Source organism: Cnephaeus nilssonii, assembly GCF_951640355.1.
Source record: "Cnephaeus nilssonii genome assembly, chromosome: 7".
NCBI lineage: Eukaryota > Metazoa > Chordata > Mammalia > Chiroptera > Vespertilionidae > Cnephaeus > Cnephaeus nilssonii.
The window spans coordinates 39,820,750-39,883,674 of NC_137078.1; the positions used below are offsets into that span (position 1 = coordinate 39,820,750).

The following is a 62,925-nucleotide window of genomic DNA, read 5'->3' on the forward strand; positions in this document are numbered from 1 at the left end:
CATTCCATTCCAGTGGCCGTACTCTCCCCTTCATTACTCTACTTCCTATAAACCGGATTTATAGTGCTGTTTTAAGTTGACCTGAATTTTTTTTTTTTAATGATCTTTAAAGCCTAAATCTCGACTTTATAAAACATAATAAGTAGTACTCTAGGCTGTCTGTAGAACTTCCTTTCTGGGGAAAAAAAAAAAAAAGCTTTGCTCACTTGGTTCTATCACTAACTAACCAGCTTGAGCAGCTTTTGGCTTGAGTATGACAATTCACAGTGTGAATCAAAGTGTCTTGTACAACTATAAAATCTCAGAGTAATTGTCTCATAGCACCGAAATAAAAGGGTAACAACTACTGTTAAAGTTTAGACTGAGCTAAATTATCAACATGTTTACCAAGTTATTAGGAACTCTTAAACACCATTTTGAAATATCCTTTTGTGTTAAGTATTTATAATTTTTTAAAGTACCAAAAAATATCATTTTGATACATTAACATTCCCTGAAGAAATGAGCTACATCTTTGTACTTCTTGTGTAAGTTGGCCTGAATTACTTTCCGTAGTCAGAATTGTATTATATACTCTTTTGGCTCCAGGCCTGGCACATCTTTTCCTCTCTAAAGCACTTCCTCTTCAAACCACCTCCCACTCACCAAATCTCAATTAGGTGAATCCCAAAGCATTAAAACACAGTACCTTATCCTATCTTGACATAGACACTGATTCTGCATCTTGTTATCAACGTAGTACCTGGACCTCAACAAATGCCAAATGAATGATAGAATAAGAATGACAGAAGTTCTAACATGGAAACAATCTGTTGATTCACAGCAATGGTCCAAATACCGTATTTTCCGGCATATAAGATGACTTTTTAACCCAGGGAAATCTTCTATACGCCCAGTCGTCTTATACGCCCGAAAATACGGTAACAATTTTCTGACTCAAAGTGTGTCACTAGTAATTTCAGTAGTGTGTTTTTCATAACTACAGATCCTGATCAAGATAAACTAAGTTTATCAATAAATTTTAAAAATTTTATTAGTAAGCTCAGAGTAACCAAAAGTGGATTGTTTATATACACTTTATGATGTAGTTGCACTAGTCTGTATTTTTATAAAGACTTGTTCAATAAGAAAAAATTCTCTGTATTGTAGTGCAGTATGTTCTTAACGAGTCCAATTCTGATCATGCATTATTAAACTGCGCCAATTAAACAATCTTAAAACATTGCTTAGTGAACTGAACTTGCCTCAGATGTTTTAGAACCTTCACTGCAAATATACCAGAGAAATATGATAGTGCTTTTCAAAGACTAGTTGTTCTTAAATTTAAATCATTCAGTAGTGTTTAATAAAATAAACAAAACCCCCTCAAAATAACCCATTGAAATACGGTATTGAAATCATTCAACTTCTGTTGGAAAACAAGGTAAACATGATATAATTGCATTTTTGTTCAAGGAAACATTCAGAAACTTATTCTTCACAAAAGAGGTTTATATCCTAGATCTCTTTTGAAACCAAAAGTTAAAAACAAATTTTAATTTTATTCTTTGGCTATACCTAATAAATGAGTCACTGATATCAATTCACAATAAATTTATTTTACAGAAAAGAAAAAGCTTGCCATTAATGAAAAATTCAGTAGAAAACAGTTCTTCTGTTTTAAGTTGGGGCTCAAAAGTAGAAGCTGCTTATTAGTGAAACCTCAGTAGAAAGAGAATTTTGTAAGAAAACATTCTTGGCATGAAAGCTCTAACATAAATTCTGTAATGAAATAGTTACCATGCAATTTTATTGGCAGAAAGCCGGTTTCTGATGGCTGGTATTTTCTTTTCAGTCTCTTTAAGACATTAACATGGAGGATACTAAACCTGCTTTATTTAGAGTTAATTGTATATAAATACGGTGTCATGATGGATAATCTTTCCATAGTCCACCTATTTAATTGAGCAGTTCTAAGTAGGTAATTGGCACCCTGCCCTTCTGATTTCCCCTTTCCCCCATTAGCCAGTCTGAATCCATTCCAACGACACTGAACACAGTGATCACCTACAAAATAAAAATATTTCCAGTTACTATGTTAAAAAATAAACACATAGAAAACTAATCAGATTTGTACTTAACTATTCACTATCAAGAGACTTTAAACATTATTGTCAATTTTGCTAAAAGTTAAGGATATTTTTAGAGGAATTTTTAGAAATCTTCCAGTTATTTAGCAGTTAAAAGCTTTAAATATTTATGTGATGTTATATTTTGTTAAAGAATAGTAGTTAAAATTCTATAAAATACTATAACCATCTGAAATCTATGAAAGCATTCATGATAAACTATTTCCAAATAAGTAATGAGGAATTGCATTTTGTTATAATACTAGAAGATATGTCAATCTACTATACAGTTTTCTTCTTATACCCACATTACTCACCTCATCTGCAAGAAGTGATAATTCACTACTGTTTGCAGCATCATAATCGTACAGAACCCTGGCCTTCCTGCTGCCACTGCCCTCCTTAAGGTCAATAAGGTTGGAAGGAGAGGTCATTACTAGGCCACTTGAAGTCATGGCAGAAGAACCGATCACATTTGATGAAGCAGATGGTACAGGTACCACGGAAGTCTGATTGTTGTTACAGTGATAACTGGATGGAAAACTGTTGAAAAGAAAATGGCTAATTGACTATTTTCAAGCAACCAAAGCTCCTGAATACCACCACTTGATGGCAGTGTTTACTTTCTACCAACTTTCACTGTGAATAGAGATTTATGGATGTTGATATTTTAATGACAAAGTGTGCTGTCTAGCCTATTATGCCTCTTGCAGTAATCCTTGACTCCTCTAAGCCTCATGCACATGAAGTCTGTCAACAAATCCTACTGCCTCTACTTTTAAAATTCACAACCAGAGTTTGACCACTTCCACCACATCTACCACAATTACCCTGACCCAAGCCACCATCACTCCTGAGTGACTAAATCATTCCAACAGGTTCCAAAGAGGTCTGTCAGCTTCCATCCCATGCCCTCTAACAACTATCCTCAACAGAGCAGCAAGAATGATTCTCTAAGAGGCTAAAATCAAATCATGTCACTCTTCAGATCAAAACCCTCCAAAGAGTCCTCATATCTGAATAAAGGCCTAAGTCCAAACAGTGGCTTCCAGAGCCCTGTGTGTTCCAGCTCCGTCTCCTCAATTCATCTCCAACCAAGACCTCCTTGCTGTTGCTTGAATATAACACCCATGTTCCTGCTTCAGGGCTTTTGTTCCTGCTGTACCCTTCCTGGAGCATCGTCATTCCGAAGCTGCATATTTTGCTTCCTTACATCTTTTAAGTATCTGTCTTCCCTGACAAACAGTTACCCTAACCAAGGTACTAGCTTGCTGTATTTTTCTCTATAGCATTTATCACCTTCTAATATATGATATAATTCACATATACAGATTTTTCTACTTCCCTCTACCCTCAAATAGAATGCAGGTTCCATTTCTAATTCAGGTTTCCCCTCTAAAGTTAAGAATACATTTCCTAGCATCCCTTCCTGAGTGAACTCAGTCCTCAGCAGTGATTAAATATACACATTTCTGAAGATAGAAATAAAGCCCTCTCTCTCCACCTATGAGGTTTTAAAAGCCTCTAACCATGGAATTTTACTTTCAAATTTACTAGTATGTTTGGCCTTTGTTTAGCCACTAAGGTCTACCTATGTCAATTTTGGGGAATTAATGGAAAAAACAAAACAAAACAAAACACTAACCAACCAAAAAATCTGAAAGGCCTTTTCACCTTCTAAGAACTTTAATGACACATTAAAAAAAAAACTAGACTTCCTGATGTAACCTGATATGTTAAAACCTCCCAATTATTTAAGAATAAAATACATTTACTAATCTTGTGAGAAATGCTTCTGTTTTCTCGTCTGTGAAATATGGATATAATAGCACCTACCTCGCTGGTGTGAGGATGATAACATTATTACATATAAGGTGTCTAAAAGAGTGTCTGGGGACACTGGAGCCCTTCCCAAGTGACTGCTGTTTTTCAGTTACTACTAACAACATTGCTATTTTAGCCATTAGCATTACAACCTGGTTTCACTCTTCAGAAATAGCTCCTGAATTTGTTACTATGGATTTGGATGACTTTCAAATTCTACATTTAAAGACTTACAAATTTTCCCACTCTCAATCATTGGTCATTACCAGTAATATAATTTATTGAGGGGAGAGAGACAGGCTAGACATTCTTTCTCAGAATAATAGCACTATTTTCATTTTGTAATGTTTGAGGTTATCCTAAAGTGCAGCAAGCAAACTAGATTTTGTTTGAATGGCTGAATTCCAAGCATTTGTGTGGTTTTAAGCAGAAAGCAAGTATGAATGGTAACAATAGCAACCCCTCTGCTGCACTCCCAGAGTATTAGGACAAAGTGAATAGGAAGTACTAAAGCTTCTTGGGCTTAAAATAGTTATAGTGATGTGGGGAAGAAAATGGTATTCTGCTTTCAGATATTAATACCACTAACAAAACTTTAAATATAAAAGAAGTGTAAATTCTTCTATAAATCCTATTAGAATAACTAATGGTATTAGGCTACAATTCATTTTTAAGATCTAAAATTGGTTTTATAAATGTGCTTAATTTTGTTCTAAGTCTAGTTTTGAAAGATTAATATGCAGAAAAGAACATCAAAGTGTTGAGGGCATTTTTTTGCCTTATTCCTTGAAAAGTAAACTTCAAACACTCTTAAAGCTGTTTTTATATAGCGCTAGAAAGGTATTCACTTAAATTATCTTCTCATCCCTGTTAACATTCTTCTGTGCTAGAAGAGCTCAAAATGTTTTTTATAACCTCAGAAGTCTGATAATTACTTTCTTTTTTAAAAAAACTGATTTTGCCCTAGCCAGTTTGGCTCAGTGGATAGAGTGTTGGCCTGTGGACCCAAGATTCCTGGGTTCAATTCTGGTCAAGGGCATGTACCTTGGATGCAGGCTCCTTCCAGGCCCGGGCCCTCGTTGGGGCTCATGCAAGAGGCAACTAACTGCTGTGCTTCTCTCACACCGATACTTCTCTCTGTTTTTCCCTCTCTCTTCCACTCTCTCTAAAAATCAATGGAAAAATATCCTTTGAGGATTAAAAAAAATTACAAAAATAAAAAACCTGACTTTAAGCAAGCTAATAAAAGCCTTTAATTTTTCTAATCTTCACCTCTAATACTACTTTATAAGTAAAAAAAAGAATTATTTTTCTTAACAGGAATTTCATGTGAAAAGAAAATTACCACCTTCCCAGTTGTTTCTGAAGGTCTAACATGTACTGGTAACATTGTGCATAGTAAGTCATCTGGGCTTCTACAAAGTCATTCAGACAGCGGAGGTGATGGGCCTGTAAAGGAAAGTTACAGTCACTTCTTAGCTCTATAATCTACTCAAAGTGGTAAATCATAAGGGGAACAGAATACAACACTGTACTCAGGGAGAATCACTAGTATCTAGCACTTTACTACAAGGCTTATTAAGACTGACCATGGCCAACAGTGTAATAACAAACTGTTTAGCCAACAAAAACCAACAAATGGTTGATTATGGTGGAAGAACTAGGTGATAGGGTATAAATAAAAATTTAAAATATTTCTTCATATATCTTAAAAAGTGTCACAGTTTAAATTTCCTGGTAAATAACTAAAAAGGAAGTTCAGGTTTTCTTCCCCAAATTGCGTGAGGTCCATCAAAGTCTTTTGTTCCAAATGAATTTCCAATAAATGAATACTCACATGTGTACTGCTAATTCCTTCTAGCAGAAGTCTGGTAATCTCTGCCTGACGATCGAATTCACTTTGAGTTATTCTTAATTCCTGTTCAGACTTAAATTGGAACATAGTTTTAGAACCTCATTAAGAGGGCTTAATCCATTTTACATACATTTATGTAAACTGTCAAAGAAAATCTCCAAACAGATCCTAAATGATAATCTGGCAATTCTCTGATTCTGCTTTTGTATCTAAACTGGTCCCTGGTTTCTAGACATTAGTGTTTCTATATTACTCAATCTAGACAGAACTGATTCCTTACCAGTACTTGACTCAAAAGAATCTATTAATGCAAAGCTTAATGGCATACACATAAAAGTCTAGAAAAACTACTATGGGACAACCAATATATTTCCAATACCAAATTTGCCATTTTACAAAATCTTAAAATCACTAGTTTACATGTATAAAATATTTCAAAAAATCCTTAATTACTAATATAGTTACTTTACTTTGAACTTAAAGATAGTCTTTAATATTAAACGAACTACTTCAGAACAAAACCATAGGATTTTAACCCCTCTGGTGTTTAGTTACCAAACATATACTTGTTTCTAGAACATAGTTTTTAGGTTTCTTCTAAGGATTCTTTTTCCTACATAAATGTCTTTCTTTTACGTTTTCTTTCCAAACTTTGCATGAAATATGTTTTAAGCAGAAATATTACCCAAAAGAAATGCTAGGGTTTTTCTGCAAGTATTGGGTGCCGTTTAATCAGTGGTATGCTGGGGTAAACTGACTTTCTAGGAAATAAAAAAGCACTAATATGTTATAAATACTCCTACACAGTTGATTTCAAGCTACCAAGCTGAAGTCCCTGAACTTGGAGTTGGAAAGAGGTGTGTGTATAACAGTACACTACTCTTAGCTTCAACCATTGATATAGGTTTAGTGCTGGGACAAAAGAGTTCACTAAAAAGTCAACATAATAAAAAAAACAGTAAATACTGGCAAAACCATCTTCTCAAACTTTTAGCAAGAGTTAGTTGGTAGTAAGTGAGGTCACTCAAAATAGCTCTCATTGGGAATCATCATTATTAATAATCTACACTAATAAAAGAGTAACATGCAAATTGACCGTACCTTTGCGACACCCATCAGCCAATCAGGAGTGAGTATGCAAATTAACCCAACAAAGATGGAGGGTTAATTTGCATACGCAGGCGTTGAGCAGCCGGGGCGTGACGCTTGCGTAGTCACCAAGGCGACTACGCACGCGTTGAGCACCGCCCCAGCTGTTCTGGGCCTCTGGGCAGGGTGGGAAGGAGGAAAGGCAGCTCCCAGACGGAGCGAAAAGGCAGTGCTGGCAGCCAGGGGAAGGAAGGCCCATTCTTGCACAAATCTTCGTGCACTGGGCCTCTAGTGTTATTATAATGATGATATTTTCCACCTCTCCAGAATAAATAGCTTCCCTAGAATAATTCCCAGCCAAATAATTGCAATATTTCCAGGACTATGTAAAACTATTGTAAGTATAAAAACAAGGTCTGAACTTTTTCCCTTTCATACCCCATCTCCCTCTCTTTCACCCCTGGTGGCAACAGTTAGCCTATTGAACCAATTAACAAGGAAGTAGCAGCAAAATAGATAATCAGCTGCTTAAGTATTCTAATTTCACTGGCAACAGGCCTGGCAAAGGGAACTAAGAACTGACCACTAGATTGGATTTATAGAAATAAGCTTACATTACTCAATAAATCGAGTGTTAAAATTAAATTTACTTGACTAAAACCAGAATGAAGACATGCTGCTTTGATACAGGGCTGAAGTAACTTTCATCTGGAAGCTAGTAAGAAGTGGAAAAAAGTCCCAGGAGAAGAAAATAATCAATGCTCTTCTTAAGGAAAATGTTAAGGAAAACCAATCACTTCAGTGTTACATTTGCACTATTTATTATTCTGCTTGCTTGAATGCAAAAAGTTTTGATTAATAGAAGTAACCATAACAAACCAAAAATAAATAAATGAGGCTAGTTCCATGTATAACTTGAATTAATAACCTTTAGTAGAAATGGCAGAAAAGCCTACTAACTGACAATATTTTTGTACAAGGTATAAACAAGTATGCTTAAGTAGATTAAAAGTGTCCTGGAAGCTTGAGTCTGAATTAAAAATAATGTTTTGTTTTGTTTTGTTTTTCTCTTTCAAATCATTTTAATAACCTGGCAGTGAGTCAAAATATGAAAAGAGGATTCAAACTTATTTCCTTTAAGGGGGATGCTACCATGATTGCCTTACACAAGCATAACCAAAGTTAATGATGACATCGGAGTCCAAAGAGTGAGGATGTTAAGAAGGCTTCAAGGTTCACAGATTAAAGAACTTGGTTTTGGTGATTTGGTGTGGAGATGTGGAACTAGTGTTTTAAAGCTAAAACGCTGAATAAAAATATAAATAAAATAATCTCAAGGACAAGGGATCAGTCTTCCAGGTTTGAGCAACTTAGACTTTATATTTAGAAAAGGTAAATGATAGGAAGGAAAAAAAAAATCTCATTAAAAAAAAAAGTTTCAGTGTGTACTGGAGTAATTGCAAGCAGATGAAAGTCCCAAATAATTTCTATTTCTACACATATAATTGAATCTGAGAGGCAGAGGTTAACTGAAATTAGGTTCAACATAATCAATTTACTTAGGAAGAAAATGACCCACACTAGACAGGTAAAAAGGGTTTAAAGAAAGACAATAAATTTAAAAGGTTTTTATTCTGTCCTCCAGATCTCATTCCCTGACTTAATTTTACAATTAAAAGGTAGAGTTCTAGGGAAAAGGCTTACTGCTTAGAATTATTATACTAGGCTAACTGATTTAGAGCAGTGGTTCCCAATCTGTTTTGGCTATGCCCCACCTAAGCATTTCTAAAATCCCAACCTATAATTCTTATTATTCAAAAAGTGAACTCCTGTTCACATGAAGGAGGCCTAAAAAGCTATTAACTTGGTCTAAACAAGCTTCCAAAGAATATGGAATCCGTGAAAGAGAAAAATAAAAGAACAAAAGGACAGCTGAAATACTGAGGAAGAAATAACCAAGAAATTATTAAAAATATAGTAATATGAAGTGATATGAAAAAATAGCAAATAAAGTTTCAAAACACTTAATAGAGAACTGAAATGCATAAATATGACACAATATATATTTATATACTGTATATGAGGCCCCTAGAACCGTAAGAAATGCAAAAAATTCACTGTTAATAACTCATTCTCGAATTGACCTCCTTAAAAATCAAACGGCCCCCTGTGGGGCGTGTTCCCTATGTTGGGAACCACTGATCTAGAGTATATGACAGCATAACTTGGATCAGAAAAGCAAGTAGTTTTTTTAAGATGTAACTTGGGAAAAGGGCAAGAATTTGTTGGTCTGTGATATCAGCTAGAAATGTAGATCATGCATTTTCTATGACAAACTTGGTCAGTGTTACTTACTTTATCCTATGGGCTTAAATCTTAAAATATTCCAGAAACATAAATTAAACATTTTTAAATTATGAAAAAAGTGAGAATTACAGAAGAAAATCAATTTTGATATATTTAAGTTCCTCTCATATATACGTAATATAAATATTTGTTTCATGAGTTGTTTTCCATTATATCAAATATTTCCCAAAGTTGTAGAGACTGAATCAAATAAAATTTTTAAGTATACTTGCATGCTAACCAAAGTGGAAGAGACCCTGGTTTTCTTGTTTAACCTATATTCTCTTCTATATTACTCTGCCATCTTTTCATGCTAGAAGTTCTAAAAGAAATCAGAGGCCAGGGTGAAACTATAGCTAAACTGATGAATAGATTCCACAAAGGGGGATGAGAGCATAAGTTAAGAATTTCACATTGGATTGCCAAGTCATAGAATCAACAGCTCCATAACCTATGCACAGAACAGACCATATAGTCAGCAATCCTACTGTCAAAAAATAAATGAAAAACGCTTCTGAAGATTTCCAATAGCATTTGAAACAAATCTGCACTAAAGTCATGATTTTATTTATTAAATTCTTGCTTAGTTATTTGATTTCCCAGCCCAGAAAGATTAGAAATGATAACAACAGGCTAGTAGCAGACATATGGACAACTTCTAAAAGTGACAGTTTGACAAGAAGACAACACACTTCAAAAACAAAAGATCTAATTGTCACACAGTACAATAATGAATATTCATAATAAAGACCCTAACTTTAAGTAAAATTCAATATATGCTATTCTGTTTAATGTAGCATCGAAATACTTTTTTACAAATGTTTTCAACTAAAGTGACAGAAAAATAAGCTTTGGTGCTGGAGAGAACAAGCTTCAGTTACCTAGAAAATGTATTTGTGTGACACGAACACAGAGAATATGATGTTAACTTTTCATAATTTTACATAATTGCCATATGAATAAACCAAGTATTTAAACTGTCTCTGGCAAGGCACTATAAAGATTACCACTTAATCTATCAGGTATCAATAGTGTGTGCAAACAATATCTCTGCAGCACTGTTCTATTACTCTGTGGACCTGAGTGTTCCATAATCATTTTCAGATTTTATAAGATACAGTAACAAAGACTGTGACTAGCCCCACGGTTATCGTCCAATATTCTGAGTGAATGACAATTAAATTTGTTTCATAATTCTGTAGTTTAATAATTTACTTACTTTTGTCACTTCCTCTGCCCAAATCTAGCCAGCATTAAAAATTAGAGAAAAATATACAGCATGAAAAAAAGTTGGAATTTAACATTTTCTACAACTTAGTATAGAGAAATGTAAATATTTTAATTCAAATGGCATACTCCTTTTCTCAGGATCACATTATCAGGTGAAATATAGCAGTAATTAAATTAGTACAGCTTAATATACTGTAAAAGTATGCCTTCATATGTACAAATACTATCCATTTTTTAATCTTAAACTAATTCTATAAATTAATGAGAATAACAGTTTTCTAAAATGGAATATTTAACCCCTCTTAGTTCTAGTTTTCTTATTTATAAAATGAGAAGTTTGGACCAAATGATTTCTAATTCCTCATTAGGACTAAAATTCTACAACTTTAGGAAATTAAAATAAAGCAAAGGTAAATGTACACTGAACACTGATAAAGTCATTGGGATGGGAGGGGGAGCAATAAACTAGAGATACTAATATAATGAATTTAAAATTACCAGAGTTAAATACATCTTATTATAAGTAGATGATATCAGTAACAAGACAAATGCCTGATAAATGAAACAGTCTTGCTAATTGGTTAGGATATTTTTACAAAAGAAAACCTATGATTTATATACTAACTTACCAATGACAGAAAGAAATAGTCTCACACTTTTCATTTTCCTACAGATAGGACAATGGAAACAAATAAATGCATTCTCTTGCTATCTCAGGAAAGCCCTCATTTAGTCAGGGATTCATGGATTCCACCCCCTCAATCCCCCGCCCCGTTTTTAGTTCAATGCTAATATTGGGAATAAAAGCAGTTAGTATAACTGCCAATTTATTATCAACTTTACTACAATTTCCATGTCACTTCTGTGGAAGTAATGTATCTAGGAGTATAATATACCAAATACTCATAAATCTTTACTAGCTAATATTTTTAAGATTTGGGCAGTGTTCAGATTTTTCATATTTCTATTATGTTAAAAAATCAAAAATTTCCAGCCAGCCAGGTGTGGCTCAGCAGTTGACCATCGACCCAGGAACCAAGAGGTCACCGATTTGATTCCCAGTCAAGGTATATGCCTGGGTTGCGGGCTCAATCCCCAGTAGGGGGAGTGCAGAAGGCAGCCAATCAATGATTCTCTCGCATCATTGATGTTTCTATCTCTTTCCCTCTCCCTTCCTCTCTGAAATCAATAAAAATATGTTAAAAAAAAAAATTCCTAGCATCTCTAAAATTTCCTCAAATCAAGCTCAATATATACTTTGTATATTATATATAACAATTCTCACTTTCAATTCTTGTCCACCATTATCTCTATTCAGCAATTTTCTTAGGTGAATTAGCATATGGAGGAATGAGCCTTACTACTACATAAATACCTAAACTATTGGGGTTTGTCTTGGCCTGGAATTGCAAAAGAAATTCATTCTATGTTGAGTTTGGGTGAAAATTAAGGGGACATTGAAGGTACTGAGAAACAAAGTAAATATGTATACCTTATACCTTTCTCTAAGTTAAGGAAGTTTTGTTAATTTTCTTTGCCAAAAGTGAACATATAAAGTGCCAGCTAAATTAACATCTTTTATAGGGCATAAAAGGCACAATAAATTTGTGTGTAAATTCAGACTGTAAAATCTGAATTTGGCATAGCTAATATATTTGGCAATTAGAATACATTCTTTCTTTTTAGTTCCAATATTACTTAAGCTATTATTCCACATATATTTTGTTAAACTAATGAATGCATGGCTTTGAATATTTTAGACCATTAAATGCAGATGATAGCAGGAGAAGGCACTTTTTTCAAGATGTAGAAAACACAGTAGGCCAACAAACCTTTAGCCATTTTACATGCAGGAAGTTGAGCATGTAAGAGAAATTTACCATGTTATCTCCTTCAAGGTGAGCTGAGTTTAGTTGCTTAAATACATAGGTAGGAGACAAAGAACACATTATACCAATGAACACAGTGAAACAAGTTATTTCTGCACAATAAAGAACACACAAACAGGTATTATTACTTTAAAAAAAACTCTATTTGTTCTATGGAATTTCATAGTGGTACCCATCTACTTTTCCAAAAGATTCAAATTTTCAAAGACAAAAAAAAAATGTGGCTGATGCCTGATTTAAAATTAAAATCATTTAGGGAAAATGCATCACTTTAAAAACTGCCGCCATTATCTATAATTTTTATTAAAATTTTCACTATGAAAGCCCTTCTGCCTACCCACAGCTTTCCCATTCAAAGGAATAAGTAGTCATAAAACAATCCATGGAAATTTATAAATAAGTTAAAATCAAAGAAAGTCCGAGGTTAGAGTAACCTCTTCAGCTGCCACTTAGAACTAGGAAATGTGTCAAAGAAGAAAAAAATAAAGCAAACCCAAACTTCTGGTGGTTTCTATTTTTCTGTATTCCCTAAGTAAACGAAAGTAAATGCAAAAAGCCTATTTAAGGAAGTTAGGCTGTTCCTGAAGATGATGTCAGGATAATTCTGAGGTAAAACTGACAATGAATTTGGAATTACTGTCCTGTCAAAGATAGCTCTTTTCCTGCAGTAACTAATACAGAATCTCCAAAGGGGAACAGTATAGAAGAAAATAATTTATTTCGCACATACAAGGTACTGGGGTAATCTCATAAGACATCACTGTCCAATACCAACTTATTAGTTTTAAATTTCATTCAAAATCAAGTCTCAGTCTTTTCTTTCCCAAAATGACAGGCACAAGAGACTTTTACCAGTACTGTGGTAACATGCTCCTTAAGGCAATGATTTTTGATGGTGGTAGTGGTAGTGAATTGAGAACAGAAGGCAGTGGGAATGTAAGGCTCTTAACAAAACATATCTCTTAGCTCAAATTAAGAATTAACTTATTAGCATCCTCTAATAAATCCAGACTTGTTTATATTGTACTATCACAAAGTTGTTCCAATTCAAATCTGATTCATCTCTTCAAACTTTGGAATAAAGATTTAAACAATATAAATGTTAGATTAAATAAAAAGCTTATAAATAAAACCTTTACACAAAGTTATATATATATATAATTGAATTACTATATTTAATATATACCCACTCAGTTTTATCTGAGATTCTTTTTATGAAAAGTATACAAGAACTTATTTATCCAAATAGGTTTCCTTCCCTGCAAGGCAGTCACCTATCAGTCCCTGTTGCCACTGTTTGAATGTTTTTGGAACTACTCTTGGTGACAACTCCTTTAGTCAGTTTGAGTCACATGTGGAAAGGGAGTTACATCTACCTTTTAAGCCACACACAAGCATTCTCTAGTGTGATTCATTCTCATCTTAATTACTATTTGTTTTTCTATTTCAAATATAATAAACCTATCTCCAAAAAATCTATTTGCCATCACCAGTGCCTGAGGATATTTAAGCAACATGACACTGCTTGAGGAGCTCATAATTCTCATAATTTTTGTTTTTTAGCAACAAGGGTACCACTGAAATAAGGATATTGCCTGCTGATATAACTACTTTGCACTGATTTGGATGTATTAAGTTCTGATAACAAAAACTACACCCTAAAGTCATATTCTAGTCTTACTGACAAATTGTAGCTTACACTGTATATGAGTAAAATATTTTACAAGTCTGAAAATTATTAACCTAAAATGTTTTTTAAATTAAAGAACACTACTTACTGAAGCTCTAGTTTCTGCAGCTTTTGCCTTTTTTAGTCTGGTTTTTGCAGCATCCAAATCCAGTCTCTTATTTTGTAGTAGCTTCCTTTCTTTCTATAAGAAAAATATAAAGGCTAATGATGTTAAAATCCAGTAAGAGCATACTTTTAAAATATTATTTTACATTAGTATTTAAAGCATTATTTTCCATAAAATATATGAATCATTTGATAATCTGAGATCTATAATTACAAAACTGGCTATACATAATTTAACTCCCTTTTCTACCGTTCTCAATTTTAAAGCAATAGAGACATTCTGGATATCTGGGTAAGATGGAAGGTGACTGAAAACAGAGAAATATTATTCTTAATACTTTGGGATTTTGCTCCCCAGGAAACATTTGGCAATATCTTCTTGGTTATCACAACTGGGGGAGGAATATTACTAGCATCCAATGGTAGAAGCCAAGAATGCTGCTAAACATCCCACAATGCAGTATAGCTCCCACAACAAAGAATTATTAAGCCTAAAATGTCAGTAGTGCCCAGGATGAAAAACTTAAAAAAAAAAAAAATATTTTTACTGATTTCAGAGAGAGGGAGAGAGAAACATCCATGAGAGAGAAACATCGATCGGCAGCCTCCTGCACGCCCCGCACTGAGGATCAAGTCTGCAACCGGGCATGTGCCCTGACCGGGTATCGAACCACAACCTCCTGGTACATGGGTCGACGCTCAACCACTGAGCAACACCGGCCAGACTGGTATGAAAAACTTTTCACAGCATTACAGTTTATCTAGAAAGTGCCTATGATGAAGGAAGTATAGGCCTAGTTAAAGCTGCTTGATACCCTATGTCCGTGGTCGGCAAACTACGGCTCGCGAGCCACATGCGGCACTTTGGCCCCTTGAGTATGGCTCTTCCACAAAATACCACGGCCTGGGCGAGTCTCTTTTGAAGAAGTGGCGTTAGAAGAAGTTTAAGTTTAAAAAATTTGGCTCTCAAAAGAAATTTCGATCGTTGTACTGTTGATATTTGGCTCTGTTGACTAATGAGTTTGCCGACCACTGCCCTATGTGATCACATGTACCACAGCAGGGAGAGCAACTCTACTATTCCAGCTTACAGAATAGATAATGAATAAACATAGAATTCCTCATGGGAACTTCAAGCTTCTATAAAATAGGCACTGTTTGTTTTACTAATTTTTAGACAGATTTCATATATCAAATTTCATCCCATTGACAATCTAGTATCTTTTAAATTGTATTTCAACTTGCTGATTTTTCCTTTGTCTCAGGCCAAATACTTTTACCTAGAGACAAATTCATTATAAATATGTTTTCTGTAATATTTTATAATAAGAAACTGCAAGTAATGTTTGACCTAATATTTAAATTAGAGCAGTCTTGCAATAATCTTAGAAAAAAATAGCCACCTAAATCTCCATCCTCCGTCACTTAATAATAGACTAATAGATTAGGTTTGGGAAAGTGGTAATATTTATTTCTTACACGTCAGCAAAAAACACAGCTATGTGAAAAGAAAATAACAGACTTCTAGGGATGCAAAAACACAGGAAGTCTAATAGCCAGAAATATAGCTTCTAATAATTAGGTTTCTGGCTGCCACTTTAAATGAATAGTTATATGGCTATACTATGGTGATATTTTGTGCCATATTTTAAAAATCATTCAAGGAACCTCTCTCTATAGATTTTAGTGCTAGTAATAAATAAGAATGATGTAAGAGTATCTCAATAACACAACAGGGACACAAAAATGGAGTCCATGTCATCAATAGTCCTTCATTTTGATTAGCTTTGTGTTCTGTTAAATACATACCCAGCTAGGTTATTTAAAATTTCTAATCTGTGACATCTACACAGTTAAGATGGCAAACTATTCACTAAAAATTGTAAATATATATCTAAATATTTTACTAAAAATTAAAGCACTTTTCAACTCACAGCAATTGTTTTATAATCTCCTTCTATAAAGTTTCTTAAAGGAGTGAGAAAATTTAAAGCTGATGTTTGAATCAGCTCTCTGTCTGCGGTTCCAATTCGTTTTTGTGTTTCTCCACACTTAATAAGAGCATTACCTGAAAAGGAAAAAAAAAAAAAAGGTTTTTTTTAAACCATTGTCTGATAATGTCGGAAAACAGAATCATGTCAACATAAATCAGCAATTTGATCTGCTTCAGTTGTCACTTTTTTACTTAAGTAAAAATCAAATAGAAATAATTGTAGTTAAGGCAGTTTTATTTTAAGTTATCTACACTAATAAAAGAGAAAACTGTGGTATATCTACACAATGGAATACTATGCTGCCATAAAAAAGAAGGAATTCTCATCATTTGCAGCAACCTGGGAGGAATTGGAGAACATTATGTTAAGTGAAATAAGTCAGTCAATGAAAGAAAAATACCACATGATCTCACTCATTTATGGATAATAAAGAACATTATAAACTTGAACTAAAAGATAGATACAGAGACAGTAAAGCATCAAACAGACTGTCAAATTACAAGGGGAAGGTTAGAGAGAGGTGGGGGAGATAAGAGATCAATCAAAGGACTTGTATGCATGCATATAAGCATAACCAATGGATGCAAAACTCTGGGGGGTGGGGGCATATATGGGAGTGGGGTGTGTGTGGGGGACAATGGTAAGATATGTACACATATAATACCTTAATAAAAAAATTGAAAAAAAAGAGAGAAAGATGCAAGTTGACCGTACCTCCGCCACGCCCACCAACCAATCAGGAGTGAGTATGCAAATTAACCTGAAAATGGCAGCGGCCCCGGTCCCCAGCTGCTCCGAGCCTGTGGGAGTCGGAGAAGTCAGGCACCAGCGCCTGAGGCTGGCTGTGGCCAGGGAGACCAAGAAGCTGCCTGCCCCATGATCCCAGGCCGCAGCCAGCTGGAGAAGCCGCCTGCCCCATGTCCTGGGGGAGACGGAGAAACCGGGCCCCAGCGCCTCAGGCTGGCTGCAGCCCGGGAGACGAAGAAGCCGCCTGCCCTGTGATCCCAGGCCGTGGCCAGCAGCAGAAGCCTCATGTCCGCCTGCCCCACATCCTGGGGGAGACAGAGAAACCGGGCCCCAGCTCCTGAGGCTGGTTGCGGCCCAGGAGAAAAAATAAGCTGCCTGCCCTGTGATCCCAGGCCGCAGGCAGCTAGAGAAGCTGCCCGCCCCACGTCCGCCCACCCCACGTCCGCCCACCCCAGGTCCGCCCACCCCACATCCTGGGGGAGACAGAGAAACTGGGTGCCAGCGCCTGAGGCTGGCTGCAGCCTGGGAGATGAAGAAGCCGCCTGCCCTGTGATCCCAGGCTGCAGCCAGCCAGAGAAGTCACCCACACTGCATTCTAGGGAAGACAGAGAAGCTGCCTGCCTGCCTGAGGTCCAGGCGCCAGCTACTGCAGCTGGCTACAGCCTGGTAGAACGAGAAGCTGCCCACCCCGCAGTCCCGGGCACCAGTACCTGGGGCTGGCTGTGGCCTGGGAGATGGAGACACCGCCCACCCCACGGTCCCAGGCGCCAGCACTTGTGGCTGCAGCCCAGGCGAAGCCACCTGCCCATCATCCCCTGCGCTGCAGCCGGCCTGGGCGCCTATGGCTGACCAAAGGGAGGAAAGCCCGGATCCCGGGTGCCTGTGGTCGGCTGGAGGAGGGAATCCTGGGTCCCGGGTGCAAGGCCAAGGCAGAGGTGGTTAGGGGCAATCAAGCCAGCAGGGGAGCAGTTAGGGACGATCAGGCTGGCAGGCTGAAGCAGTTAGGGGTAATCAGGCAGGCAGGTGAGCGGTTAGGAGCCAGCAGTTCTGGATTGTGAGAGGCATGTCCGACTGCTGGTTATCCCCCAAGGGGTCCCAGATTGGAGAGGGTGCAGGCCATGCTGAGGGACACCCTTTCCCCCCTGCCCACCCCCCCATGCACGAATTTTGTGCACTGGGCCTCTAGTAAGATTATAAATATCTAAATAAAAATAACAAAGATAAAACTCATCAGAGTTAATTGTACTAATTCTATCAATGGGACAAAAGAGGATTGATACAATGAAAAGTATGTACCATCACAGCTCAAATAGTGTAGATTTGTTTATAAAAGTACTAGAGGCCTGGTGCACGGATTCGTGCACCGGTGGGGTGCCTTGGCCTGGCCTGCAGACATCCCCAGAGGGGTCCCAGATTGTAAGAGGGCACAGGCCAAGCCGAGGGACCCCACCGGTACACGATTGGGGCCAGGGAAGGATTGCAGGAGGGCTCCAGATCGGCCCGACCCCAGCAGCAAGCTAACCTACCTGTCAGAGCATCTGCCCCTTAGGCATATACATATATATATGCTTAAAATATTTTATTAAGTAGATCAAGTCAAAATTTGACTTCTGTTTCTATTTTTATGTACTTATCTCAAATATCTATAATTAACAGTATACTACATATTTGTATTTTAAGTTAAAGAAAAAAACCCATGTTTTGAAAGAAAAGTACTGTGGAAAATAAGTGAAAGGAAAAGGAACCACAAGATCAAGATTCTACTCCCAGTTCTATCTCTAATAAGCTTTAGTTCTGTGGATCTTAATTCCTTCATGTTAGAATGAGATTAGATCTGATTGGTAAGGAAGTAATAATATAACACAGCAGTTAAGAGCTCAATTTCTGGATACAGATCTACATTTGAATTACTAGGTATACATTCATGGATGAATTATGTAACCTCTCTAAGACTCAGTTTCCTTTTTTAAAAATGGAGATAGAATTTATAAGTAGGATATAAAGTGGGGATTTATTGAAATAATACTTATAATAAAGTATTCCAATGCTTGGAATACTCAATTGTTAGTTATTATCAATTAACAATATAGATTCTCAAAGCTCAATTCCAATAATCAGGGTACATTCAATGAAATTACTAGAGATAAAAACAGATGAAGTAAATTATAAAAGAAAAAAATTTAGAAGCCTTTCAAATGATCATGTTCCACTAGGCCTTCAATTTGGTGAAGGAAAGGCCTGGGTCTCCTTAAACTTTTATGGCTCCAGCATCTAACTGTGCCTGGCACAAGCAGGTAACACAAAAATCTGCTTAATGTATATAGTTTTTCTAAAATTAATAGCTATACTTTAGAAATAAAACTATAAAAATTTAAAGTATCTCCCAACTTCCGAAAAAAATATATTTTGAAGAACACAATGTAAAAATTTTAAAGTTGTACATCTAAATGGGTTAAATGGCATTGACTGCACAGTAGTTAGGTTATTTCCTCTGATATAAAGAAGAGAACTACTAAAGTTTAAGTTCATTTAGTCCCAGAATTTATGAGCAATTTCATAAATCAGGACTATATATAAAAAATAATTTATTTTACCTAGCATTTCATATCCATTTTTAGAACCAATTTCTTGCAGAAGTCTTAAAAAGACTTGAACAACAGGAAAAGAGCTATAGAATCCAAAACTGCCATATATTCTGAGAAAATTAGATTTGAAGGATAGTAATATATAACTTTGAGCTCCAGAGTTATACATTAAAAGAGTCAGCACAACAACTAACAAAGCTGAAGAAACTGTAAAACATGATCATAAAAAAATGAAATATATGAAGAAAATGGAAATGAAATGTAATCCAAACATCCAGAGATAACCATTGTTAACATTTTTGTATTAATGACATTATGTGTAATGAAAGCAATAGTGATTCCAAAACTTACAATGTGTCAGGTACTTTTTTATAGAAATAAATAAGCCCTCAAGAAAGCTTTAAAAAAAAAAAAAGAGGAGACATATGTAAACAAAAACTACAATGTATCTTAAGTACCACAACAGAGATACTGCAAGAGTGCAAGTGAAGAATCCATTTAACATTTTAAACATAAAAAGATCATATGAAAGCTCAGAATAATATATGCTTAAATATATTAAATTAAATTGAAATGAACATACTTGTTACCGATAATTCTCACTTCATTGAAAATTTTAACATAAAAATTTTGAAGTTAAAAGTGATTCCACTAATATTAGGTAAATATTAATGATGTCTCTAAGTAGTAAAAATCTACAAGTAAAGATAAATAGACCTTTTGCCTCTCACTTACCATAAGCTGTTCCAGGGCCAAACTCAGTCCCTGCATCAATCATATATTGTCCCAAAAGTTCTGGGTTGTTTACACGACTTGGAGCTTTTCTATCCAGTTTCTCATAAACAAATTCTTCTATCCTGGCATCTACATGAAAAGTTTAAAATTACCAATTTCAAAATAGCAAAACTATTTAAAAGACACTTTTGTTCCACTACCAGCCATTTATCACCCTGTAAAATTAACATGAAATTAGCATGCTTTCAAGTACTTATATTAATATACTAGCGGCCTTGTGCATGACATTCGTGTGCCCTTTCGCAGTCCAGGAGCCCTTGGGGGATATCCACGGGGAGCGGGCCTAAACTTCAGTAGGACATTGGAGAGCGGGCCTAAGCCGCAGTTGGACATCCTTAGTGCTGCCTTGGAGGCCAGAGAAGCTCCCGCCACCTCCACTGCGCTCCAGGCCTCAGCCGGGCTTGTGGCGTTCCCCCTCTGGGAGAGCACTGACCACCAGGGGGCAGCTCCTGCGTTGAGTGTCTGCCCCCTGGTGGTCAGTGCGCGTCGCACCCACCAGTTATTCCGCTGTTTGGGCCATTTGCATATTACCCTTTTATTACATAGGATAATTTTTTATTTATATGTTGAGTATTATATAACTCTAAGAAACTTACTATTTTAGAAATATGAAAAATATTTTGGAACAAAAATATTTTAAAGTAAAACCATTATATGAATATTTTATGGGATTTTAGGTTCCAAAAAAGGGCTGGTATTCACTTTATATCTAGTGAAATTGCATTTGCCCCATTCATATAATGTCTAACTTTTAACTCTGAATATATGTTTTCAATTTTAAAAGCAGGATTTTTCAACTATGAAAATATGGATATAAGGTATCTTTAAGAACCAAAGAGTCACATACTTCTGACACCTTTTTTGGGCTTTTCTTGCTCAAAGCTGTCTCTCCCTCCTAGAGTCTAAATATAGGCACAGGGGTTTAAGAATAGAGTAATCCAGGCTTGGGATAGTCTGCAGACAGAAATCAGCAATATGATGCCTTGGCTTAATTGTATTTAATTATATTTAAAGTATATACTAGTAGATACATAGATACCTTTGAGCATGTATTCACTCAAGATTTCACCATTACAAATAAGATTAAAATACAAGAGAAAAGGTTAAAAGCAATTATAGAACATTAGTATAAATGGGAAAGGGAAAAATATGAATAAACATTTTAGTGTAATATTCAAGAAACTCACATTTACATTGCTGCCTAACAGTGAGGTATTTCAGAGACAAATGAGAAAAAGTCCAAATTTCCAGAAACAATGATTAAATATAAATTAAAATTATAATCCAAAAAGAAGTTAAATATGTCCCTTTTAAGCATCTCACACAATTCCTCTACAAGTGTAAGTTTTACACAGTGCACTGAAATTTCAAAAATAAGCTAAACAGAAACACTTCAGAAGTTGGCAAAAGTGTTAATTATAAAAACATAAAATACACTTTGTGGTAGACACTGGTACAGTATCAGAAGAGTTTTTAAGTAGGGATTTAAAAACCATTAAATTAGTTAAAACCAAAATGAATCAGTTTAAAATGAATCATTTAGATGATGTTACCTAAGTTTCAGAATCTCATTTTCTGACCACCACAGTAATTCTTAGCTTTGCTGTTTTCTACCTATTTGGTCAAAAGTATAAATCCCATGTTGATTTCATTCAGTTAATAAAACATTTGGTATATTTTAAATAAATGTTTCATTTCACTAAGTCTTAAAAAACATTTAGGCAACTCTGCTATAATTCAATATATATTTCTGAAAAACACTAGGTTCTAAAAAAATCATACACTAAAAATGACAGGGCTTACAGAAAAAGAGCTGGGTTTAACCACACAAAACCTAAGTAACTTTATAACCAGAGCACAAATAAAAAAATAAAAAGAACTGTTACTACTTTTAAATTAAAACACTAATATAAAATAATATTTATGAGCCATTGTAACTTCTTTATAAGAACACCATTCCTGTTTACCAGTCATGCATGACTTTATTTGCCATTCTGGAAAACATACTTTAGGACAGACTATGAGTGCAAGGAACTTTGGATAGAGCAAGGAATAAGAGGAAAACATTCTACTTTTTGTTTGTTTGTTTTAGGTGCCATGACATATAATTTAAGTAGCCTTAAATGAATAACAAATACCACATAGTATCCAAAGACTAGGCCTCAAAGTGTAAAAGGCTTAGCTTAAAAAGTCATTGCAATTTAAATAAAACTGCAAAGAATTACTAATAGTTTGTACAGTGCTTGAGTTTTTATGCAATAGCAACAAAGTTGGAATTTTAAGTACTTAAAAATAAGTTTATGGCACTCACAACATGGTCACAATAACTTTGGGGGAAAAGAGGAAGGAAAGCATGCATTGTTGCCTTTGTCCTTCAATTCTGATATGTAAGTTCCCAGTGAAAAGACTGTCAATGTGCTTGGTTCTAGTTCAAGTTCCCCTTCTAATTAGCTATGCTAAATTAGACAAAATGCTACCTTGTGAGTTTCAATTAATAAACAATTATGGTGCATCTTATTTGCAAGGTTATTTATTTAGTGATCTGCTTAGGGTTGTCAGAAAATCAAATGGAATAATTTATGTAAAAACGTAAAACTTAACATAAACAAGTGGTAACGAATTAACTTTCCCCTTAATTATTTAGGGATAATTCTCCCTTGGATGAAACAGGAAGAGTAATTTAATTTTCATAGACCTTTATATCTCTTAAAATTCAAAGTCACTGCCTGAAATTGAATTTTCAAGAGGATTTTACAAAAGCCTGGAAAATGTTGTCAGTTTGTTAGGTGATACACAAAAAAATGTTTATCACCCTCTTCTTAACCAAGGCACACAAAAAATAACCATAATCTCAAAGCTATAAACAAAAAAATTCTGTTTTCTAATAGAAATTAAAACTTTTTTTAACATTAAAAACCCTACTAACAGAATTTTTTAATAGGAATAGTCAATAAGGTAGGCAAAAGGTAAAAGTTTCTTACTTGGATTTGGCTGCAATAACACTTCAGTTTGTTTCATTATTTTTTCTGTCCATATTTTGGTACATTCAGCTTTGCTAAGAAGGTTCTCTAAGTGAGCATCCAATTCTGTCTTCTCTGCCTGGCCAAGCTTTTCTTCTGTGAACTGTTAGTGATTATTTTAAAACAATATTAAATATACTGCAAATACATTTTAGCAACCTATATTAATAATTAAAAACAAAACTCAAATCCAAACAATCCCAAACATACAATTATTTGTAAACCACTGCATGTAAATGTTACCGTTTTTGCTCCTATGATAATTCTGCCCTTATCTATACCTCTTTTGTAGCACTTATTATGATCCTATCTTATAGTTAACACGTATCCTCAGTTCTGCTAAAATGCATGATGTGAATTCTACAAAAAATTGAACACACTGTCTGGTATATAAAGTATATAAATATTTCTGACTTACAAAGGTAGCATAACAATAAGGAGTAAGAGCTTTGAGTCAGTTGGATATGAATTCATACCCTGACTGCAATGCAGTGTGACCTGAGCAAGCTTTTGAATATTTTTTCCTTAGGTATCCTCTATCATAAAAAAGAGTCAATATATATCTTACAGTACTTTGAAAGTTAATTAAGAGTATGTATGTAAATCACATTGTTCAGTGCCTGATCATTGTTATTGAATTAAAAAAGGGCTGTTTATGTTTAATGTGGCATTATATTATTGGCACTTTAATCACACCTAGTTAGATAGGCTTTTATGAGATGTTCTGAAAAACTATCATTTAAGTTGTTTCTTCAGGATATGTTCCAGCAATTGATGTATAGACTAACTTTTGGAATATATCCTATTCATACTATGGAGGCATCTTTTAAAGATCATAAAGTGTAGTTAAATATACTCAATGTACATTATCTTGTGTTGGTTTTTCAGGAAAGGCAGCATTGCACATACAGTAACGAAGAAGTAAAAAGATTTCCTTCCTTTTAGATTTTATGAAGACTTCTGGATATTTTTCATTAAATACTAGAAGTGATGAATCAGCCTGCTTATCATGCATAATTTTTTTTCTAGAATATGTGGCTTTTCCCATCATAACACGGGCATATCACTAGCACTAATTCTATGCTTATTAATCATGACTCATTTCTGGGTAACAAAATATAATGTTCACCTTGCTTTTTCTCCTCCCCTCTCATTTCTTAAAATATCTTCTCCTGCTCCACTTGTCTGAGTTTTATTATGTTTCTTCCAGCATCCTTGTTTTTGTTCTAATACTTTCAGTTGATTATCACTTAGCACTTTTAGCTGAAAGGTCCTCTAGAATGTTATTTTTAGACTTTACAACCCCCACCAAGGTCTTGTTCAGCTGCTAGAAATAACAGCTTCAACAGTTTTTGTAAAGTCTTAGGCCTTACTGAGACCGGCCTTAGCCAAGCCCTGACCCAATGGGTGGGACTGAGAAAAGCAGTTCCAAAGGTATTGCCTAAGCCCGTAAACTTGAGTATATTATAACTGAGGATAGAAGAGGCATTAGGTAAAAATCAAAACCCGTCTCCCAAAGTCAGCTGGGTAACTATGCAATCTCGATCTTAAGAGAGAACGCTAGTCTTCTTTCAGATCCCTGAGATTCTAAGCAACAGACCTACTGTAGAGATATAGATTAGAACTTTATATGTTAATACACCCAGGTGAACATTATCTACAAAGGATGATCTACCAGTAGATCATCCAGACAATAAACAAGTAATTAAATACTTTGATAATAAGGATACAAAGATAAAAAGAAGGTGGAGAGAGGACCAACACAGATGGTCCTATTATTTCTTAAGTGAGTTACTCAATGATTAACTGCTTGAATTAATGAATTCAAGTGTAGAGAACTGAAGAATTCATTCTGCAGGGAGGGGGAGGGTAGGAGAATCAGAAGGTTTAAAAGGCAGAGGGATATGCAAGCTGGGCCTGGAAGAGGGAGCAGGAGTTTGAGGATTGCCAGATGTGAGCGGTAAGAAAAATAGCCTCTCTGAACTGGTAACAACTGAGATGGGATGATAACAAATGAGCTATGTAAAGACCCAAGGGAAGAGTACAGAGTCCTCTGATGATTTATCTTCCAGTTGCATTTCTGGAGGATCATTAGTGGTTCTAAATATTATTATTTTTTTTTTTTGGTAGAAGCCTTTAATTTATACTTAAAAACCAAGACTAGATTAATACAACAGTCAACAGATTCATAATTAAGAACCAGTATTTATTAGGTCAGTCTTTGTGCTAAGCACTCTGCTAAGAACTATTATAAGAGAGCTAAATGAAAAATATTACCCAAACATTATAAACTTGCAGGCCTATTTTTTTCAGTACATAAAATCATGTTAAACTTTATTGACTTTTTTTAAAATATGTATCAGAGGATATTTTTCTATTGATTTTTAGAGAGAGTGGAAGAGAGAGGGAAAGAGAGAGAAATATCGATGTGAGAGAAATGCATCTATTGGTTGCCTCACGCACGCCCGGGTGGGGAGGAGCCTGCAACCAAGTAAGGTATGTGCCCTTGACCAGAACCAAATTCGGGACCCTTCTGTCCACAGGCTGATGCTCTATCCACGGAACCAACCCAGCTAGGGCCATGTTGATGTTTTTTAGAAACACACTGGAATTAAACAAATGGGCTAGAAATTACTAAAAAATGTTTCTAGAAAGTGATTGAAGAAAGTCATTTAGTTTACCTGATACAGGTTAGGTTTCAGGGCAAGTTTTCCCTCAATATTTCAGAGAACCAACAATTAGAAAGTTAATTATTTGAAAAACAAAACATTTCAATCTTCAGGTCAAAAGGCTGTTTGCTTAATTATTTAATATTTTCTTTGTGATTCTCATACACTACCTTACAGGTATCTCTAACTATACTTTTTTTTTTTTTAAGTGTGAAAGTGTACTAGAGCAAAGATGAGTATTTGCAACAAATCATTTATTTGTATGAGTATGACATCTTGGGCAAAATATTAAACAGTCTGATCCTCAACTTCTTGATCACTGAAATTATGATACTTACCTATATAATGAGTTTTGGACTGTTTGATATAAAATGCACAGCTTAGTAAATGGCATATTCTAACATATATCAAAACCCTGACACTGTTAAAAATACAGAAGTATAAAAAGGGTCTAGTAAAGGATCTTATTGAGAAATAAAATCAACTGTAGTTTCTAATTACAACTATTATCATTAAAATTCTACAAAGTTATTAATAATTTTGGGTTGAAAGATGTTGAAAACTAAAATTTTTAAGGGTAAAATTCAAAATTTTAGGTAATTAGGAAAGGAATCTTTTTTTAAAAAAAGAATTAATAGGTTTTTATGTCCTTATGAAAAAGGTACCATTATTATAACTTTATGTTTACCTGTAGGCAATACTGTTAAGAGCATGAAAGCCTTGAGGGCAAGAACCATGTCATATGTTGATTATACATCTCACATACAGTAGAAGAAAATATATACTATTATGTTCTCCATACATATTTTCATTAATATCTAAACCTCTTTAATTTATTTGATATAACTCATTTTCTACAGTAGGTGCATTCTTAAAAATGTTTTAGACAAAAATGTATCTATTAAATATTGTACTATTTTGTTATTTTAATATGTCATACCTTCTGGTTAACAATGGGAAAAATCCTACGCCTCCATAATAAAATCATGGGAATTATCAAGCCTTCTACAATTGCACATTTAAGTAATAATTTAAATTTATAATTTCAAATTAAATATGTAACATTAGCAATATGGTTATGTCTCTCTCCACTCTTTGTTCTATGTAGGATTAAGGTTACCTTTAATTTGATTATTGACTATCATGTAGGAAGCAGAGGGAGATTGTAGGATAGGAGTGCTGTGAATAAAGACACAGGGGCAAGGAACCACAGAATATGTTTGGACAATGGTAATAGAAAGTATTAAAGTATGAATTTTTTTGACAGCAAGTATTTACTGTAAAGGATTGTCTTTGAGTCAGCCATATTTTGCCAGGCTCTGTAATCCTTCCTTCACTACAGGACAGGAATGTAGCCTACAGTATGACATAAAGAGCCTGGATTCCCTACCCTGCTTTATTAGAAAGAAAAAAGAACTATAAGTAAAAAGGCTGTGTGATCAAAGACATCTATCTCATATAAAGTCTAACCATCAATTCTCTGGGTAAAGTAATATTTTAAAAGTAATAAAGTTCTTGGGGTAGGGGAGAATGTATAACAAATTCTGAATATAATGTATTAGTAAACTATAAAGTAGATTCTTCTCAACTGGTACTCAATTTTGGCTGCTCTTTGGAATTATTTGGGGGAGCTTCAAAAACACTGATGCTGAATCCAACACCAAAGATTCTAATTTAATTGGACTAGGGTGCGGTTTGTAAAGATCCCTCAGTTAATTTTAAGTGCAGCTAAGACTGAGAACCACTGTTCTAAACTCATACATAATTATTTTAACATCAGGTTAAGAAATCATCTTCTATTTAGTAGTCTGTTAAGTTAATGCTAATAGCACCAAAGGATGTGAACACAGTTTTGGGTAGCACTAAGTACACAGAGTTTTTACATAATGAGTAAACGAATGGACTTTTAATGTCACATGTATTATATATTAGAATTTGAGAGACATGGTAAAGTTATTTGCAGTTTAAATTCTATGAAGGAAATGGAATTTCAGAAGGGCTTGAGAGAAAGTATTTGGCCAAGTTGGAATTCCATCCAAATAACACCTGACAGGAGCTAGTTGAGGGCAGCATCATACTCATCTTTATATCACCAGCTTAGTCCCACCATTAATGCTTGCTAAATTAAGTGGGAGATTGAGGTCAAGCTTGCAACTAAATTTTATAGACATTTCCCCCCCGTCAGAAAATACCTGGCAGTCATGAAGTTCATAATGTAATTTCAGTAGTCAGTTCAAAGGAAATTAATATAAATCCCTACCTACGTAATTTAGTTTGGGAGAAATTTTTTTAGACAGTATACACTCTTAGAGATGGTGAGCAAAGTTTTGCTTCAATATCAATTCTGAATTTAAAATATGCACACTTGAAATATTTATTAAACCAAGTAAGAGAACAGTAATTCATAAAATGGATATTTACTAAAAAGAGTAAAATATTTAATTATGACAAATTAGGACTAGACTATGAAGTCCTTTGAAGGCAGCAACTAGGTCTTATTCATTTTTGAATTCTTCAATGCCAAACACCCTAAGAGGTATTCAATAAATATAAGTTGAGTTGAAGTTTAATACTTTAGAATTAATCAACTTCAAGGTCAGAAGATATAATATTAGAAAAATATTAATGAAAATAACAAAATTATTTAACATGCTAAATGATTCAAAGAGTAAACGTTACTTATGGTTACTACCTTGCTTGGAGAAAATTAAAAACCAATGTTGGATGTTGTGAGAAGGGAATAAGAAAGAAAGAATTCTTTAAAACATACAATCTTATTAAAGATATGAAAGCCACAGAATAACAGAATTTTAGAGCTCCAAGGGGTCTTACATAACAGTGCATTAGGAGAAAATTGCCATATACAGAACTGATAAAAGACACAGGATTTCACACTAAGCACCTGTGGTCTGAGATGGACTTGAAGTTGTATCTTGAGAGCAAGAAAGACTACAAAGAGGCAGCAGAGAGCATTCAAGATGAGTTTTACTTAAGAACAAAATTCTAGAATTAGAAAAGTATATTTTTGAAATTAGAAAATAATTTGATAGGAATAATGTTTACATAAGAGTAAGAGGAAAGATAAAGCTGGAAGGGAGTATTTAATGCTCAACAAAGGAGTTTGGACTGAAGAGACAGATTCCATGAATTAATAAATGTTTTTTTAAGACACTAATAAAGTAACAACTGATGGAAGATAAATAACTTGATGCTCTTGTATTCTATTGTTTTGAGGGAGGTAAGAACAACAAAACCACCCAAATGGACTATTAAGGAATGAATATTCCTATTCATTTATACATTTTACCTTAACATACTATTTTAAAGTACTAAGACTCAAACATTTTAGAAGGGTGAGAATGGAGTGATGAGACCCATTTATATGCTTTAATAGTTTGATTTTACTTTTAAAAAAATAGGGGCCATTTCAATTCTTAATTTAAATTTTTTTTAAGTAAAATGAAAAAATGTATGGCAGCTGACGAACCAGAGAATGGCCTATCCCTTAAGGTATAAATGTGAACTTGAATTCCATTCCTATTCTTCTTATTACTTATAACGAGTAACTGGCATACATAACTCTTACTCTATTCTTAGCATGAAACTTGGCACTTTGGCACTATACTGATGTCAATTCAATTTAGAGTAGGAACTCAGTTACTGACTAAATACTGATAAGTAGTGTTTTGTTGAAAATGACCAGACAGCATTCCAAACTTCACATGTTACATTTTGGAACCATATTTTTCCCTTTATATATTTTATTTTAAAAAAGTATTATAGAAATGTCAAACATATACAACAGCATAATAGTATAATGAAACCACATGAACCCACAACCCAGCTTCAAACTATCAACATTCTGCCAATGTTGTTTTAACTGCTCCCATTATTTCTTCTGAAATATTTTAAAGTAATTTTCAGACATGATACAATTTATACAAATTTCAGAATATATCTCTAAAAGATACAGACTCAACATAAGGAGCCTGCTCCTCCTGAAATATTTCCTTGCTTAGTAAATCGTTCAAGCCAAAACACCGGAGTCATCCTTTGACTCATTTTTCTCCCACAGCGCAAAGCCAATCTAACAAGCAATACTGGATAGATTGTGAATTTCCCCTGCTATCACTCTTATGTCACATCACCTTTTACTTTTTGCCTGCCTTATGTCCACAGCTCCCTAACTGGTCTCCCTAGTACCCCTGAAACTTCAGTCTTTATACTTGTTCCCTATGACTGAAATGTTTTTTGTTCAAAAAACTGGCAACTGTCACTTCCTTGAGGCATCTTTGAATTTGACCCTATTAGAAAGGCTTGCCCTAACCACCATGTCTACACAACAGGGCAACAACCATCACTTCTACCATTAACCAATCCTCGCTGGCCTATTTCTCCATCACCACCTGATGTATTTATTTACTAGTTTGTCCTCTTCTGCTAGATTGTGAGCTCCAGGAGGGCAGATATTTTCTTGATTTTATTCATTACTGTATGACCAGTGTTCACAATAGTAGTGACAGGCAGTCATGGAGCATGCAGTTAAGTATTTAATACTGAAAATTATTTGATAGTTAACAGAGTAAAACAGAATTTAAAAATTATTTCCTAAAGAATCTGAAACAATCAGTAATTAAGAATCATTTGGAAAATAATACATTTTTTGAAGGCTTTGACAGATTTTTAAAATCTAGTCTACTGACAATTTATGTGTCCTATATTTAAGCAGTGTGGATCATGTACCTGAAATATAGCTAACTGTATATAAAAGAGTGGCATTATATGGTGTCATATTGCATTCAGCATCTTCAGAGGGAATGAGCACTGGAACAATACCAAAGTCTCTGCCTCTTTTGCAGTTAACATTAAGTCTTACAAATCAAAATTCACTTCAGACCTTCAATCACTACACTCTTCTTGCAACGAGTCTTTGAACTATGAGTACTAGGCTAATTTAAATTAAAAAATTATTTAACTATAAGGTTCAATGTCTTTTCAATATACCTTATATTTTAGTGGAGGAAGGGAGAAGAGGGTTAAGGCAGCTGGCTTATTACTCACCATGCAGAGTCTGTAACTTGGAAATCAAGACCTAGAAGGAATTCCCATCTCTTAAGGGTTACTTGCCTAAGTGTTACTGAAATGCTCAGCGCGAACTAGATGATGTTTAATCCCTTCCTAGGCTGTAACATTCTCTATATCCTAGACTTGCAATGCTTATCCAAGAAGAGAGAAGCAGCTGGCAGTAAGTAGTAGGTCAGACAGCACTTGCTATTTACTAGCCATGCAAGTTAAGCAAGTTACTCACCTCTCTGAGGCTGCTTCCTCATATATAAAGGGGGGTTAATAACATCTACCTGGCAAAGTTACAGAAAGGACTGAAGATAATCTGCCCAGTGAAATGTTTGACATCGTTTTGGGTTTTTGGGTTTTTCACAATATAAGGCAGCTATTGCCTCTAGTTCTACCCTTCTTTTGCCAAGAACAGTGCAATGGTAAGATCGACGATGCCAGTCAAATTGGGATAAAGTGGCAAAGCAAGACCACGGCTTGACATTTCAGTATCAATTCGGTACGAACATTAGAAAACCATTTTTGTTTTCTCTCTACAAAAGAGCATGCTGTTGTTACTGTGACTCTGTCATTAACTTAAACACCAGATTGTTGATAACCCGTGTTGTGGTAAAATGTACATCTGTTCACAGATTTAACCGAGGGTGCCATCGTGTGGGTTGACGACAGTAAGAAAACCGTCCAAGTTCCCCAGTCCTGACACTCCCCTGATTGCGGGGTACCGGGGGAGATGGTTACCTTTCCCCCATAAAGTGTGTGTCTGGAACATACCCCCGTGACTACGGGCGCAACACGAGCCTCTCCCCTCCTGCTCCCGGCCCTACGGCCGGCGCTTCCCATTGTGAAAACGTGTGGGAACCCCCGAGCTCCAGCCTTCCCGGGGCCTCGGCAAAGCCTGGACGCCGACGGGCGACCTCCCTGCCTCCAGCGGACTGCCGAGCCCGGGGCCGGCCTTTCCGGGGGGGAGAGGCGCGGGAGGGAGCGGCGTTGGCAGCTCTCCGGGCAGAGGGGCAGGAAAAGGACACTTCCTCCTAAGACGCGGCGGGGAGGGTGCGAGGAAGGAGAAGGAAGGGTGGGGGTGGTGCATGAACAGTCTGGTCTCTGGGCTCCCCAGCGGGACCCGCCAGGCCTCCGCCCGCCCCGGGAGGCAGGTCACACGAGCACCCGCGTCGTGGGGTCAGCAAGGCGGGCGGTGCCGTCGGAGCCTCGGCTCGAGGCCGGACGCAAGGTGTCCTCCCGGGGCCCCGTCTCCACCCCGCCTCGCTTCACCCAGGGGGCGGCGGCCGGGCTGGAGGGGGGACAGGGGACGGCGGCCAGGCCCGCAGGGGCGCCAGGCCGCGCCCCTCTCCCGGGGCTCGGGCCGCCGCAGGCAGGCCCCGTGATCGGCGAGGCCGGGAGCGAGGGCGCCGACGATCGGGCTGGGTGCTCCCGCATTGCCCCCCCCGGACCCCCACCCCGGTCCTCCGGGATACGCCACCCCTTCCCCCGCCGCCTACCTGCACCGCACGGCTGAGGAAAGTGCCCGCGTCGGCCGCGAACTTCTTGACGTTGAAGTCCATAATGTTCATCCTGCGCGGCAGCCGGGCGGAGCTGCCGGCTGACCTAGCGGGTAGGCGGAGGCGCCGCGGCCGGGCTGGGGCGCCGGGCGGGAGTGGCGGGGGCAGACGTGGTGAGCGGAGGGAGGCGGCGCCAGCCCCGCGGCCGCAGCTGTCGTTTCCGTCAAGGGGGGAGAGAGAGGGTGGGGCGAGGGGGAGAGCACGAGCGCCCCCCAGCGGCCCCCGGGTCCGGGCGCCGCAAGCCGGGACGCAGGGCCTGTCCCTTCGGAGCGCCGCCGCCGCCGCACACGTTGGCGCGCGGGCCGCGGTGGGCGAGCCGGAAACGGATTGGCGTACTGGCCTCCGGGTCAGGCTCCCCAGCGGAGGAAGCGGGCGGTGCCGCGGGGCGGAGCCTTTGTGGAGGTGATCGCGGGAACAGCGACCCCTTCAGGACCGTCGCGGCGCTGCCGCGGGGCGCGCCGGGAACTTGGCTCGCTCCGCCCGAGGGAAGGTCGGTGTCGCTGGGAGGGGCGCGCCGCGGGGTCGCAGCACCGCTGCACAGTTGTGGTTAGTCCCAGAGAACCAAGACCAGACAACTCCGACCCCTCTTTTTATTTGGAGAAAAAAAATATGGATGTTGGAGCATAGAATTGCAGTAGCTGTGTAATTAGAATCAACAGCTCCCTGTCATCCCGCACCCGCAGGTCTCTGAAGTTGCAGAATAGGTTTGATTTAGTGTCCCGCCGAGCCGGTTTTCATTCATTCAGCATTATTGAATGTCTACTGTGTACCAGAGCTGAATCGGGTGCTGGAGATACCATGCTTAAAAAGACTGTCCTTGCATTCAAGATGCTCTCAGTTCTTTAACTTGACCACCCCCAGCAGAAGCTCTGTGACTATTGGCTGCCTCAAGGACTTTGTGACTGCCTTACAGGGTCAACCCTAGGTGCCCACTGTGTGCGAAGTATGATGCCCAGGACACAGAGTGCCAAGTGGAGGTCACAAAGAAGTAGAAAATGGTGAGTGAGACAGAATAATCCTTAAAGATTCAACGTGGCGAATTTTAATAACAAATGAGGATATGATGTGAAATTTGTTAAAACACACACACACACACACACACACACACACACACACACACACACACCATGATTCTGAGTAATTTCTTAAGCAGTCTTCGTGATACAGCCTATGTTTGAACTATGTCAAGACAGGTGCAAGCAAGGAGAGAGAGAGAGAGAGAGAGAGAGAGAGAGAGAGAGAGAGAGAGAGAGAGAGAGAGACCTTAGTATTTCAAGAAAACAGTGTGTGTGTTTTTTGTGTGGGCTGTGCCCTTTTGTTACATTAGGGCTGGGAAAATGCGCCCCTGCAGGCAATGAAATGAGCTCACACAACTCATTCAGTGTTTTACTATAACAGCAGTACACAGAAGCAGTGGCTGTTGTTTAAGTCTGAAAGGTTAGCTCTAAAGGCATTTTAAGGAACAGCAGATAACATAAAGATTTCTTTGTGTTCGGTTATTCTTGGTGGTGGTGACAGACACAACCACTTTTTTCTAAGATAACTCCAGTAGAATGAATCTCCTAGATGCAAAATACTACACATATCTTCAATTATTTCAGAAATATGGAAAAGGAAATATATAACTAGGAATCTTGTTTTTTTCATTTATTGTCCATATTTAGATTTTTAAGCACTTACTATCTTTGTAGATGTCTATCTTCACAATAAGTGTATTTGCTGTAATCTATGTTTGTTTCTACAGAAATCTCACAACACCACATCCACTGTTAGAGAAAAAAACTCTGGATCCTCTTCCTCAAAGGTGTAGATCTTCCTAACTTGAAAAAAATCTTTACTTCTTGGAACATAGAATTGCAGTAGCTGTGCAATTAGAATCAGCATATGATCACATAATACAGTGTGACTAAGTGTATTTGTAGATTATATTATCTACCTAGTTTTAACTAAATAAATATTCACAAAAATGGACAAGTTGCCTAAAGAATTATCACCAAAGAAACATACAGCGGATGAACCTCGAGGTCATGGTTTGATTACTGGTCAGGGCACATGCCCAGGTTGCAGGCTTATGCAGATGGTGCAGGAGGCAGCCAATCAATGATTCTCTCTCATCATTGATGTTTCTATCTCTCTCCCTCTCCCTTCCTCTCTGAAATATATATTTACATATACATATATATACATATACATATACATATATATGTAAAAAAAGGTAATAACACAAGCACAAGCAAACCAGAAATGTCAGAGCTGATACTTATAAATGTTGAATTTATCAGAAAGACATTGAAATATGGATTTAAAAGTGATTAAAACTTGGTTCCAGCTTTTAAGGAACTCAGAATCTAATGTGGGAAATAGACTTGTAAAGTACAACATAGTATGAGAACTATAACTAGAAAAGCTTGTATAAGATTGGGCCGGAGTGATTTGTAGAGGAATTGGGTATTAACCAGCAGGATAGGGGAGGTGATAATTAAGACTTTTTTGAACTGGCTTCTGACTGAATTAATCTCAGTGGGGACAGATGATTAGACTTTAATTCAGAAAATCACATTTTGGGCAGTGTGGATAATGGACTGTAGAGGGGGCAAAGACAGGTAGAAAGACCGATTAGGAGTCTGTTGCTGTTATTCACCATGTACTCTGCTATCTTGATATCTTAAAATTGGAAGTATTTTTTTGACCAAAATTTCCTCTCATGGACATCTGTTTCTCTTTTACTCACTTAATGTGTTCTTATCCTCATCAAGGCCTGCAATCCCATGCCTCATTCTTAATCTCCCTCCACTTTTTTTTTTTTTTTTAACTCTCACCAGCACTCTCACCTGCCTCTGTCCTTCTGACCCATCAATCTACATTCCCAGATGAATGTTTTCTCTGTTTCTGCTCTCAAACTCCCAGCATTGTTAGGGAAAATTGCACAACCTTGTAGATGGATGCTACTTACCTACTAATGAATGATCGCCTACTTACACTAAACCTTTATAACTACCTAGAAAACCTTTTACTTCTTTCTAATAAAATCCTTTTTATACTCTGCAGCCTTCTGAAAAACTTTGACCCTTTTCTTAACATGCATAGCTGATTCTCATATACTATTATTCTTAGCCATTGATACTTTTTCTTTATAAAGGAATGATAAATCATCAAGCAATTATTAGCCAGGAGCTCCTTTAACCAAACTCTTTTATTTCTACCTCTTGTCCTTTTCCACTCTGTTCTCCACATTATTGCCAAATATTTCAAAGGAAGATGTGTCCCAGGTGTTTTCTTCTGAGTCGAGCAAGATACTGCTCTTTTAATCTTGGCTGCACGTAGGCATCACCTGGAGAGTTTAAGCAACCACTTATGCCTGGATTCCACTTTCAGAGTGTGGACTGGATATTGGGATGTTTCGAAGTTCCCCCTGGTCCATGGTCGGCAAACTGCAGCTTGCGAGCCACATGTGGCTCTTTGGCCCCTTAAGTGTGGTTCTTTCACAAAATACCACGGCCTGGGCGAGTCTGTTTTGAAGAAGTGGCGTTAGAAGAAATTTAAGTTTAAAAAATTTGGCTCTCAAAAAAATTTCAATCGTTTTACTGTTGATATTTGGCTTTGTTGACTAATGGGTTGCCGACCACTGCCCCAGGTGATGCTAATGTGTGGCCAAGATTGGTAATGAATCAATCATCCTCTGAGTACTTGTTCCACCAGTCTCTACCCTTTGCCTACAGATAAATTCCATTTCTCTTACTGGATTGAGTTCCTCAAGGGCAGTGACCATTTCTTACTCATTTTTATAATTTAATGATCTATTGGCAACTTTAGAGAATTCTCAATTAATTTTTTCAATGAATAAAATAATCAAATCAAGATGTATACTGTTCATTTGTATCCCCTCCTCCCCAACCCAAGTTTCCAAGTATAGATTCAATATTTCCAATACTGAGCCTCTTGTAGTTTGTTTTTACCGAAAGTTACTTTTTTCTGGTTTCCCATAATGGCAAGTTGAATTATATACACCAAGTCTCTTAAGCTAGAAATCTGAGTCTCCTTTGATGATTTCCTCTTATTTCCCATGTCTGATTGATCAAGTCTTTGGAATTTTTTTCTCTGAACTCTTTCTCATCTTCTCCTCTTTTTTACTTTTAAATTTAGGTATAATTAACATGTAACATTATATTAGTTTCAAATGTACAATATAATGAGTCATTATTTGTATACATCATCAAATGAGCTCCACAATAAGTCTAGTTAACATCCTTTAACTTACATAGTTACAGAAATAATTTCTCTTGTGATGAAAACTTTTAAGATTTACTCTCTTTGCAACTTTCAAATATGCAATATAGTATTATTTACTATGGCCACATGATATACATTATATTCCTATGACTTTTTAAAAAATACATGGACGTTTGTACTTTTTGACCCTTTCACCATTTCTTCTGTCCTACATCCCACTCCCACCTCTGGCAACCACCAATCAGCTCTCTGTATCTATGAACTTCGCTTTTTTGTTTGTTTGTTTGTTTGTTTATTTATTTATTTAAATATATATATTTTTATTAATTTCAGAGAGGAAGGGAGCGGGAGAGAGAGAGAGAGAAACATCAATGATGAGAGACAATCATTGATCAGCTGCCTCCTGCACACCCCACTCTAGGGATCGAGCCCAGAACCTGGGCATGTGCCCTTGACTGGAATTGAATCTGGGACCCTTCAGTCCTCAGACTGATGTGCCATCCACTGAGCCAAACCAGCTAGGGCTTGTTTTGTTTTTAGATTCTACATATAAATGATATCATACAGTGTTTGTCCCTCTCTGCTCACTTGTTTCATTTAGGATAATGCCCTCAAGGTCCCTGTTGTGGCAAATGGCAAGATTTCATTCTTTTTATGGCTGAATAATATTCGTGTGTGTGTGTGTGTGTGTGTGTGTGTGTGTGTGTATGTGTATGTGTGTGTATCACATTTTCTTTATTCATCAATCAATGAATTGTTTGTTTCCATATCATGATTGTTACAAATAATGCGCAATAAACATGGGGGTGTATATATCTGTTTATGTTAATGTTTTAGTTTCCTTGGGTAAGGATCCACAGTGGAATTACTGGATCATATGTAGTTCCATTTTGGATTTTTTTTTTATCTTAGAGAGAGGAAGGGAGGGAAAGAGAGAGAAACATTGATTGGTTGTCTCCCACACACACCCTGACAGATCCGATCTGCAACCTGGGTATGTGTCCTAACCTGCAATTGAACCTGCCACCCTTTGGTGCACGAGACGATGCTCCAACCAACTAAGCCACACTGACCATGGTTCCATTTTGAATTTTTAAAGGAACCTCTATCTATACTGTTTTCTATAGTGGCTATACCAGTTTATAGTGTCACCAGCAATGTACAAAGTTTCCTTCCCCTTTCTCCACATTCTAGCCATCACTTGTTAATTCTTGTCTTTTTAATAATAGTCATTCTAATAGGTGTGAAGGATATCTCATTGTGGTTTTGATTTGTATTTCCCTCATTATTAGTGATATTGAACATCTTTTCATCTACATTTGGCCATCTATATGTCTTCTTTGGAAAAAATGTCTATTCAGATTTCTGCCCAATTTTAAAAATCGGATTTTGTTTTTTTGCTACTGAGTTGTACAAGTTCTTTATATATTTTTGATATTTATCTCTTATCAGATACATGACTTGCATATATTTTCTCACATTCAGTAGGTTAACTTCTCATTTTGTTGATGATTACTTTGTGGTGCAGAAGCTTTTTAGTTTGATGTAGTCCCACTTATTTATTTTTGTTTTTGCTTTTTGATTAAAAAAATCATGGCCAAGGTCTATGCCAAGGATTTACCACCTATGTTTTCTTCTAGGAATTTTATGGTTTGAGGTCTTATATTTAAGTTTTTAATTCATTTTGAGCTAATGTTTGTTTATGGTGTAAGATGGTAGTTCAGATTCATTATTTTGCATGTGGCTGTCCAGTTATCCCAGGACCATTTATTGAAGAAACTTTCCTTTCCCCATTATATATTCTTCACTCCTTTGTGCTAAGTTAATTGACCATATATATGTGGATTTCTTCCTTTACTTTCAATTCTGTTCCATTGATCTATGTATCTGCTTTTATGCCTATACCATACTATATTACAATAGCTTTATAATGTAGTTTGAAATCAGGGAGTGTAATGCCTCCAGCTTTGTTCTTCCTTCTCAAGATTGCTTTGGTTATTCAGGATCTTTTGTGGTTTCAGACAAATTTTAGGGTTATTTGTTGTATTTCTGGAAAAAATGCCATTGGATTACATTGAATCTGTGCATTGATTTTGGTAGTAAGGACATTTTAACAATATTGCTTCTTTCAATCCAGGAGTATGGAATATCCTTCTATTTATTTGTGTCTTCTTTAGTTTCTTTCATTCATGTTTTATAGTTTTCTTTATACAGGTCTTTCTCCTTGGTTAAATTTATTCCTAGATATTTTATTCCTTTTGGAATAATTATAAATTGGATTGTTTTCTTCATTTCTCTTTCTGATAGTTTATCAGTCAGTGTATAGACACATAGCAGATTTTTAAAATATTAATTTTGTATCCTGCAACTTTAATGAATTTTTAAATTGGTTCTAACCTTTTCAGTGGAGTCTTTAAGGTATTTTATATATAATATCATGTCTTCTGCAAATAATTACAGTTTCATGTTTTCCTTTCCAATTTGGATTTTTAAAATTTATTTTTCTTGCCTAATTGCTGTGACTAGGACTTTCAATATAATTTCAAATGAAAGTGGCAAGAGTGAACATTCTTGCCTGTTCCTGATCTTGGAGGAAAATCTTTCAGGTTTTCACCATTGGGGATGATGTCATTTCTGGGCTTGTCATATATGGTCTTTATTATATTGAAATATATTCCCTCCATACCTATTTTACTGAAAATTTTTATAATAAATGAGTGTTGAATTTTAGCAAATTCTTTTTCTGCATATATTGAGATGATCATATGATTTTTATATTTTGTTTTATTAATATGATGTATTCTGTTGATTGATTTGTGGATGTTGAACCTTTTTTCCATCTCTGTAATAAACCTCCTGGTTCATGGGTCGATGCCCAACCACCATGGGGGTTGGAGGGTGTTTCAGTGTGTTGTCTGTGCAATATCCAGGAGTGGTAGCTTGTCAGGAATGGTCTCTCTGTTAGTTATAGTCCTATGGGACCCAGGAATGCAAGCCCCCCTGGTCTTCAGAGCTAGGAAATGAAGGGGCATTATGGGTGATAGCTACACAAATCAGGGTACCAAATATGTTTAAAATCCTTGTAACAGAGGGAGGCGAGACTGCAGCTTAGGCCTGCTCCCCAAGGGCTCCCAGACTGCGAGAGGGCACAGGCTAGGCTGAGGGACCCCCCTGAGTGCACAAATTTTCATGCACTGGGCCTCTAGTAGGTGTAGAATAAATAATTCTTAATATCTGCCAGGCAGGAACTGAAAGTCTACTGTACTGTAACTTCCTTTCAGTTTTTAGACTGATAAACAGGGCTGACAACATAACTTTCAGGGCTCAGTGCAAAATGAAAGTATGGAGCTCCTTATTGCAGAAGCAGGAGAAAAGTGCCATGAAAAGGTACTAAAAAAACTCCAAAACTTTTTCCTTACTTTTATATTCTCTCAACTTTTATAGTATTTATTTGATATTTAATGCCATTCAAAGAAAAATTAAAAATGTAAGTTATTAGCCAGAATTTTACCATACATCTTTATCTTTTATAATGCCAGTTTTAAAATGCAAATATAAGAGCATTTAACATGTATGCATAGTTATTGAAATGACACAATTTATATTTCATAATGTGCACATGTCTGCATTTTGTTCTTACCAAAATAGTTGAAATGCTACACAAGTCTAACTCAATTTTTAAACCTTCATTTTTTAATTTATGTACATTTTACCAATATTTTATACTCTTGGCTTACTGATGAGTAAGAAAGACCTAAAGAAAGAGGAACTATGGTTTGCCCTTTCCTTCCGTCATCACTTTAAGTATAAGTGGTTGGTAGCATTTACACCACTTACTGTGTACTCTCATTGGTTTGCTGGTCTTCTTTATTCACAGAGTATTGTGAACACTGTGAGTGGGACAGCAAGGACTAGCAGTGAGCACACATATCAGAAAGTGCTAAAGTATTATTTTTAATATTTAAAATGGAAATATTTTCAGTAGGGAGTTAAACAGAGTCAGCATTAATGCCCAGTGTTATTGACATTATTGACCTATTATTTTACTCTTCCCTTTAGTCTTCATCCCAAGGAAAACAAGCACTCACATACACTGTTAGTGGAAATATACATTGATAAATACATTTGGAGTAGTAATTTTCATATTTATAGAAATTTAAAATGTTTTTCAACCTTTTCTATGTGTACAAAGATAATTATACAAAGGTATTTTTTGTAACACTAATTTTAATACTGAAAAGTTGGAAATAAATGTTAATTAGGAAGGAAATGGTTTTATGACTTTTTGTGCATTCATAATCTAGAACACTATCCTACCTAATAAAAGAGTAATATGCAAATTGACTGCACCTTCACTACGCCCAAGCCACACCCACCAGCCAATCAGGGTGAGTATGCAAATCAACCCAACCAACATGGTGGTTAATTTGCATATCAAGACAGTGTAGAAAGAAGCCACGAAGCTGCAGAGAAGCAAGCAGGCGGGGCTGGCGGAGAAGGGAGGCAAGCAGGCGGGCCGGGGGAGAGCGCAGCAGGAAGCCCTATTGCAGGAATACACCACCCATAAGGTACCAGTCCATCGGGCCAGGGAGAGGGGGTGGGGTGGGCAGCACCAGACGCCACCTGAGGGGTCTGGGTCCATCACAGGCCCCGGGAGGGGCAGTGGCCTGCCTAGCCACACCTGTGGGGCCCTGGGAAAATCGCAGTCCCAGGGAGGAGCGGCTGGGCCTGCTTAGCCACTCCCGTGGGGCTCCAGGAACATCACAGCCCAGGGGAGCCATGGCCAGCCGGCCTAGCCACTCCCATGAGGCCCCGGGAACATCGCCGCCCCAGGGAGGCATGGCCGGCTGGCCACCTAGCCACTCCCTTGGGGACCCGGGAACATCGCTGTCCCGGGGAGGCGCAGCCGGCTGGCCTAGCCACTCCTATGAGGCTCAGGGAACATCGCAGCCCAGGGGAGGCATGGCCAGCTGCCTAGCCACTTCTGTGAGGCTCCGGGAACATTGCAGCCCAGGGGAGGCATGGCTGGCAGCCTAGCCACTCCCGTGGGGCCTCAGGAACATCGCTGCCCAGGGAGGTGTGACTGGGCCCTGAGAACATCACAGGCATGGGGTTGCTGAGACACAGACCGGGCCTCTGGCCACAGATTCACAGCTTTGCGGAGACCAAGGGCAGGGATCTGCCTTACTGCAGAGAGAGAGAGAGGTTCTGCAGTGGCCCCAAAACGTGGGTGGGCCAGGCCAGGGATCAAGGGGCATGGAAGGTAGCCCGGGGGGAGGGGCAAGGACCCGCAGCTCTGAGGCAGGGGTTGAGGAGCGGCGCCACCTCAGTGGAGGGGTGCTGCACTGTAGGGTACCTGACTGACTGATGTGATTCAGACAAGCTCCCAGTACTAACTGGCCTAGCCCAGGCGGCCTTCGCACTTCAGAGCCGGCGACTCCTGCTCCCGCCTTGACCCAAAAGCAAGCTCAAGCCACCCTGCTCCACAGCAGAGCATGCCTTGGCGGTGAGTGCGAAGCCTTCTACCTGATACAGAGACCCGGGGGCGGGGGGTTACTGAGTCAGGTTCCACAACCAACTGGAATTAGACTCAGTGTCCTGGTCTGTAAAATGGATTAAGCTGTCCCAGTGCCTTCACTGAGCTTTGATGGCCAATTGAGATACTATATAAAGAAAATGAGGGAAGAAGTTGAGAAAGAAAAGGAAAGGTGAACAACACAAAAGAAAGACTGGAAGGAACCTGTCAACCCATTGTCACTTAAATAGGGAATATAGTCAATAGTGTTGTAATGATGGTATGATGCCAGGTGGGTACTGGAAATATCGGGGAACACTTTGTAAAGTATATGATTGTCTAACCACTATTCTGTAACTAATATAAAACCTGAAGCCAATACAAAATAATATTGAATGTAAAGAAATGAAAATTGGAGTGAAATTTTTATAAATTTCAAAGTTTAAATAAAAGCTGTAAAGGAAGGGGAGAATAAAAAAATAGTGTTTTTCATTTTACCACTTTATTGTCTTTTCAGTACATGAAAAAGACAGTTGTCTTTATATGGTGCTTTTATACTTTTCTAAGTCATAATCTCATTTTAATTTCAGGGCAACTTAAAGACAAGATAATTATTCCCTCCACTATTCAAAGAAAGGAAATCTTGGTGTCTGGATCCAATGATTCAATTGTCAAGCCCTTATTGTAAAGCAGAGTTAGTAAAATTTTCTGTGAAGGGTCATATCTATACTAATAAAAGCCTTGGGGGTGACCAGGCCAGCAGGGGAGAGTAGTTGGGGGCAATCAGGCTGGCAGAGGAGTAGTTGGGGGCAATCAGGCTGGCAGAGGAGCAGTTAGGGGGCAATCAGGCAGGCAGGTGAGCGGTTAGAAGCCAGTGGTCCCAGATTGTGAGAGGGACGTTTGACTTCAGACGTCCCCCGTCTGAAGTCGGACATCCCCCAAGGGGTCCCAGATTGGAGAGGGTGCAGGCTGGGCTGAGGGACACCCTCCCCAGTGCACAAATTTCGTGCACCAGGCCTCTAGTACAATTATTAAAAGAATTATGGAGATAAATATGCACTAAAATGGGAAACAATTCTAAATTATATTAAACTCATATAACTTTAGTGTATGATTCCATTTATTATTTAAAAAGAATATATATATGTATATATATATGCGTATATATATACATATACATATACATGTGTATATATATATATATATATATATGTATATATATATATATATATACATATATATATATATATATTCATACACCCACATTGCTTCAGAATAGTACATATAGAGGAGACAGAGAGAGAGGGAACTAGGAGGATGAAGAGGAATTTACATACGTACACTTAAAAAAATTTCACCCTAACCAGTTTGGCTCAGTGGGTAGAGTGTCAGCCTGTGGACTCAAGGGTCCCAGGTTCAATTCCCGTCAAGGGCATGTACCTTGGTTGCAGGCATATCCCCAGTAGGGAGTGTGCAAGAGGCAGGGATATTTCTCTCTCATCGATATTTCTAACTCTCTCTCCCTCTCCCTTCCTCTCTGTAAAAAATCAATAAAATATATTTTAAAAAATTGCTTTCCTGTTTTACAAAAGGAATGTATACATTGCATAAAAGAGAGAGAGAAAGGAAAAAAACAACTTCATTGTCTTCTCAAATGTTTATTATGCAAGAGTAAGGAATCTAATTTTGTCTAGTATTTCATATTTAAGAATTAATATAATGGTAAAATCTTCATTACATCTATAATAATAAAAGTGTAATATGCCAGTTAGACCAGAAGTCCTTTTGGACGACCTTTTGGATGAAGCCAGGGCTGCAAGGGAAGCCTGAGTCTGGAGGGAAGCCTGGGTCCCAGGTGCCTGCCTGCTGGTGGCTGGAGGGAAGCCCAGGTCCCGGGTGCCAGAGGGAAGCCAGTGACGGCAGCTGAGGAAAGGAAGGCCTACTCTTTCACGAATTTCGTGCATTGGGCCTCTAGTTTTAAATAAAAAAACTAAACAAACCACCTTTTGACACAATCCACCTTACTTGCCATAGATACTCCCTAACAAGCTGAAACTTTTCCTCACCTCAGGAAGACATAATTTCTTTCTTATTATGCTTAGAATCTTGGAATAATTTAGTTCACCTTAACCTTTGATCCCAAGAAAAAGTCCTAGGTTACTGGCAATAGTATTCTCTTTCAAAGTTTCTAAAATTATGTTGCCTTTTATGCCCATGTTTTCACTGGGAGTACTGAAATCCACTGTAAAATAAAGCTTGATTATAATTTTGTTTTATATTTTAGATAGTCATATTACTTTGTGACTTGGGATGAAGACTAAAAGGAAGAGTAAAATAATAGGTTAGGCCACTTTGTTGTAATTTAGGTTAATATACTAGCAATAAGCTTTCTACATTGAAAGGTACATATCAATTATTCACTGATGGTTTGAGGTATGGGAGTGGTATAAATTTAAACTCATAAATTCCCAAGGAAATTTCAAAAGGTCCCACTTATGTGTTATTTACCAATTATATCAATAATCAAATACATATTATGAACAATCCCTATGGTAAATTTGATGGAGGACATCAACCAATGTAAGATTGTTTCTTCTATTAAAGGACAGGTACATGTAAGGTATGGGAAATCACATCTAAGAAAGTCTAGCTTTGAAGGCATTCAAATGGTTGTGGTAGAGTTAAGGATATTTAAAGTCTTGCTAAGAAGCACAAAACATGATCCTTATTCTTTGAGGGCATATAATCTAGTTTTATTCATATGCAAACAAAACCAACTGTGACACTGTGTATTGCCAGGTATTAATTGAGTAGAACAAATAAGGGCTATAGAAAGTCACAGAAAGGACACATTATTACTCCACTACTCATGGAGTAGTCAGGTAAAATTTATAGCATAAGACATGAAACATTTGGTAACTTCTAGAAGTTAATTGGAATATGTAATTATTGGGAGAGAATAGTGGGTTAGATAGACTTTGGAGCATTTGCATAGATATTGTAGATAAGATTTCCATTAGGAGATATTCAGAGTGAGAAGGAAAGGAAGATTAAAATCTAAAGAAAATAGTAAGACGCTGTGAAAATAAGAACACATATTAAAAAATTAAAATACAGTCATTAAAATAAAATCTTATGGCCTGATTAATAGTTTATTAGATACAGATGAAAATATATTAGTAAATGGTAGATAGTTCTGAGAGAATTCTACAGAAGGCAGCATGGAGAAATAGGAAATGAAAAACATGAATTAAGAAAAATGAAGAGAGAAAGTTCAGAATATTATCCAAAAAGATTTTCAGAAAGCAAGATAAGAAAGAAAAGGGACACATTTGATGATATAATGGTTGATAATTTTCCAGAATTGATAAAATTATGTGTCAAAGTCAATAATCAGGAGTCTCAAGCAAAATAAATAAAAAGAAGTACATGCTAGGCATGAAATTGTACTACTGCAAAGACAAAGGTAAAATCTAAAAAGGAATCCTATCTAATAATAGACAAATATGCAAATTGACCATACCTCCGACACACCCACAAGCCATGCCCACCATCCAATCAGAGCGAGTATGCAAATTAACCCAAACCAAGATGGCTACAGCCACAGAGAGCAAGGTTTCCTAGGTAACAGAGGAAGCCAAGCTTTCTGCCAGCCATTGCAGGCCTAAGCCTCCACTCAAGCTACAAAGTTTCAATTATAGAAGGTAAACAAATTCAAACAAATGGCGGCAGAATGGAGCTTGAGAGAGCAGGCCAGGGTTGCCACCGGCAACAGAGGAAGCAAAGCTTTCCACACACCCTGGCTGGACCCACCCGCTTAAGGCAACAAAGTTTCAATTATAACCCCAACACAAATGGCTGCGGGCCTCGGAGGGAGCCCCAGGCTTGGCTCTGCTCCAGGCTACAAAGTTTCAATTGTAGAAGGAAAATAAATTCCAGATACCAGGGCCTCCGCTTGCGTTGCCAGGGGGCGTGGCCGGCCTGCAAACCACCACAGGCCCCTCGCTCAGGCTGCCCCACGCCCCAAGGGAACCCCACCCTGATCAGGGACACCCTTCAGGGCAAACCAGCTGGCCCCCACCCCTGTACCAGGCCTCTATCCTATCTAATAAAAGAGTAATATGCAGATTGATCATCACTGCAACACACAATATAGCTGCCCCCATGTGGTCAAAGATCCTGCCCCCATGTGGACACAAGATGGCCACCACAAGATGGCCAGCAGGAGAGGGCAGTTGGAGGTGATCAACCCTGCAGGAGAGGGCAGTTAGGGGTAACCAGGCCGGCAGAGGAGGGAAGTTAGGGGCAAACAGGCTGGCAGCAGAGTGGTTAGGGGGTGATCAGGCTGGCAGGCAGAAGTGGTTAGGGGCAATCAGGAAGGCAGGCAGGCAAGCAGTTGGGAGCCAGCAGTCCTGGATTGAGAGAGGGATGTCCGACTGCCAAGGATCGGGCCTAAACGGGCAGTTGGACATCCCTTGAGGGGTCCCAGATTGGAGAGGGTACAACCCCCCACCGTGCACGAATTTCGTGCACCGGGCCTCTAGTCCTATATAATAAAAGCCTAATATGCTAAGTGTCTGGTTGTCCATTCAACCAATCAAAGCATAATATGTTAATGATATGCTAAGGCTGCTCAACTGCTCACTAAGAAGTGCACTGAACACCAGGGGGCAGATAGTCAACCAGTTGACCAGTCACTATGATGTGCACTGACCACCAGGGGGCAGATGCTCCGACCAGTAGGTTAACTTGCTGCTGGGGTCCGGCTGATTGGGACTGAACCAGATGGGCTGGACATGCCCTGGAGCCCTCCCTCGTCTCTCCCTAGCTGTCCAACCTCCTGTATCCCTCCCTGGCCTCAATTGTGCACCGGTGGGGTCCCTCAGGGGATGTTGGAGAGCCGGTTTTGGCCCAATCCCACAGGCATAAAAGGCAAATATGCAAATTGACCGACTGGTGGAATGACTGATCACCATGATGCACACTGACCACCAGGGGGCAAATGCTCAACGCAGGAACTGCCCCCTGGTGATCAGTGTGTTCCCACAGGGGGAGTGCCGCTCAGCCAAAAGCCGGGCTCGTGGTTGGCGAGTGCAGCGGCAGTGGTGGGAGTCTCTCCCAACTCTGCGGCAGCACTAAGGATGTCTGACTGCTGGCTTAGGCCCGCTCCCCATGGGCCTAAGCCATCAATCGGATGTCCCCCAAGGGCTCCCAGACTGCAAGAGGGTGCAGGTTGGGCTGAGGGACTCCTCCGAGTGCACAAATTTTGTGCACTGAGCCTCTAGTAAAATATAAAAGACAGATTACCTACAAATAAATAACTATTAAATAGAGCAGCAACAGAGTTCTCAAGATCAATAGTGGAAGCCAGAAGTTAATTAGACAGTATCTTCAAAGAGCTGAGGGGGAAAAGAAATCAATAAATTTAGAATTTAATATGCAACTAAACTATCCCTTAGGAGTTCCCAAATTGGTACTTTTGAACAGATTAAAAAAATTTATCTATCACAAATTGTCATTGAAAGACTAAAATATTCACATCAGTAAGTATACATTATTTAAACATGTATTCATACATATTATACATGTATTCATATGATACCTGTACAATATACATAAGTGGTAAAATGATAAAAGAAAGCATAAAAAAAGAGAAACACTTAATTAAAAATAGTGATTATCTATGGGATAAGGGAATAAATGGATTTGGAGTTTTATTTGGATTACTTAAGCTAGTACATATGGGAATTCATTATATATTTTTTAGACTTTTTTTTCCTACTTTTAAAAGGGACTAGAGAGTTTTAAAGAAAGGAATGATCTACAGTATTAAATATTGCACCAGAAAATGAGAACAGAAAATTCCACAGATTTAGATACTGAAAGGCCACTAAATACACTCCAGAGAACTGTTTTCCTGGAGAAGGGAGAATGGAAACATCCTTTCCAGCCTGCCTACATCTGCTCCTGTCATTTTATTTTTTTCTATCAACATCTATCCCCTCTAAGCCCCCTTCCATCCCTACCCCTCTCCCCCCAGCAATCACCACACTGCTGTCTGAGTTCTCTCTCTCTTTTTTCTTTTTTGCTTAATCCCTCCACCTACCCTCCTCTACCCCACCAACGCTGTCTGCCTGCTACCTATGAGTCTGTCTCTATTTTGTTTGGTAGTTCAGTTTGTTCATTAAATTTCACATGTGAGGGGAATCATATGGTACTTGTCTTTGACTATGAGCCTCAGTTTTTTAATCTGTAGAACCAAGATATTAACAATGCTTACTTTATATGGTCGCTGTGAGGATTAAATGAGATAATGCATGTAAATGCCTAGCACACACTCAAAAGTGCCAATTATTAGTAAAAAAAAAAAATACAGGGTAAGGCAAAAGTATGTTTACAGTTATTTGTATGGAAAAATAATACAATAAGTAATAATAATAGAAGAATAAACTGTAAATGTACTTTTGCTACACCCTGTATATACCTTGACAGCAACCTCTATAGTCTGAGCTCTAACCATCTACTGTTTTAACTATTGAAATATTTTCCCAATTGGTCCTAATTGTTCTTACATTCACATTCACCTCCTTTCTATTCATTTCACCATAGGAACCAGAGTGTTCTTTTAAAACCATATATTTCATCATCTATCTCGCCCTGTTTAAATACTTCAAATGGCTTCCATTTATACCTATGATAACGTGATAAATCCTGAGTCCTTAACATTGACCTAACTTTAAAAAAAAATAATCCTTACCCGAGGATATTTTTTACTGATTTTAGAGCAAGGGAAAGAGGGAGAGGGAGAGGAAGGGGAAGAGGAAAAGGGAGGGAGAGAGAGAGAGAGAGAATGAAAGAGAAACATCACTTGGTTGCCTCCCATAAGCACCCCAGCTAGGGAATCAAATCTGAAACCTAAGTGTGTGCCCTGACCTGGAATGGAACTGGCAACCTTTCAGTGCATGGGACAATGCTCCAACTAACTGAGCCACTGGGCCAGGGCCATTGACCTGCTTAAAAAAAAAAAAAAAGCCCTGCTTATACCTCTCTACGCTCATCTGGTACTGCTATCTCCCTTGCAACTATAGCCCTACTGTCCTTTTAATTATTTGCTCAACAAACCATTTTCCACTCCAGGAACTTCATATATGTTATTCCCTCTGTCTTAAATGTCCATTCCTATTTATTCTTTAGACATTGGTTCACACATCACTTCTTCAGGGAGGCCCTTCCTAAAATAAACTCCCTACTAAATTTAGGATTCTCTTCTAAAGTGCTTCATAGATTCAAACACAATTTATAATTTTATTAATTTATATAATGATTAGTTTAATAACTTATTCTCCACTTGTCTATGAACTCCAAAAGAACAGGGATCATATCTGCTTTTTAAAAATTCTAAGTGCCTACCACATAGCAGGTACTGAAAACTGATTTTGAACAAATAAATGAGTGAGATAATTTATACGAAAGCATTTAGTACAGTGCCTGACATAAGCAATATTCATGTTGATTTTACTTTTTATTTTAAACATTTTACATAAGATACTGCCCTTTCATTTAATGCAATGTTTTAGTTTTTTTTTTAAAAAAGTATGTATTTTAAATGTTTTGGATGGCTATAGTCATTCCACTAGATGTCAGGCTAACCTAAAAAATTAATTACTATGAAATTAAAGCACTCTGAAATTCCAGTGATCAGTTGAGCTGTTAATTTCCTCATTTTTAATTTAATGGAGAAAGATAATTTTTTAGATACCTTTGAAATTAAGATTGTGGGTGCTCCATGATTGCATATTGAGAACCAAGGATATAATTCTCTTGTGCTGCAGAAGGTAATAGAGATTTTGGGTTCTTGGTCAAAGAATTGGACTATCAGAAATAAAATATTTATGAAATTAATAATATGATAATAAAACTGCTGATATTTATTTAGCACTAAGTACATGCTAGATTACTTGTTAAATGCTTAAATGTTTGATCTGATTTAATTTCAATTAATAAGTTAGTACAGTAACTAAAAGTATCTCAGTAAAATAATCTATATATATAAAAGCCTAATATGCAAAGTGTCCCCTCAGGAGTTTGACCAACCAGGAGTTCGATTGCTTGCTATGATGTGTGCTTACCACCAGGGGGCGGTGTGGAATGAAGGGCGGCCCAGGCTGGCAGCTGGCAGCCAGGGAAGGGAGGCCCCGGCTGGCAGCCAGAAGCCGCTAGGGACCCTACTAGTGCATGAATTTTGTGCACTGGGACTCTACTCCTGTGAGATAAATAATAGTATTACTAACCTCATTTCAAAAAGTCAAGTTTAAAGAGTTGAAATAGCTGTTTTAAAAACTAAAAGAAATAGCATAACATATCACAATTATCTATATATATAAAAAGCCAGGGTCATAACATCCAAAATGACAGAAGGCTTGACCGAACGCCAGGCTGCACGTGCAGCAGGTGAGCAGGCTAACATGCTGACCTCTTGGAGAGAGAGAGAGGTGAGGCTGATCAGCAGTGGCTGCCAATTCTCTCTCTCTCCCAGAGGTAGAAGTTCAGCCCACTTGCCAGCAGCCAGGGGCGGCTGCTGATCAGCCCTGCTTCTATGATCAGGCCTGGAGATAGGCTCGGAGATGCTGACTGTCATAGAAACCGACCAATCAGAACCAAATCTGGGTGAATTGCGAGGAGCCAATGGCTGCCTAGGAGGCGGAGCTTTTGACGCTGACTGGCATAGATAACGACCAATCAGAACTTACTCTGGGTAAACTGCGAAGGCAGAACCTAAGGTGGGGGCTGAGGAGGGGTTTTAAGGGCAACAGCTGTTTGGTGTAAGGTGTAAGAAAGTGATTCAATTTTTTAATGACCAGTTTGGCAGTATAGTGCATATGGCTGACTATCAGTCCAGATATAGGGATTATGTGCTTTTTCTGCCAAGAGCATCTCCTCCTGCTGAAAAGGCTCCCCCCGCCCCCATTTAAGCAATCCTATCCTATATAATTTATCTATACTAATAAAAGGGTAATATGCTAATTAGACTGGTTGACTGGCCATTTTTCCGATGTCCAACTTCCTTCTGGACAAAGCCATGGTGGTGGGGACTGAGGCAGAGGCAGTTAGGGGTGATCAGGCTGGCTGGCAGGGGAGGGCAGTTGGGGGAGAGATCAGGCTGGCAGGGGAGGGCAGTTAGGGGCGATCAGGCAGGCAGGCAGAGGCAGTTAGGGGTGATCAGGCAGACGGGGGGGGGGGGCAAGATAGGGGCGATCAGGCTGGTAGGGGGGAAAGGTAGGGGCGATCAGGCCGGCAGGCAGAGGTGTTAGGGGCGATCAGGCAGGCAGGCAGGCAGGCTGGCAGAGGGGTTAGGAACCAGACATCCCAGATTGCGAGGGATGTCTGACTGCCGGAATTGGGCCTAAACTGGCAGTTGGACATCCCCTGAGGGGTCCCAGATTGGAGAGGGTGCAGACTGGGCTGAGGAACCCCCTCCGTGCACGAATTTCATACACCAGGCCTCTAGCCCTATATAATAAAAGCCTAATATGCAAATTGACCGAATGGCAGAATAACTGGTGAAATGACCGGTACTATGACACGCACTGACAACCAGGGAGCAGACACTCAATGCAGGAGCTGTGCCCAGCCCACAGGCCACAGGCCAGCCAAGGTGGGTGCCAGCGGGGACCCCCTAATCGCCCCGCCCCACAGGTCAGCCCTGTTTGCTGGCCAGGCCTAGGGACCCTACCCATGCATGAATTTTGTGCACTGGGCCTCTATTTAGAAAAATAAATTAAAAGTATTGGAGACTTGTCAATGGAAAACTTGTCAATTCACTGCCATTTGGAACTCAGGGTTTTGTTTATGTGACAACTAAATAAATGATGTTGTTTAGTAGAAAGGATTAGGATGGTGGTGGAAAGAGCATAGATTTGGAATTGGGTACACCTGGGCTTGCATCTCAGTATCACCATTTACTAGCTTTAGTCTGATTAGGGGCAAGTTATTACATATCTTTGAGCCTCAGTTCTCTATTAGTTAAGTGGAGATGTAATAAAATTCCTGCTTCACAGTGCTGAAGTAAAGGTTAAATGGGAAAATATATGGAAAGTGCCTACTATAGTGCCTGGCATGTAATAAATTATAGTTCAATAAATCATAGTTTTTATTAGTTTTGTTATAAATGTCTCAGTCTAAGAAAAACATAAATTTTGTGAATACTATGGGTAAAAAAACCTCATATTTTGATCATGGTAGATGAATATGCAAAATAGCAATGTCAAGTTCATACTTCAATGACTTAAAATTTCTCTATAGACTGTTTACATACAAAGATTAATTATTTAACTTTCAAAATTTGAGAGAATATTTCCATTGAAGAGCTAAGAATTAAGACTATATAACTCATACTTAGTCAACATTTTTCAAGTACCTTTGGTACTTGGTTATGATCATAAAGGAAGTAGAGAGAGAAGTTTCACTCTTTTTTCCATATTTATTAGTACTTACCACTTATTAATAGTAATACAGCACTTCTTGCATAGATTTTTTTAATAGCCTTCAAAATCACCTCTCTGTTTCAGTCTCCTTTACACAAGTTTGAAAGATGAATACTTCTCAGAGCACAGCTCAAACCGTATCATGACTTGCTCAAGCTTCTGCAGCTTCCATATGTTTCTCCCCTTTTTCATATGGTATGCTCTTGCATATATCCAGAGCTGCATCACGATATGTGGGCACACAAATTAATGTCCCTAATTTAATTTAATATTTCAAAATTATTTATAAACTTATTTAATGGGTCTCAATGTATTTTTCTTTTACACTTTAAGAATTTTTTGGAGTTTAACCTGCTTTATTCTTTAAAAAAATTAAATTCTTTATTGTTTAAAGTGTTACATAAGTCTCCTTTCCCTCCCATTGACCTCTCCTCAGCCACCTCCACCACCCAGCACATGCCCTCACCCTCCTGCTGTCTGTGTCCATTGGTTATGCTCATATACATGCATACAAGTCCTTTGGTTGATCTCTTACTCCCTCTCCCCTTGCCTTCCCTCATAGGTTGGACATTCTGTTCAATGCTTCTATGACTCTGGTTCTGTTTTTGTTCATCATTTTATGTTGTTCATTATATTCCACAAATGAGTGAGATCATGTGATACTTATCTTTCTCTGACTGGATTATTTCACTTATCATAATGTTCTCCAGTTCCATCCATGCTGTTGCAAATGGTAAGAATTCCTTCTTTTTTACAGCAGTGTAGTATTCCATTGTGTAGATGTACCACAGTTTTCTAATCCACTCATCTGCTGATGGGCACATAGGCGTTTCCAAATCTTAGCTATTGTACAGGTAAATCGTACTGCTATGAACATAGGGGTGCATATATTCTTTCTGATTGGTGTTTTTGTTTTCTTGGGATATATTTCTAGAAGTGGGATCACTGGGTCAAATGCGAGTTCCATTTTTAATTTTTTGAGGAAACACCATACTGTTCTCCACAGTGGATGCACCAGTCTGCATTACCACCACCAGTGCATGAGGGTTTCTTTTTCTCCGCATCCTCTCCAGCACTTGTCCTTTGTTGATTTGTTGATGATTGCCATTCTGACAGGTGTGAGATTGTACTGCATTGTCCTTTTGATTTGCATCTCTGGGATGATTAGTGACTTTGAGCATGTTTTCATATGTCTCTTGGCCTTCTATATGTCCTCTTTCCAAAAGTGTCTTTTTAGATCTTTGCTCATTTTTTGATTGGATTGTTTATCTTCCTTTTGTTAAGTTGTATGAGTTCCCTGTAAATTTTGGAGATTAAATGCTTATCGGAGATAACATTGGTAAATACATTCTCCCATGCAGTGGGCTTTCTTGTTGTTTTGTTGATGGTTTCCTTTGCTGTGCAGAAACATTTTATTTTGATGGAGTCCCATTTGTTTGTTTTCTCCTTAGTTTCCATTGCCCTAGGAGCAGTATTGGTAAAGATACTGCTACAACAAATGTCTGATATTTTGCTGCCTATGGATTCTTCTAAGATTTGTATGGTTTCCTGTCTTATGTTTAAGTCCTTCATCCATTTTGAGTTTATTTTTGTGAATGGTGTAAGTTCATGATCTAGTTTCATTTTTTTGCTTGTATCTGTCCAATTTTCCCAACACCATTTGTTGAAGAGATTGTCTTGACTCCATTGTATGCTCTTGCCTCCTTTGTCAAATATTAATTGAGCATAATGGCTTGGGTTGATTTCTGGGTTATCTGTTCTGTTCCATTGCTCTATATGTCTGTTCTTGTGCCAGTACCAGGCAGTTTTGAGAACAGTGGCTTTGTAGTATAGCTTGATATCTGGTATTGTTATCCCTCCAACTTTGTTCTTCTTTCTGAAGATTGCTGGAGCTATTCGGGGTCTTTTTTATTTCAGATGAATTTTTGGAGAGTTTGTGGTCTTTGAAGTTTGCCGTTGGTATTTTAATGGGGATTGCATTGAATCCATAGATTGCTTTAGGTAGTATGGACATTTTAATGATGTTGATTCTATCAATCCATGAACATGGTATTCTTCCATTTGTTTATGTCTTCCTCTATCTCTTTTTTCAGCATCCTATAATTTTCTGTGTATAGGTCCTTTACTTCCTTGGTTAAATTTATTCTTAGGTATCTTAATTTTTTTGTTGCAAAGGTAAATGGGATTTTTTTTCTTTTTTACTTTTTTTTTAGTTTCTGTGAGTTCATTATTGGTGTATAAAAAAGCCATAGATTTCTAGATGTTAATTTTGTATCCTGCTACATTGCCAAATTAATTTATTAATTCTAGTAGTTTTTTTTATGAAGTCTTTAGGGTTTTCTATGTACAGTATCATGTCATCTGCGAATAATGACAATTTTATGTCTTCTTTTTCAATTTGGATGCATTTATTTCTTCTTCTTCTCTGATCTCTATGGCTAGCATTTCCAGTACTATGTCGAACAGGAGCAGTGAAAGTGGGCATCCCTGTCTTATTCCTCTTCTTAGGGGAAATAGTTTTAGTTTTGCCCATTGAGTATGATGTTGGCTTTAGGTTTGTCATATAAGACTTATGTTGAGGTATGATCCCTCTAGTCCCACTTTGCTGAGAGTTTTTATCAGGAAAGGGTGTTGGATTTTGTCAAATGTCTTTTCTGCATTAATTGATATGATTATGTGATTTTTGTCTCTCAATTTGTTGATGTGATGTATCACACTTATTGATTTGTGGATATTGTACCAGCCTTGCATTCCCTGGAATAAATCCCTCTTGGTCATGATGTATGATCTTTCTAATGTAATGCTGGATCTGATTTGCTAGAATTTTGTTGAAGATTTTAGCATCTATGTTCATCCGGGATATTGGCCTGTAGTTCTCTTTCTTTGTAGTGTCTTTATCTGGTTTTGGGATTAGGGTAATGCTGGCTTTATAGAAAGAGCTTGGAAGTGTTCTTTCCTCTTGAATTTTTTAGAATAGACTGAGAAGAACAGGTTTTAGTTCTCTGAATGTTTGGTAAAACTCCCCTGTGAAGCCATCTGCCCCCAGGCTTTTGTTTGTTGGAAGTTTTTTGATGACTGCTTCAATTTTCACCTTAGTTATTGGGCTGTTGAGATTTTGATTCTTCTTGATTTAGTTTTGGGAGGTCGTATTTTTCTAGGAATATGTCCATTTCCTCTAGGTTGTTTAGTTTATTGTAATAGAGTTTTCGTAGTTTTTTTTTTTTTTTTACAATCCTTTGTATTTCTGTGGGGTCTGTTGTTATTTTGCTTCTTTCACTTCTGATTTTGTTTATTTGGGTAGTTTCTCTTTGCTTCTTGATGAGCCTAGCCAGATGATCATCAATTTACCCTTTCAAAGAACTAGCTCTTGGTTTCATTGATCTTTTGTATTTTTTTTTTATGGTCTCTATGTCATTTATTTCTGCTCTGATCTTTATTATCTCCTTCCTTCTGTTCACTCTGGGCTTTTGTTGTTGCTCTCTTTCTAATCCTTTAAGTTGTAGAGTTAGATAATTTATTACCAGGTTGTGGGGTTTTTATTTTTTTATTTTTATTTATTTATTTATTTATTTATTTATTTTAGGTAGTCCTGTAATGCTATAAACTTTCCTCTCAGGACTGCTTTCACTGTGTACCATAGGTTTTGAATTGTTGTGTTTTCATTGTCATTTGTTTCCAGGATGTTTTTAATTTCTTCTTTGATCTCTTTGGTAACCCAATCATTATTTAATAGCATGATATTCAGCCTCCAATTGTTTGAAATTTTTTTATTGTTTTCCTTGTAGTTGATTTCTAATATTATGCCATTGTGGTCAGAGAAGATGCTTGATATGATTTCAGTCTTCTTGAATTCAGAGAGACTTTGCCTGTGGCCCAATATGTGGTATAGCTTTCAAAATGTCCCATATTCATTTGAGAAGAATATACAGTGAGTGGCCAGATTATTATGATCTCTGAATGCATAATATATATATTAGAGGCCCAGTACATGAATTCGTGCATGGGTGGGTTCTGGCCAGCCTGGCCAAGGGGAGGAGACATGGGCGATTGGCTGCCCTGTCTGCTGGTTGAACTCCTGGTCGAGAGGACCATTTTCATATTAGCCTATTATTATATAGGATATACACTGAGTGGCCAGATTATTATGTGTTCAGAGATCATAATAATCTGGCCAATCAGTGTATATTCTGTAGCTTTGGGGTAAAATGTTCTGAAGATGTCAATTAAGTCCATTTGATCTAGTGAGTCATTTAGGGTTGCTGTTTCTTTGCTTATATTTTGTCTAGAGGATTTATCCAGTGGGGTATTAAAGCCCCCTACTATGATTGTATTGCTATAGATCTCCCCCTTGATATCTTCCAGAAGTTTTTTTATGTATTTGTGGATGCTCCTGCATTGAGTGCATATATGCTTACCAGATTTATATCCTCTTGTTGTATTGATCCCTATAGTATTATGAAGTGGCCTTCCTTAACTCTTGCTTTGGCCTTCATTTTGAGGTCTATTTTATTAGAAATAACTATAGCTACCCCAGCTTTTTTAAAAAACAATTAATAAATCTTTATTGTTCCTATTATTACAGTTGTTCCTCTTTTTCCCCCCCATAGCTCTCCTCCACCCGGTTCCCACCCTACCCTCTGCCCTTAAACCCCCCCCCCCCCGTCCTCATCCATAGGTGTATGATTTTTGTCCAGTCTCTTCCCACACACCCCCACCACTTTCCCCCCAAGAATTGTCAGTCCACTCCCTTTCTATACCCCTGATTCTATTATATTCACCAGTTTATTCTGTTCATCAGATTTTTTATTCACTTGATTTTTAGATTTCACTTGTTGATAGATATGTATTTGTTGTTCATATTCATAATTTTTATCTTTACCTTTTTCTTCTTCTTCCTCTTCTTAAAGAATACCTTTCAGCATTTTATGTAATCCTGGTTTGGTGATGATGAACTCCTTTAGCTTTTTCTTATCTGTGAAGCTCTTTATCTGACCTTCAATTCTGAATGATAGCTTTGCTGGGTAGAGTAATCTTGGTTGTAGGTTCTTGCTATTCATCACTTTGAATATTTCTTGCCACTCCCATCTCACCTACATAGTTTCTGTTGAGAAATCAGCTGACAATCGTATGGGTGCTCCCTTGTAGATAATTAACTGTTTTTCTCTTGCTGCTTTTAATATTCTCTCTTTGTCTTTTGCTCTTGGCATTTTAATTATGATGTGTCTTGGTGTGGTCCTCTTTGGATTCCTTTTGTTTGGGGTTCTGGGCGCTTTCTGGACTTGTAAGTCTATTTCTTTCACCAGGTGGGGGAAGTTTTCAGTCATTATTTCTTCAAATAGGTTTTCAGTATCTTGCTCTCTCTCTTCTTCTGGCACCCCCATAATTCAGATGTTGGTATGCTTGAGGTTGTCCCAGAGGCTCCTTACACTATTTTCAAATTTTTTATTCTTTTTTCTTTTTTTTTTTCTGGTTGAGTGTTTTTTGCTTCTTTGTATTTCAAATCTTTGACTTGATTCTTGCGGTCCTCTAATCTGCTGTTAGGTCTCTGTATAATATTTTTTTTATTTCAATCAGTGTATGTTTAATTTCTAGTTGGTCCTTTTTCATATCTTTGAGGGTCTTGCTAAATTTATCAGCCTTTTCTAGGCAATTCTTGAAAAACCTTATAACCATGGTTTTGAACTCTATATCCAGTCATTTCCTTTCCTCCATTTCTTTCATTTGTGATCTGTTTCTTTGTCTCTGCATTTTCGCTGCTTTCCTGAGTTGGTAGAGTAGCTTTGTGTGGTAGGTGTCCTATATGGCCCAGTGGCTCAGCCTCACAGTTTCCTGAGGTGGACACTCTTGGTTCACCCCTTTGTGGACTGTGTACACAGCCTTGTTGTAGTTAAGTCTTGATTGTTGTTGGTATCACTGTGAGGAATTGACCTCCAGGCCAATTGGCTGTGAGGATCAGCTGTGTCTACGCTGGGAGAACTTCTGTGCTGGAGATACCCTTATGAGACAAGACTTGCAAAATTGCAAAAGCCTCTGTGCTCAGCTTGGATGGGGCGGAGCCTCAGAGTGGAGCAGACAGCCTTGGCTTCCTGTCAGCCCTGCTCTATGAGGTCCCTGGGTCTCAGTGTCCCTCAGTAATCACTGCAAGCACCTCTGAGAGAAAGCTGCCCTCAAGTTTCGCCCGTTGCCAGGCAGTCCAGTTTCTCCCGGAATGAGTCTGGGTTCCCAGAAACTCACCCAGAACTGGAGTTCAGAGCAGTCGGGAGCTTCTGTCTCCCTCCTGCTTTAGAAAGCCAGCCGCTCACTCAGCCACCCACGCACTCAGCAGTCAGTTCTCTCTGTGCACGTGCGCTTCCAGACCTCTGCCTTCCGCAGCTCTCCTGAGTCTCAGTGTGCTTTCTCTTTTCCTGACAGTCCAGATTCCTCCCGAATGAGTCTGGTTTCCCAGTCTCACCCGGGACTGGAGTTCAGCACAGTTGGGAGCTTCCGTCTCCCTCCCGCTTTAGAAAGCCAGCCACATACTCAGCCGCCCGTGCACTCAGCTGCCTGTCCTCTCCGCACTCACGTCTCCATACCTCAGCCTTTTGCAGCTACTCTGAGTCTCAATGTGCTTTCCTCTTTCCTTCTAGTTGTAGAATTTCCACTCAGCCATCTTTCCTGTGGTTCTTGATGGTGTCCGTTTTGTCTTTTAGTTGTAGTTTTGATATTGTTGTGCGAGGCAGCAGTTTAGGTGTTTATGCTGCCATCTTGGTTTCTCCGCTACCCCAGCTTTTTTTTTCATTTCCATTTGCCTGAAAGATATTTTTCTATCCCTTCATTTTCAGTCTGTGTGAGTCTCTTGTTCTGAGGTGGGTCTCTTGTAGATAGCATGTTATGGGTCATGTTTTCTTATCCATTCAGCCACTCGATGTCTTTTGATTGGAACATTTAGTCCATTTACATTTAAAGTTATTATTGATAGGTACTTGTTTGTAGCCATGTTTAAAAAATTTTTTTGTGCCTGTGTTCCTTCTTCCCCCTTTTTTCCCTTCTTTTTAAAACATTCTCTTTAGCATTTCTTGCATTACTGGATTGGTCGTGATAAACACCCTTAGCTTTTTTTTATTGTCTGTGAAGCTCCTGGTTTCCCCTTTAATTTTGAATGATAGCCTTGCTGGATAGAGTATTCTTGGATTCAGTCCTTTGATTTGCATCACTTAGTATACTTCCTTCCATTCCTTCTGTCCTGATGTGTTTCTGTTGAGAAATCATTTGATAATCTAATGGGAGATCCCTTGTAGGTAACGTTCTGTCTCTCTCTTTCAGCCTTTAAGATTCTCTTTTGCCATTAACGTTTTCCATTGTAATTACGAGGTGTCTTGGTGTGGGTCTTTTTGGGATTCTCCATGCTTGTGTGAATTTTCTTCCCCAAATCAGGGAAGTTTTCTGACATTATTTTTTCAAATAGGTTTTCTAACCCTTGCTCCTCTTCTTGTTGTTCTGGCACTGTTATTATACATATGTTGCTTCATTTCATGTTGTCCTAAAGCTTCCTTAGGCTCTCCTCCTGTCTTTTGATTTTTTCTCCAATTGCAATTCAGATTGGGTGTGTTTTGCTTCCCTGTCTTCTAATTTGGTCCTCCACTTCTCCTAGTCTACTGTTGAAAGCTTCCATGGTGTTTTTTATTGTAACTATATCACTCTTTATTTCCTACATAGGTTGTTGATTTTCTCATCCATCTGGTTTATGAAATGTATGACCCTTATTCTGAATTCTTTTTCTGACATATTTCATGTCTGTTTCATTTAGTTCCTTTTCTGGCCATTCCTCCTTTTCTTTGGGGGTTGTTCTTCTATTTCCCCATTTTTGCTCTCTCCAAAGGATCTAGGGGTCTAGTTGTGCAGGATCAGTGGTGGCAGCAGTGGGCTTGGTGGTGGGTCATGCAGTTGTGATGTCAGCTCCTCCTCGGGTGGTTACTAGCCACAGCTGCTCCTTGGGTGGTCACAGGCGGTAGCTGCTCCTCAGGCAGTCCTGGCTGCTGCTGCTCGTGCGGCTTTTTGTATGGTCTATGGCCGTGGCTGCTCCTTGGGTGGTCACGGGCAGCAGCTGTTCCTTGGGAGGTCACAGCAGCTCTTGCTCACATGGCTTTTTGTGCGGTCGCTGGCCACAGCTGCTCCTTTGGCTGTTGCATGTGGCAACTGCTCCTTGGGTGGTCATGGCGGCTCAAGAAATTTTTAAAATTCAGGGAAATACAAACAATAGTATAACAATCCTATCTAATAAAAGAGTAATATCCAAATTGACCATCACTCCAACACACAAGATGGCTGCCCCCATGTGGACACAAGATGGCCACCACAAGATGGCCAGCAGGGGAGGGCAGTTGGGAGGGACCAGGCCTGCAAGGGAGGGCAGTTGGGGGTGATCAAGCCTGCAGGGGAGGGCAGTTAGGGGTGACCAGGCTGCCAGAGGAGGGAAGTTGGGGGCGACTGGGCCTGCAGGGGAGGGCAGTTAGGGGCAAACAGATTGGCAGGGGAGCAGTTAGGCATCAATTAGGCTGGCAGGGGAGTGATTAGGGGTTGATCAGGCTGGCAGGCAGAAGCGGTTAGGGGCAATCAGGAAGGCAGGCAGGTGAGCCTTTGGGAGCCAGCAGTCATGGATTGTGAGAGGGATGTCCAACTGCCCGTTTAGGCCTGATCCCAGTAGGATCAGGCCTAAACGGGCAGTCGGACACCCCTGAGGGGTCCCAGATTGGAGAGGGTGCAGGCTGGGCTGAGGGACACCCCCTGCCCGTGCACGAATTTTGTGCACCAGGCCTCTAGTAGTATAATAATACCCTTATTCCTCTGGTGTAGACTTAACCATTGTTAATTTGTATCATATCTTGAAGGAACAATGACTGTTTAAGTTTAAGCCCTAAGGAACTAAACCAACATCCCCAAGTCCCATTCACCTTTCTACCCCCCTCTAAAGCTTCCTCTATGAAGAATTTAATGTGTCTCCTGCTCAAGTGTTTTAAAAAAACAGTTTTACTTATCTATGCTTACAAAAAATTTTGTATATTTTTTGTGGTTTTAATTTACATGGTATCATACTGTACCTAACACTGACAGTTTTTGTTAATATTATATATTCAGAATCTGTTTATTATAGAGATAGATAGGTATAATCTGTTTCTTTTAGCTGTTGCATAGCCCATCTCAGGAATACACCACATTTTATTTGTCAAGTCTCCTACCACTGGACACGTAAGATTAATTCCTGTTTCCACTCTTAAAAACCACTCTGTACTGAATGTTTTCATATATCTCAGAACACAAATATAAGTTTCTCTAAGGGATCTACCTATAAATGCATGAATTTTTTTTTATTTCACTAAATACAACCAAAATGCTTTTGCAGAAAGTCCTTATTTTCTTTCATTTTCATCACAACTTGGTAGATATTATCTCTTTTTTTAAATCTGATTTTCTCTGGTTACTTACAGGATTAAGAATCTTTTCTTTTTTTAAAAAAATCTTTTATTGTTTAAAGTATTACATATATTAGTACATATATCTCCTTTTTTACCCCATTGACCTTCCCCCAGCCTCCCCTACCCCCTGTCACATGCCCTCATCCCACCCCCCCAGTGTCTTGTGTCCATTGGTGTGCTTATATGCATGCATACAAGTCCTTTGGTTGGCCTATTTCCCTCCATCCCCAACACTCCCCAGCCTTCCCGCTGTAATTTGACACTCTGTTCAGTGCTTTACTGCCTCTGTATCTATCTTTTTATTACATCAGGTTATAATGTTCTTTATTCTCTATAAATGAGTGAGATCATGTGGTATTTTTCTTTCATTGCCTAGCTTATTTCACTTAGCATAATGCTCTCCAGGTCCATCCATGCTGCTGCAAATGTTAAGAATTCCTTCTTTTTTATAGCATTGTAGTATTCCATTGTGTAGATGTACCATAGTTTTCTAATCCACTCATTTGCTGATGGGCATTTAGGCTGTTTCCAAATATTAGCTATGGTGAATTGTGCTGCTATGAACATAGGGGTGCATAAATCCTTTCTGGAAAGGAGGAAAGGGAATGCCAGATATTATAGGCGTTCATTTGTGCATCTTGGCCAGGTAGCTGGAGTTTAACACTTTTT

The 62,925-nt window shown here is 38.1% G+C and overlaps 1 protein-coding gene across 2 annotated transcripts; it reads right to left on the reverse strand.

Moving 5' to 3' along the window:
- Nucleotides 1-1,578: 1,578 nt before the first annotated feature.
- SH3GLB1 (SH3 domain containing GRB2 like, endophilin B1) lies at nucleotides 1,579-32,868 on the reverse strand. 2 transcript variants are annotated; one of them, XM_079777484.1, is made up of 10 exons: nucleotides 32,516-32,868; nucleotides 23,239-23,380; nucleotides 20,198-20,326; nucleotides 16,071-16,204; nucleotides 14,120-14,212; nucleotides 12,285-12,368; nucleotides 5,770-5,859; nucleotides 5,281-5,381; nucleotides 2,426-2,651; nucleotides 1,579-2,046 (listed from the first exon to the last, which is right to left on the reverse strand). In XM_079777484.1, exons 1-10 carry the CDS (start codon nucleotides 32,585-32,587, stop codon nucleotides 1,939-1,941), a joined length of 1,179 nt encoding a protein of 392 aa, XP_079633610.1. In that variant the 5' UTR covers nucleotides 32,588-32,868; the 3' UTR covers nucleotides 1,579-1,938. The 2 variants fall into 2 exon arrangements, with proteins under 2 accessions (XP_079633610.1, XP_079633609.1); XM_079777483.1 differs by lacking the exon at nucleotides 12,285-12,368 and having other exon boundaries at nucleotides 32,516-32,851.
- Between the last annotated feature and the right edge of the window lie 30,057 nt (nucleotides 32,869-62,925).

Coding starts and splice junctions, on each gene's coding strand:
- SH3GLB1 (XM_079777484.1), bottom strand. CDS start 32,587: ATGAACATTATGGACTTCAACGTCAAGAAGTTCGCGGCCGACGCGGGC. Junction 20,327..23,238: donor GTTATTGCAGCCAAATCCAA/GTAAGAAACTTT, acceptor CTTTTCATGTAG/ATGCCAGGATAGAAGAATTT. Junction 12,369..14,119: donor CTGCAGAAACTAGAGCTTCA/GTAAGTAGTGTT, acceptor TATGTATTTAAG/CAACTAAACTCAGCTCACCT.